Below are 72,089 nucleotides of genomic sequence, written 5' to 3'. Positions count from 1 at the left end.
AAAGGGGAAGTCTTTTTACTCTGTGGCCCATTCTTGGGTGTGCAGCAGGAGGTTGCTTAGTCAGCAACAGAGAAGGGGCAGCACTGAAGGAGTGTGTGTAGCAAGGAAGGGAAGGGTGTTGAGCTGACTACAGTTTGGGTTAAGGAAAACCTAGTGAGATAACAACAGGGAAAGACACAACTTTAAAACTGATAAATCGTCAGTGTACATATGAAAATATTCTATTGTGTATGAAATCAAAACACAATGCGATACTTACGTGGCAAACCGCAGGCATAAATTAGTGGCACTCAAGCTTTTTCAAGAGGGAGCTGGGGCTAAAAAACGATGTAAATGATGTTATCAAATCTGATATGAGAGAGAGAACGAATGCCACCACCTTGTGAAGTGTGTGAAGGATTTGGAAAGAACATAATGTAGATGAAGTGCACTGGAAGTTAAGGTGATGTTAGGGGAAGGGATGTTGCTGCACAGATACAGTGTATCAGTCCCCAGACTTATTAGCGGAGACAGATGACAGCCTGGAGGAGAAAATAAAGGAACTTTGCAGGAGGAAGAGTAGGATAATCACAGAGGATTTCAGCCTGCCAGCAGCAAGGTAGAGGTTCTAAGCCAGCCAGGAAAGGAGGAGGTAATGAGTTCTAGAACCATGAACTGTTCCGCCATCTGGTGTGAAGGCAGAGTAGGCAAGGGATATTCAGGTGAAGGCACATTAACAAATCATGATCTTACAGAAGATAAACATGTAAAAAAATATAGTGGTGTGATATTTCACTGGTAATGAATTCTGCTGAGCTGGAGCAATTGGTCAAAGATGAGCTAGGGTTCTTGAACTAAACTGAAGACCTGAACAAGGTATAGGAATGGGCCAAGAATTAAGTACTTAGGGTTAGGGAAATAAAAATATAAATGGGTCAAAAAAAGGTGAGAAGGGAACTGTGGATGTGCAGAGATATGAGGGTGGCAACTTGGGCAGAACAAGACGTCATACAAGAAGTCTTAAGGAGGTTTTAAAATTTTTCATGAGACACAGTAAAAGGAGGGTAGTGGGAGGGCAACAAATGAGGTAAGGACAATAAAAGGACAAGTTAGAAGAGAGAGTTGCTAAAGGCACCAGAAAGGGGAAAAATGGCATTTTTATTACTGATTAAAGGATGAAGGAAGGAGAGACTTGTCTGAGCAAAGATGGCAGGGATATTATGGAAAAGCAGAGACACTGAATGAATGCTTCACATTAATCTTCAGGAAGGAATTGTGGGAAAGGTCACCAAGTGAAGTCCTTCATGATACATTTATAGGTTGAAAGTGCTAAACCTCTGATTTTTTTTTTTTTGTTTAATAAATTTTACTACATTTGTTGGTTAACTGTCACCGAGTGTTTAATTTAGGACTGTGCCTCTGAGTCATCATTGTCTTCTCTTGATTTTTGGTATTTGTTTGCATGGAAGCCATTTTGCGGATTAATTGTGGGAAGGATGCAAAGCTGGGAGAAGCTAAGGCAAAGTATGGAGAGCACTCAGTGGACACCAGGCTAGAGGTGGAGGAGGAAGACAGGAAACTGTTTGCTCAATAGAGGGTAAAGCACAAAGAAGAACTTTCAGTGCCCTTGTACCTGGACTGAAACAAGAAAATCTTGGAAAACAAAGGTATGATACCTTAATATTGACAGAAAATGTCACAGAGAGAATTATGCATAAATACATGAATGTGTTCCTAGTGGAAAGATCTCCAGGACACCATCTAACATGGCTGAATAACCATAAGCATCTTTCAGTCAAGTCTGAAGAATTTTTATGGCTGTTGTTGTTGGATGATTTTACTTCAGTGTGTTTATTATTAAAGCTCTTTATCGTGTACTGGGTTTCGTTGGAAGACTATTTTCTGGTCAGCTCTGCAGTTCCTTTCTGTTTTGGTTGGTTGGCCATGAGCCTTTGCTGGTAGGTAAGGCACTGATTCTTTCTTAGTTATTTTTATGGCTGCATTAGTGGGGAATACCTAGACATCATCAAGGTCTTTAACTCAGTCCTGTATGATATTTACTAAAAACTGTAGGGATGGTGGTAAGACTGAGACTGAAGAACTGGATTCTTGCGTGGTTTGAGGAGAAGACATAGAGAATAGTTATGAGAGGTGATTTCAAGAATAAGGGAAGAGACAAGGAAAGAACCAGAGGGGAAAGGTCCTGGGTCCAACACACATCAGTATTTTTGGGAAGGCCCTGAGTCCAATACACTTCAGTATTTTTTGGAAAGTCCTGGGTCCAACACACTTCAGTATTTTTGTTTCAGACATAAATGAGGGTATAGAGTACAGGATATGCTGGATAAAATAGGTGCGACAAGGGTGGATGGGAAGAGTTCAAGGAAGATTTGAAAATAGTGATCTAATTGGCAGAAAGAAGGTACCCAAGATTGAAAGCACACAAATGCAAAGTAATGCACCTGTGCCACAACTATTATGGAGTTAAGTACTCGGATAGCACTGAAAGCAGCAAAAAAGGATCTGGGGGCATTGAGCATGCCTGTCCTGGATCACAAGAAGCAAGGAGATGTCAAAAGCAGAAGCATACAATATGCTTTGGTAAGTCTTCAGTAGAGAAGAAGCAGAGAGGTAATGCCACCACTCCACTCTAGGAGGTAATGCCACCACTCCACTCTAGGAGGTAATGCCACCACTCCACTCTAGGAGGTAATGCCACCACTCCACTCTAGGAGGTAATGCCACCACTCCACTCTAGGAGGTAATGCCACCACTCCACTCTAGGAGGTAATGCCACCACTCTACTCTCACTTAACTGTGTTGAACTTTGAGTAGTACTCTGTGCAGTTCTGGAGGCAATACAGGACAGGAGCACCAGGCTTTTGGAAGGAGTCCAAAAGATAGTGACTAACGGTATGTGTAGATTAAAACCAAAACCAACCCTGCCAAACTGTAATGCTCCTTAGTAATTCAAATCACCACCAAAGTTGTATAATCATTTTACTGACACAGAAAATAAAAGTGTTAAGCATTTTCATTCTTTAATGTTAAAAATTCCATCAGAACTGAACATTTCAGGGACCTACAGTGGCAATTCAGGTTGATGGCCGACTCCCCCCCCCCCCCAGTTAAATGATTACATTTCCATAAGTAGTGTCTTAAAGCTTAACTCTGACTGAAACTTTTAATACCAGTTTTACTTGTACCACTGACATTTTTAATGGTTTAATAGTTTTTAACAGCTGCAATTTTTATTTTTATTTTTTATGATTTTTTTTACAAGGAATATTTTATGGATTTAATTTTTTAATGCACCTTTTAAATAGGTTTGGTGTTACTCTTTTAATTTACCACCATTATTGTTGCCAATTAATTAGTTTAATGATCTTAACTGAGTCATGTGAATTGTATTCTCAATATTTATTGTGAACAGTTTGCCTAAATGTTCAGTTCTGATGTTTTTAACATTATAGGACAAAAGCGCTTAACTTTTTTAAAAACGTTCTTTGTCAATAAAATGATTATACAAGTTTGGTGGTGATTTGAATTACTAAAGAGCATTATGGTTTGGCAGTGTTGGTTTTGGTTTCAAGTGTCAGTATCCTGTCTTGGCTGGTGTTTTTGTGGTTATGTGGAAGCTGGAGTGAAAAAGGCATGGCCAAAATTAATGAAGCTAAAGTTGTTAGACGTTAGAAAAGTTTGAGGAACATGAATAAGATAAATGGGATCAGCTAGGGAGGTGGGATGTGATCACCCTGAACAGAAAAGATGGGGCTGGGCAAAGATAATAAACTAGAGGGGTCAACTGTTCACTATATCTCTGAATGTACTTCTTCATAGACATGGTCATGGATCCAAGACATAGACAACCAGAATGATTGTTGGAGAGAGAGTGTCCAAGGAACTTTTCAAGAAAGCATGTGAGACATGATGATGGGAGGAGGCAGTAACTGAAGGTAATATATTATGTATCACAATAAAATGGCAGACTAGGAAAGCTACATGGTTACTTCTGGTATGAAGCAAATATAAAGTATTAAGTTTGATCGATTACTATGAACAAACTGAAAAAAAAACAACTTGTATTAGTAATCAGGCAGAGCTGTAAGAAGGGAGATTGGTTCCAAGGGTAACATTTAATTTTATGTATTTATTTATTTTGTTTGTCTAATTTGTCTAATTAGGTTTAGTCAAAAAACCTTTTCATTGGATGCTGGGAGAGAAAAGCTCCAAAATATTACAAACATTTTTAAACATTCAGTAATATACATGAACAGACATTAAATAATATACATTAACAATTACGTGTACATTTTCAAATTGGATTACATTCATATGAAAGCAAAGGCAACTATTACAGTATAAAAATATTTATGCATTAGTAGATGTTGAACATTGAGCACTGGAAGAAATGTATTAGTGGGTTTGTCAGACAGATAATCAATCGTGTGATTAGTGCTAAGAAATCCAAAGAAATGGAGGTGACAGAAGAAATTGGGTAGGGAAGAAAATTTCCTGTTCTCCAGCTGCTTTCTGCACCACAGCCCCTTGCAGAGAGAAACATCTGTCAATGTTGCTTGCAATCTATCCACTTATTGTGGATTACTAACTACTGTTCTCTTCTTCCTGTCAGTTTTACAGGACTTACACATTTCCCCATATATTTCTGTTTCAATTATCAGCAGTAAAATAAGGGTATTCTTATAGCCACTTTGGTCAAAATTCTGGCTAGTTATTCAGTGTGTAAACCAAGCTCTCCAGTTGTGTTCCTGTATCCTCTCCCTGCACATTCCTGTTATCTATTCATTCTGTTGACCTAGCACTGCATTCAAGTTCTGGTATCCTTTCCCCTTGCACATTACAGCTGTCTATTTACAGCCTAAGCACAGCACCACAGTCACACTCAGCCCCCCTGCACACTGCAGCTATTTATAATGTACACTCAGCCATACAGTCACATTCAGCCCTCTGCACACTGCAGCTATCTATTTACTAAGTACACACAACACCACAGTCACCCCCCAGCCCCCTGCACACTGCAGCTACCTATTTAATAGGTAAACATAGCACTACAGTCACACCCAGTCCCCTGCACACTGCAGCAATTTACTATGTATACACAGCACCACAGTTGTACTCAGCCTCCTGCATAATGCAGCTATCTATTTACTATGTGTACTCAGCACCACAGTCGCATCGAGTCCCTCTGCACACCGCAGCTATCTATTTACTATGTATATACAGCACCACAGCCACACTCAGCCCCCTGCACACTGCAACTATCGGTTTACTATGAACACAGAGCACTATAGTTGCACTCAGCCCCCTGGGCACTGCAGCTATCTATTTACTGTGTACACACAGCACCACAATTGCACTCAGCCCCCTGCATACTGCAACTGTCTATGTATATACAGCACCACGGTCACACTCAGCCCCCTGCACACTGTAGCTGTCTATTTACTATGCACACACAGCAATACAGTCTGACTTTGACCCCCCACACACACAAACACACACATTGCATATGCAGTCAAATTCCCCACCTTACAGCTAGCTCCACAGCACAAAGTTGTATCACCCACATACTGCACCTATTTATTCACTGTACACACACAACACCACAGTGAGTTTCTGTCATGCCCCCCATACATCGCACCTATTTACTCTCTGCGTGGACACAGCATTACAGTCATATTCTCCCCTCTGTACATTCCAGCTATCTATTCAGTCAATAGACATAGCACCTACAGTCTCACATACACACACACACACACACACACACACACACACACACACACACACACACACACACACACACACACACACACACACACACAAACACACTTACTTTCTAGCTATCTATTTAATGTGTAGACAGCACTACAGTTGCACACACACACACACACACACACACACACACACACACACACACACACACACACACACACACACACACACACACTCCAGCTATCTATTCAGTGTGTAGTCACAGCAGTCCATTCACATTCTGCCCTCCATGCACACCATAGCTATTTATTCAATGTGCACCCCCCCCAAACATACCATCTAGCTATTCACTGTGTAGACACATCCCCACAGTCATGTTCTTTCTGGTTCATGCATGTATGCATATGTTTTACCCTTCTTCACTAGACTTATGAAAGGATGCATTCATTTCAAGAAAGGCAGTAAATTCTCAAATATTTTCAGTTGAAGTGTAGGTCATCATTTGTGTAGCAGCTGCTAGGGTAAGACTGCCCTGTGATGCTGTTCTTCAGATAGTCTGTATTGTCTTTGCACTTCTTTAAAGTTTAAAATTGCATTTTCAAACTGCTGCAAGAACTGCTGTTCTGCACTGAAATATATTGCATCTACTGTTTCTTAGTATTGGGCATCTGCTTGCGGTTCCTACTTGTGCTCCAAACCAGTCATGTTACATAAAGAGGATCAAAGTCTAAACTCGTGGCAGTAGAGGGCTGATTTCGCTTATATGGGCTGGGAAGCTCACTCTGTGCTTACCTGGTTGGCCTTAGGGCATAGTTAGTGTAAAACTTGCTTTTTTCTGATTGTATATAAGCCTTGAGTTTCCACAAAGTTCCACTACATGCAGCAGGGGTTACTGGTGCCTTGTATATATGCAATCACAAGCAGCTGAAATTTCCCTCTAAAAACCACCTTAGAACTTAACCACAGTCCCACATTACTCACAGGGCAACTAATCTGCATGTGAGCAGCATTTACTCATTTAGATAGGACTATTTAGGTCTACCTTACCTTATTATAGCAAACAGGACTATCCCTGTTCAGACAGCATCTGGTTTGAGCACTGGGCAGCATTGCTGGTTAGGTTAGCTGCAGATTACACCAAGTAAGAAACCGTTCCTTCATCTAGTTACAAACAACCTCCACTTCTATCCCTTGAAAGTATACATTAGGACCTGCAACCATGGATGGGCACTTTCCTGCTATCTCTGCATCCAGCTTGTGGACATAGGCATCTTTAGGCAATGTAGCAATTGCCTTATGTACACTGACAACCATTTAATTCTCAAACAGACAAATACAGTATGTGATAGATGTAGTTAAACATTAACACTGGAGGACAGACTCTCACATACAGGCCCAAAAAGCAACAAACAGATTGTCAGCAACTAACACACATCATTCACCTCACCCAGTAAGGACCACACACATAAACCCACATATGCAGAAGTGCTCACATGTTACATATCCAAATCTCAACGGTCAATCAGGTGTAGTCCTCAGAAACTCCACATGCATACATACAAGACAATTTCCATTACAATACATAAAGCTGCATCTCATTGTGTCTCAACTACCAGGCCCATAAGGCAAAACACTCCACAGCCTAATAGTCTGGTCATAGGAGACTCCATTGTGAGACACACTGATATCCCTTTTACCAGGCTGGAGAAGGTTACAGTTAGCTGCCTGTCAGGGGTGAGGATCCACCAGATCCCGTAAACACTCAGTTCACTTATCAACTTGTACCAGTATGACTCAGTCATAGTCCATGTGAGCGTGAATGTCCTGACACATACCTCCTTATACTGTAAGAAGAGAGACATGATTGAGGTCACAGAATATGTATTAAAGGTAAATATAAGCCTAGCACTGAGCAGCTTCATACCTCTCAATTGTCCAGATTTTCAGAGAATGTCCAGATTTTTGCCTCATATTTTTGATGGGTTCCTCATAAAATTTGTGGTTTTCTGGAAATTATTGAGGATTGAAGTAACTAAATAACACTAAATAATGACATACATTTCAGTTTTAGACTTCATGTCCTTCAAATAATATGTATTAATTCAAAACCTGTTATTCTAGCAACTTTCTAAGTTTATAGGAACAATATTTTAAATATGTCCCTATTTTGGGCCTTTGTCCCCACATTCTTTCTGTCTTTGTCTGGATTTCTTGCATTGAGATGTTGAGATGTATGAGCAGCATTCTACCATCTCCAAGAATGATGGCACAATACCAGCAGAAAAAGATCAACTTTAATTGGCTTAACTACTAATATCATCTCAAAGGGTCCAATACCTGTCAGCCTAGGAGAACATGGTTGACAGGCCACAATGCTTTGCTAGGGATGTCTTCACCTGTTACCTCTAAGCTTTCAGGTATTATCCAAAACGTTATATACACCTTTAGTGCTTTTTTAAACACTGCCAAGGAAATAAACCTTCCAACATAAAAAAAAGCTACTCAGGACAAGTTAAAGGTATTACTGTTAAATACTAGAAGTCTCAAGAATAAACTGCACTCCCTAGAAGCTTTCCTCACCCTGGACAATGCTGTCATCTGTGCACTTACTGAAACATGGTTCAAATGCAAGGAAAGCACTCTGGCAGTGCATGGTTATAATGCCTTTCGTAAGTTCTGACCACCCACTGAAGAGGAAAGAGCAAAAGGCAGAGTTGTATCTATCTACATAAAGAATAAGCAGACCTCAAGGCTGGTCAAACAATATGACATACTTGAGCTATTCCATGTCCAACTAACCACAGGAAAAATCCATCACCATATTCTTGCTAGCTACATGCACCATGAACTAGGAAACTCATACATAATACCTGAAGTTACTAGAATCACTCACCATCAAGCCCAGTACCATACTCATAGATGATTTTAACTACACCTCCAAAAACTGGGAGGCGTACTCGACCACTCAGATGCAGGCCCAGAGATTTCTTGACTTTACAAATTAAAATGCCCTGGAGCAGCTAGTCTGCACTCTCACTAGAGGAACAAATATCTTAGATCTGATACTCACAAATATGGGAGAGCACTTCACCACCCCTAGTGTGATGTGCTCACTGGTAAGATTAGATCACAAAGCAGTCTCCCTTGAAGTAAAGGTAGAACTAGTCCCCCACCTAACTCCCAAAACTTTAAGAACTTCTCTAAAGTAAATTACTCCCTATTAAGGGATGGCATAGATAATTTCCAAGCTCCCCCAAGTCTAGAAAACAATTAATCCTATACAAAGGTGTACACAAAAGCCCTGTATGATCATATAAACAACTGCATAGAAATGGCAGTACCAGACAGAAATAAGTCTATGTCAAACCACAAAAACAAGCCACCCTGTTAGACCCCCTGGTATTAATAGGTTGTACAACAAAAGAAAGAAAATCCTGTTGAGAAGTAAGAGGGAATCTGCACAACAAGGCAAAAAAAGTCTCCCATTAGTCTTAACAAGTGAATCAGGGAACTAGTCAAGTCTCTGAAAGCAGACTTTGAGGTAAAAGTACACTCCAAAGCTAAAGATAACCATAAGGTACTTTTAAGTCATGTCCGCAGTCTTAAGGGCAACACCTAACAATGTAAGGAATTAGTTGTAAATGGCATCACCAATACTCAACCAGAAGATACAGCAAATCTGCTGGCCAACAAATTCAGCTCAGATTTCACCACTCCATCACCCTCAGTTCTTCCCCAAGAAATGCCCTCTACCACCTCACCACCAATTATCACCACAGAACAGGTTGTAACTGCACTCTCTAAAGTTAAATACATAGCTTCAAAGGGGCCTGATGATATATCAAGTTGCGTCTTAAACAGTATAAATCAGGACTTATCAGGCCCATTAGGATTTCCACTTAATGACAGCCCCCAGACTGGTTTTGTCCCAATATAGTAGAGGACAGCAATAGTCCTCCCACTGCATAAAGCGAGACCATCTACTCACCCATGTAATTACAGACCCATAAGTTTGATCAGTCTTATACATAAGGCCATGGAAACAATAATCATAGACCTGATAAATAATGACATAGGATACCTCCAAACACTGAACCAAACCCAATTAAACTTTGTCAAGGGCAGGTCATACCTTCTGAATCTGGTAGATTTCTTTGAGAAAGTCACTAAGGCCATGGATGGGAGTAAAACAGTGCATACCACCTACCTCGACCTGGCCAAGGCATTTCACATAATTTCTCACTCACAAAACTGGGCATAAATCTGTATGTCACTGTAGATCAATGTGTGTGTGTATGCACCTTTAAAAAGCTATCCAAGGTCTTGCACAAGTGTATAAATACAGAGCACATGCAAGTCTGACTGCTATTTTGTAGTTAGCTGTTGAGATGTAAGCATGTATGTATGTAAGGTCTGTCTGTTAACCAGTCTGTTTATATTTTATGATGTTTCTATCCATCCTGATGCATTTCTATGTATTAAAGCATCTAAACGAAATACCCCAACTGCTTGTCATCTATTTTAGACAGGGATGAGTGATATAGTGTCAGAAGTGGCATATCTAAAGGACTTGAAGCCAGGATGCAATCCACATTCTTCAGTTCGAGTTCGAGAGGTACTCAGTTGAAGCTGGAGGAATATAGAGAACTGAATCATCCCTACAATATGCATACTTTGCAGGTCAGAAATGAATTTCAGATGTTAAAACTTGCTCAGCACTATTTTTATTCATAAAATATGAAACGTGGCATACAGAACGCTCTAAACAATTTTGCATAAACCGATATGTCTGATATTGATAAAAATATTCAAATAACTATTGAAAATGTTTGAATTAAAGTCTGAATTGCACAAACAAAATAAAAGGGAAGCAGCTGCTAAGCACATATTTTCATATTAATCAAAGAGAAGCAGGCTCAAGCACATGGCAGAAGCTGTAGCCCCTGCAGAACTCACTGGTAAACCCCAAATTCCAGAGTTTGCACAGTCTCAGTGAAGCACAAGAGTGAGTCAGCAAACACAAAGCATGGGATGCAACCCAGTTGCATTGCCAACTGTCGTAATTGTGGTGAAGTCATGAATCTAAAACGAAAAAATGTTTAGCTTTTGGTCAGCAATGTCACAAATGCAATAAATGGAATAATTTCAAAAGGTTTGGTAAATCAAAAGACCCAGATTACTTTATTAAAAGGAAACATTTTAAGAAACAAGCTGATCAATTAGAGAGCTGCAACCCTACTCTTTATGTTGATGGTGTGTCAGTGCCCTATGAAACAGTCAATGCATTAGATTTAAGGGCAAAGAATGAAATATTTGTACTGTTCAGATAAATGGAAAATCCATATAGCTCAAAGTTGACACAGGTTCCAAGTGCAATGTTATGTCAGCAGAAACATTTACTAGTGTGTGTCATGGTGAAAGGCTTAATTTGGCAAAGTGTGTGAAGCTTGCTGTTTATGGTGGTGAAGAAATTCAAACCGAAGGCTCAGTAGTGCTTTCATGTTGCTCTGCTGGAAACAGCTACAACTTGCTATTTAATGTGGTCAAGAGGCATGCCCACTCATTATTAGGGTTCAGAGACAGTTTGAAAATGGGACGGCTTTCATTTAATAAGTCCACCACGTCAGCTTAAAAGACCACTACTCTAATTTCACCCAGTACATTTTTTTCATCTATGCTGATCTTTTTGAAGAAAAATTAGGCAAGCTTCCAGTTTTGCCAGTCCAGTTATCAGGCCAGCATGAAAATTTTCAAGATGTGATTAATACAGTTGATGAATCGACTGAATGGGTATCTTCCATGGTGGTAGCTCATAAGAAAAGTTCAGATGACATCCGAATATGTATTGACCCACAAGATATGAGCAAAGCACAAAAAAAACCCTCATCATCCAATGTGCACAGCCGAAGAAGTCGCAGCCTTGATGTCAAATGCCACTGTTTTTTCTGTCTTAGATGCAAAGAGTTCATTTTGGCAAATTCAGCTTGACAAGAAATCATCATTGCTCACTATGTTCAGTACTCCATTTGGCAGGCACAGATTTTTGAGAATGCCATTTGGAATAAATTCTGCAGGTGAAGTCTTTCAACGTGCAATACAGCAATTTTTTCTGGGTATCCTTGTGCTACTATAGTTGATGACATACTGGTAGGAGGTAATGGTGAAGCAAAGCATGACAGAAACCTCAGAAATGTTCTGAAAAGGGCATGTCAAGTGAATCATAAGCTCAATCCACAGAAATGCAAATTCAAGCTACAAGAGGTTACTTATGTTGGTTATTTATTTACCAGTTTAGGCCTACGACCAGACCCTTCCAAGCAAACAGCCATTCTCGAGATGCCAGCTCCGGACAATGTTCAAGCCTTGCAACGTTTCTTGGCATGGTTAGCTATCTAGGCAAGTTCATTCCAGATTTGAGTCAACTAGCAGAACCACTCAGAGAGCTTACAACATAAAGATGTGTCATGGTCTTGGTTAGGGCAACATCAAAGAGCATTTGATGTCTTGAAACAGGGAACTGCTAGTTCACCAACTCCCAGATACTATGATGTTCACAAGCCAGTTACTCTTTCATGTGATGCTTCAAAATTTGGTCTTGGTGCAGTCATTCTACAAGAGGGTCAACCTGTTGGCTATGCATTGAGAACTCTTACCCAAAGTGAAATGCACTATGCCCAGATCGAGAAAGAGCTTTTGACAATTGTGTTTGCATGTTCAAAGTTCCATGATTATGTTTATAGTAGACCTATCCAGATCGAAACAGACCATCAACCTTTAGTCACTATCTTGAGAAAGCCTATGCATTCAGCTCCAGCCAGACTGCAAAATGATACTGAGATTGCAAAAGTATAATTTCACTGTTGTCTGCAAGAAAGACAAACTTTGCTGACACATTATGCAGATCGCCCAGAAACAGCACAGAACAGCATGAGAATGAGAACCTTGATTTTGAAGTCATGGAAATGAGAAATTTCTCTTCCACAAGTCTTGATGAGCTGAGATCACGCAGCCACAAACCCAGTTTTACAAAGGCTCAACCACTTTACCAGTCAATGATGACCATTAAAGCAATCTAGTTTACCTCAAGAAGTGCAACCTTATTTTTCCATACAGACATGAGATCTTGCCTGACAATGGTATCATTATGAAAGGTCCAAAAATAATTGTTCCAAAGTCCTTGCAACAGGAGTACATTACTATCTTGCATTATGGTCACCCAGGTACCAACTCTACCAAACGAAGGGCAAGAGGACTAGTATTTGGGCCTTCTATGTCACAAGATATTGAGTCAGCACTTTTATCTTGTTCTGTGTGTAATAGTACAAAGCCATATCAACAGAAGCAACCACTTCAGCTAAACCAGAATCTTGAAATACTTCGGTCATCAGTAGCCACTGACATGATTGAGTGGAATGGTCAACATTATTTGGTGTTAGTAGACTCTTACTTTAATTGGTTCAAGATTGACCTACTTCCTAACCTAGCATCCAGCACTGTCAGTACTAAGGTGAAACGTCATTTTGCAGTGCATGGTAGTCCACACAAAATTATTTCTGACAATGGCACGCAGTTTGAAAGCCAACAATTCAAAGGATTTGCTGAAGAATGGGACTTTACTCATGTCATGAATGGCCCTGAGTACCTGCAGTCAAATGGTTTGGCAGAACATGCAGATCAAAGCACAAAACATTTACTAGAGAAGTCAAAATGAGATAATAGTGATGTTTTCCAGAATCTCTTGAATCTCAGAAATGTTCCACGTGATTAACATCTTGGTTCACCTGCTCGGAGACTTCTGTTGAGACAAAACAGAACCACATTAACAATCACTAGTTAATTGTTGGTTCCATGTGTCAAGAACAACAGATCAATGAAAGCCAATCTGTTGAAGAAACGCCTAACCCAGAAGTCCTACTACGATAAAACCAGCAAACCATTCAATCCATTACGAGAAGGAGAAGTGGTAAGGATGCAAAAGTCCAGAGGTTATGGTTGGACTGGTATCATGAAGAATATTTATCCAGAGCCAAGATCATACATTGTGGAATCATAAGAAGCAGAGTTAAGGCACAATCGGAAACATATGAGACTGCTGTCCAAGTCCATACCACAGCACATAGCCTGTGAGAAAGACTGTTTATCTCAAAGTGAGTTGTCCAGTGTTCCAGTTCCGGAGGAAGTTCCAGAGAGTATTCCCATTCCTGTGACAAAACAAGAAATTCCTGATACGAGTTGTTCACTGAAGACTGTCTTTGTTGTAAAATTTAGCCCAGATTGTTACATTATGAGATTTGGTTGTATCTCTAAACTATGTAGCAGATACATGGCAACTTGGACATGAACACTGTGTTTTGTTTCTAATGTCTATAGCAATGCATGCTAACTCTAATATTGTTTATACAAAGGGCAATCTTTTTAAGAGGGTGGACGTAGATCAATGTATGAGTATGTACCTTTAAGAAGCTATCCAAGGGCTTTCACAAGTGTAAAAATACAGTCTGCCTGCCATTTTGTAGTTAGCTGTTGAGATCTAAGCATGTATGTATGTATGTTAGGTCAGTCTGTTAACCAGTTTGTTTATATTTTATGATGTTTCTATCCATCCTGATGTGTTTCTATGTATTAAAGCATCTAAACGAAATACCCCACCTGCTTGTCAACTGTGTTACAGAGGGATGAGTGACAGTCACCAGATGGATTGCCAGTTGTCTCAAGAACAGAACATATGTGGTTAAAGTGGGTGAATTCAGATTCAGAATGAAGCCAGTTAGTGGTGTGCCACAGGGCTCAGTGTTGGGACCACTGCTGTGAAGAATATACTTCTCTGAAGTCAAGGCTAATGTGGAAGGCCTCTGAATGACAAAGTTTGCCAATGACTGCAAGCTGGAGGCAATCACTGACCCCCACCCCACCACCACCAATGATGCAGATATCTTTCAGGCAGATCTAGATCAGACAAAAGATCGGTACCAGAACCATGGCCTAAAACTAAATGCGAAAAAATGCATTATCAAATCCTTTGTAAAGTCAAATACCCCTGCAAATTACAACAAAAAACAGCACACACCTAAGAGTAGACTCAGCGGTGAGAGATCTAGGTACACAGATAGTAGCCTGAACTTTGACTGCCATGTGTCCACAGTGGTGAGGAAACCCTTCTATGTGGCACAACTTATAAGCAAAGGTATGACATCCAGATCCACAGAAATTATAGTCCCACTGTACTCAGCCCTCATTAGACCAATAATCAAGTACAATGCACCATTTAGCATGTACTTGACTAGGTGCTTGCAATAGCTGGAGTGATGTGAAAGGCTCCTCACAAAGAAAATACAGGGTGTAAACAACATGTCATATACAGATAGACTAAACGCCCTATCCCTTCACTCTGTCTCCTTCCGACTGCTAAGGGGTGACCTATGTCTGACCAACAAGGCACTCACAAATACGGCCCCTGATTGAGCTAGTACACATCTGCAAGTCAGACAGCATGAGGGTCACCCAATCTAGGGATCTAAACTTAGTCAGCAATTCAAACAAAACTTGCTGAAGGAACAGATATGTGTCTCAGAGATTGCGCCTTCTTTGGAACAGGCTTCCTGTTCATGATAAACAGAGTCCTTCCCTGGCCCTCTTCTAATGCAGTTTGGATCACTAGATGGGAATCACAAATTCAGATCTGGGGTAGTGCGCCCATGTCCCCTACAGACAGGGGCAATCTGTAAGATGCTCAAAGCACAGGCACATATCCATGTCATCCTCTTGCCTCTGTTGACCATACATGTATTGGGTAAAATCGGGTTATACAGGCTATGCTTGTAAGGGCTCTTAAGCAATTAGCCTAGTAATCTACTATGAAACTAAGAACCTATGATTACACCCAAGAAAGTCCAAGGGCATCCTTACATCTGGGACACTCCTTTCAAAAATGGTTATAAGGATATTACATATCTGCACACCACTCAGTTGTAGTCTCCTTGCCTCATCAATAACCTTTCAACTTTCTAGAAAAAATAGAGATAAATTGCATCAGTGTGTTCTACAAGGCCTCTTTTTTGCTGCTGGGTAGAACATTTTACCAGAAAGAACATACATTACCATTGAGCACAAAAGAAAAATTAAAAGCAAGACTAGAAAATGGGTCTTGGAGGATGGCATATAAAAAGATTTCAGCCAGAGATGCCATAACATATAAACAAATTGAAGGAAAGCAACATAATTAAGACAGTTCCTGTGGATGAATAAATATTACAAAGCAAGATTTTAAGATATAAAGAATGAGTGGAGTGGTAGTCATGGATCAGTTCTGTAACATCACATGTCTCCCAATAGCCATACAGTCATAGAGCAGCTCTGTAACATCACATGCCTCCCAATATTCATGCAGTCATGCAGCAGTAACATCACACACCTTCCAATAGCCATGTAGTCATGGAGCAGTCCTGTAACATCACACGCCTCCCCCTAGCCATACAATCATGGAGTAGCTCTGTAACATCACATGCCTCCCAATAGCCATGTATTCATGGAGCAGTTCTGTAACATCACACACCTCCCAATAACCATACAGTCATGGGATAGTTCTGTTAGGTCCTACATCTCCCCTGTGGACTTAATAACATAGACTGTGCTCACATGACAATCAAGTTGCCATTTTGTGAAGATCCTGCAGATCACAGCATGTGCTTACCTTGTTGGCCTTAGTGCATAGTTAGTGTAAAACTTGCTTTTTTCTGATTGTATATAAGCCTCGAGTTTGCACAAAGTTCCACTTCACGCAGCAGAGGTTACTGGTGCCTTGTATATATGCAATCACTAGAAGGTGAAATTTCCCTCTAAAAAACACCTTAGAACTTCACCTCAGTCCCACATTACTCACAGGGCAACTAGTCTGCATGTGAGCAGCATTTACTCATTTAGTTAGGACTATTTAGGTCTATCTTACCTTATTATGGCAAACAGGACTATCCCTGTTCAGACAGCATCTGGTTTGAGCACTGGGCAGCATTGCTGGTTAGGTTAGCTGCAGATTACACCAAGTAAGAAACCCTTCCTTTATCCATTTACAAACAACCTCCACTTCTACCCCTTGCAAGTGTACATTAGGACCTGCAACCATGGATGGGCACTTTCCTGCTATCTTTGCATCCAGCTTGGTGGACATAGGCATCTTTAGGCAATGTAGTAATTGCCTTATGTACACTGACAACCATTTAATTCTCAAACAGACAAATACAGTATGTGAGAGATGTAGTTAAACATTAACACAGGAGAATAGACTCTCACATACAGGCCCAAAAAGCAACAAACAGATTGTCAGCGACTCACACACATCATTCACCTCACCCATATAGGACCACACACATAGACCCACATATGCAGAAGTGCTCACATGTAACTTATTCAAATCTCAACGGCCAATCAGGTGTAGTCCTCAGAAACTCCACATGCATACATACAAGACAATTTCCATCACAATACATAAAGCCGCATCTCATTGTGTCTCAACTACCAAGCCAATAAGACAAAACACTCCACAGCCTAATAGTCTGGTCATAGGAGACTCCATTGTGCGACACACTGATATCCCTTTTACCAGGCTGGAGAAGGTTACAGTTAGCTGCCTGTCAGGGTTGAGGATCCACCAGATCCCGCAAACACTCAGTTCACTTATCAACTTGTACCAGTATGACTCAGTCATAGTCCATGTGAGCGTGAATGTCCTGACACATACCTCCTTAGACTGTATGAAGAGAGACATGATTGAGGTCTCAGAATATGTATTAAAGGTAAGTATAAGCCTAGCACTGAGCAGCTTCATACCTCTCAACTGTCCAGATTTTCAGAGAATGTCCTGATTTTTGCCTCATATTTTTGATGGGTTTCTCATAAAATTTGTGGCTTTCTGGCAAATCATTGTGGATTGAAGTAACTAAATAACACTAAATAATGACATACATTTGAGTTTTAGACTTCATGTCCTTCAGAAAATATGTATTAATTCAAAACCTGTTATTCTAGCAACTTTCTAAGTTTGTAGGAACAATATTTAAAATCTGTCCCTATTTTTGGGCCTTTGTCCCCACATTCTGTCTTTGTCCGGATTTCTTGCATGAGATGTTGAGATGTATGAGCAGCATTCTACCATCTCCAAGAATGATGACACAATACCAGCAGAAAAAGATCAACTTTAATTGGCTTAGCTACTGATATTATCTCAAAGGGTCCAATACCTGTCAGCCTGGGAGAACATGGTTGACAGGCCACACTGCTTTGCCAGGGATGTCTTCACCTGTTACCTCTAAGCTTTCAGGTATTTTCCAAAACATTATATACACCTTTAGTGCTTTTTTAAACACTTCCAAAGAAATAAACCTTCCAACATAACAAAAGCTACTCGGGACAAGCTAAAGGTATTACTGTTAAATACTAGAAGTCTCAAGAATAAACTGCACTCCCTAGAAGCTTTCCTCACTCTGGACAATGCTGTCATCTGTACACTTACTGAAACATGGTTCAAATCCAAGGAAAGCACTCTGGCAGTGCATGGTTATAATGCCTTTCGTAAGTTCTGACCACCCACTGAACAGGAAAGAGCAAAAACGCAGAGTTGTATCTATCTACATAAAGAATAAGCAGACCTCAAGGCTGATCAAACAATATGACATATTTGAGCTATTCCATGTCCAACTAACCACAGGAAAAATCCATCACCATATTCTTGCTAGCTACATGCACCATGAACTAGGGAACCCATACATAATACCTGAAGTTACTAGAATCACTCACCATCAAGCCCAGTACCATACTCATAGATGATTTTAACTACACCTCCAAAAACTGGGAGGCGTACTCGACCACTTAGATGCAGGCCCAGAGATTTCTTGACTTTACAAATTCAAATGCCCTGGAGCAGCTAGTCTGCACTCTCACTAGAGGAACAAATATCCTAGATCTGATACTCACAAATATGGGAGAGCACTTCACCACCCCTAGTGTGATGTGCTCACTGGTAAGATTAGATCACAAAGCAGTCTCCCTTGAAGTAAAGGTAGAACTAGTCCCCCCACCTAACTCCCAAAACTTTAAGAACTTCTCTAAAGTAAATTACTCCCTATTAAGGGATGGCATAGAAAATTTCCAAGCTCCCCCAAGTCTAGAAAACAATTAATCCTATACAAAGGTGTATACAAAAGCCCTGTATGATCATATAAACAACTGCATAGAAATGGCAGTACCAGACAGAAATAAGCCTATGTCAAACCACAAAAACAAGCCACCCTGGTAGATCCCCTGGTATTAATAGATTGTACAACAAAAGAAAGAAAATCCTGTTGAGAAGTAAGAGGGAATCTGCACAACAAGGCAAAAATGTCTCCCATTAGTCTTAACAAGTGAATCAAGGAACTAGTCAAGTCTCCGAAAGTGACTTTGAGGTAAAAGTACACTCCAAAGCTAAAGATAACCATAAGGTACTTTTAAGTTACGTCCACGGTTTTAAGGGCAGCACCTAACAATGTGCAGAATTAGTTGTAAATGGCATCACCAATACTCAACCAGAAGATACAGCAAATCTGCTGGCCAACAAATTCAGCTCAGATTTCACCACTCCATCACCCTCAGTTCTTCCCCAAGAAATGCCCTCTACCACCTCACCACCAATAATCACCACAGAACAGGTTGTAACTGCACTCTCTAAAGTTAAATACATAGCTTCAATGGGGCCTGATGATATATCAGATTGCCTCTTAAACAGTATAAATCAGGACTTATCAGGCCCATTAGGATTTCCACTTAATGACAACCCCCAGACTGGTTTTGTCCCAATAGAGTGGAGGACAGCAACAATCCTCCCTCTGCATAAAGCGGGACCATTTACTCACCCATGTAATTACAGACCCATAAGTTTGATCAGTCTTATACGTAAGGCCATGGAAACAATAATCATAGACCTGATAAATAATGACATAGGATACCTCCAAACACTGAACCAAACCCAATTAAACTTTGTCAAGGGCAGGTCATACCTTCTGAATCTGGTAGATTTCTTTGAGAAAGTCACTAAGGCCATGGATGGGAGTAAAACAGTGCATACCACCTACCTCGACCTGGCCAAGGCATTTCACATAATTTCTCACTCACAAAACTGGGCATAAATCTGTATGTCACTGTAGATCAATGTGTGTGTGTATGCACCTTTAAAAAGCTATCCAAGGTCTTACTCAAGTGTATAAATACAGAGCACATGCAAGTCTGACTGCTATTTTGTAGTTAGCTGTTGAGATGTGAGCATGTATGTATGTAAGGTCTGTCTGTTAACCAGTCTGTTTATATTTTATGATGTGTCTATCCATCCTGATGCATTTCTATGTATTAAAGCATCTAAACGAAATACCCCAACTGCTTGTTATTTATGTTAGACAGGGACAAGCGATATGGTGTCAGTAGCGGCATATCTAAAGGACTTGAAGCCAGGATGCAATCCAAATTCTTCAGTTCGAGATCGAGAGGTACTTAGTTGAAGCTGGAGGAATATAGAGAACTGAATGATCCCTACAATATGCATACTTTGCAGGTCAGAAATGAATTTCAGATGTTAAAACTTGCTCAGCACTATTTTTATTCACAAAATATGAAACGCGGCATACAGAACTCTCTAAACAATTTTGCATAAACCGATATGTCTGATATTGATAAAAATATTCGAATAACTATTGAAAATGTTTGAATTAAAGTCTGAATTGCACAAACAAAATTTTTTTATTTTTTTTTTTTATTTTACATTTGTTGACCGGGAATGTCCGACTAGGTTCCACAGAGCCTGTTTTCAGCGGAGGCCCAGGGAGAAATGCTCCAGATGCATGTCTTTGGAATGTGGGAGGAAACCGGAGTAAACCCACGCGAACACAGGGAGAACATGCAAACTCCACACAGAAGGCACCCCAGCCAAGAATCGAACCGGAGAACCTCTTGCTGTGAGGTGACAATGTTAACCACTGCACCACTGTGCCACCCTGTATATAAAAGGGAAGTAACTGCTAAGCACATATTTTCGTATTAATCAAAGAAAGCAGGCTCAAGCACATGGCAGCAGCTGTAGCCCCTGCAGCACTCACTGGTAAACCCCAAATTCCAGAGTTAGCACAGTCTCAGTGAAGCACAAGAGTGAGTCAGCAAACAAAAAGCATGGGACCCAACCCAGTTGCATTGCCAACTGTCGTAATTGTGGTGAAGTCATGAATCTAAAAGGAAAAAATGTTTAGCTTTTGGTCAGCAATGTCACAAATGCAATAAATGGAATCTTTTCAAAAGGTTTGGTAAATCAAAAGGCCCACATTATTTTATTAAAAGGAAACATTTTAAGAAACAAGTTGATCAATTAGAGAGCTGCAACCCTACTCTTTATGTTGATGGTGTGTCAGTGCTTTATGAAACAGTCAATGCATTAGATTTAAGGGCAAAGAATGAAATATTTTGTACTGTTCAGATAAATCCATAGAGCTCAAAGTTGACACAGGTTCCAAGTGCAATGTTATGCCAACAGAAACATTTACTAGAGTGTGTCATGGTGAAAGGCTTAATTTGGCAAAGTGTGTGAAGCTTGCTGTTTATGGTGGTGAAGAAATTCAAACTGAAGGCTCGGTAGTGCTTTCATGTTGCTCTGCTGGAAACAGCTACAACTTGTTATTTAATGTGGTCAAGAGGCATGCCCACTCATTATTAGGGCTCAGAGACAGTTTGAAAATGGGACTGCTTTCATTTAATAAGAAGTCCACCAAGTCAGTTTAAAAGACCACTCTCTAATTTCACCCAGTACATTTTTTTCACCTATGCTGATCTTTTTGAAGACAAATTAGGCAAGCTTCCAGTTGTGTACACCATGAAGTTAGATCCAGATGCCAGTCCAGTTATCAGGCCAGCATGAAAATTTCCAATAGCCATGCAGGACAGAGTCAAAGTTGAGCTAGATAAAATGGTGCAACAAGATGTGATTTCTACAGTTGATGAATCAACTTAATCTTCCATGGTGGTAGCTCATAAGAAAAGTTCAGATGACATCAGAATATGTATTGTCCCACAATATATGAACAAAGCAGAAAAAAAAACCTCATCATCCAATGTGCACAGCCGAAGAAGTTGCAGCCTTGATGCCAAATGCCACTGTTTTTTCTGTCTTAGATGCAAAGAGTTAATTTTGGCAAATTCAGCTTGACAAGAAATCATCATTGCTCACTATGTTCAGTACTCCATTTTGCAGGCACAGATTTTTGAGAATGCCATTTGGAATAAATTCTGCAGGTGAAGTCTTTCAACATGCAATACAGCAATTTTTTTCTGGGTATCCTTGTGCTATTATAATTGATAACATACTGGCAGGAGGTAATGGTGAAGCAGAGCATGACAGAAACCTCAGAAACGTTCTGAAAAGGGCATGTCAAGTGAATCATAAGCTCAATCCACAGAAATGCAAATTCAGGCCACAAGATGTTACTTATGTTGGTTATTTATTTACCAGTTTAGACCTACGACCAGACCCTTCCAATTAAACAGGCATTCTCGAGATGCCAGCTCAAGACAATGTTCAAGCCTTGCAACGTTTTCTTGGCATTGTTAGCTAGCTAGGCAAGTTCATTCCAGATTTGAGTCAACTAGCAGAACCACTCAGAGAGCTTACAACATAAAGATGTGTCATGGTCTTGGTTAGGGCAACATCAAAGAGCATTTGATGTCTTGAAACAGGGAACTGCTAGTTCACCAACTCTCAGATACTATGATGTTCACAACCCAGTTACTCTTTCATGTGATGCTTCAAAATTTGGTCTTGGTGCAGTCATTCTACAAGAGGGTCAACCTGTTGGCTATGCACTGGGAACACTTACCCAAAGTGAAATGCACTATGCCCAGATCGAGAAAGAGCTTTTGGCAATTGTGTTTGCATGTTCAAAGTTCCATGATTATGTTTATAGTAGACCTATCCAGATCGAAACAGACCAGCAACCTTTTGTCACTATCTTGAGAAAGCCTATGCATTCAGCTCCAGCCAGACTGCAAAACGATACTGAGATTGCAAAAGTATAATTTCACTGTTGTCTGCAAGAAAGACAAACGTTGCTGACATATTATCCATATCACCCAGAAACAGCACAGAACATCTTGAGAATGAGAACCTTGATTTTGAAGTCATGGAAATGAGAAATTTCTATTCCGCACGTCTTGATGAGCTGAGATCATGCAGCCACAAACCCAGTTTTACAAAGGCTCAACCACTTTATCAATCAAGGATGGCCATCAAAGCAATCTAGTTTACCTCAAGAAGTGCAACCTTATTTTCCATACAGACATGACATCTTGCCTGACAATGGTATCATTATGAAAGGTCCAAAATTAATTGTTCCAAAGTCCTTGCAACAAGAGTACATTACTATTTTGCATCATGGTCACCCAGGTACCAACTCTACCAAACGAAGGGCAAGAGGACTAGTATTTGGGCCTTCTATGTCACAAGATATTGAGACAGCACTTTTATCTTGTTCTGTGTGTAATAGTACAAAGCCATATCAACAGAAGGAACCACTTCAGCTAAACCAGATTCTTGAAATACTTCGGTCATCAGTAGCCACTGACATGATCGAGTGGAATGGTCAACATTATTTGGTGTTAGTAGACTCTTACTTTAATTGGTTCAAGATTGACCTACTTCCTAACCTAGCATCCAGTACTGTCAGTACTAAGGTGAAACGTAATTTTGCAGTGCATGGTAGCCCGCACAAAGTTATTTCTGACAATGGCACGCAGTTTGAAAGCCACCAATTCAAAAGATTTGCTGAACAATGGGACTTTACTCATGTCATGAATAGCCCTGAATACCTGCAGTCAAATGGTCTGGCAGAACATGCAGATCAAAGTGCAAAACAGTTACTAGAGAAGTCAAAATGAGATAATAGTGATGTTTTCCCAAATCTCTTGAATCTCAGAAATGTTCCACGTGATTAACATCTTGGTTCACCTGCTCAGAGATGTCTGTCGAGACAAAACAGAACCACATTACCAATCACTAGTCAATTGTTGGTTCCATGTGTCAAAAACACCAGATCAATGAAAGCCAATCTGTTTAAGAAACGCCTAACCCAGAAGTCCTACTACGATAAAACCAGCAAACCATTCAATCCATTATGAGAAGGAGAAGTGGTAAGGATGCAAATGTCCAGAGGTTATGGTCGGACTGGTATCATGAAGAATATTTATCCAGAGCCAAGATCGTACATTGTGGAATCACAAGAAGCAGAGTTAAGGCAGAATCGGAAACATTTGAGACTGGTGTCCAAGTCTATACCATAGCACATAGCCTGTGAGAAAGACTGTTTATCTCAGAGAGAGTTGTCCAGTGTTCCAATTCCTGAGGAAGTTCCAGAGAGCATTCCCATTCCTGTGACAAATCGAGAAGTTCCTGATATGAGTTGTCCACGCAAGACTGTCTTTGTTGCAAAATTTAGTCCAGACTTTTACGTTATGAGATTTAGTTGTATCTCTGAACTATGTGGCAGATACATAGCAACTTGGACATGAACACTGTGTTTTGTTTCTAATGTCTTTAGTAATGCATGCTAACTCTAATATTGTTTTTATAAAGGGTATTTTTTTAAGAGGGTGGATGCAGATCAATGTGTGTGTATGTACCTTTAAGAAGCTATCCAAGGGCTTTCACATGTGTAGAAATACAGTCTGCCTGCCATTTTGCAGTTAGCTGTTGAGATCTAAGCATGTATGTATGTATGTATGTATGTAAGGTCAGTATAGTACACAACAAAAAATAATAAAGAGGAAGCAGCAAATATATATACGACCAAAAACCAGATCCACCACAAATTTATTCAGTAGTCTGTAGCGCTTTGGCTTACGCCTTCAAAGGAGAATACTAACCAGAACCACACAATATGTATTTATACAATAAAATCACAGCAATCAATCACTTAATTATTCAATTAACTAATCATTCCATTATAAAAAAACTTTCCAATTGCATTCTACATTAATGCCACCAGGGGCTAAAGTACCATATTTCAATATAAAAACTGTTTCTTGTATTTCTTGTCAATATATAAGTAAAACATTTCATAAAATAAATGGTAGAAATTTTAAATCTATAGGGAATTTTTCATGTAATACAGAAAGAATTGTATATGCATTAATGTGTCCATGTGGAATGTTTTATGTGGGGGAAAGTAAACGTTCTTTAAAAATAAGGTTGCAAGAGCATGTGAGGGACATTAAAAATGAAAAAGTTGAAAGTCCGCTTGCAATGCATTTTAAAAGCCATCATAATAGTAATCCAAGTGGTTTATTAGCTACTGTTTTACAACACATTTCTATTGTTAATAAGGATGAAAATGTAAAAAGTAAGCTTTTATATAAAGAAACCATTTTTATATTGAAATATGGTACCTTAGCCCCTGGTGGTATTAATGTAGAATGCAATTGGAAAGTTTTTTTTATAATGGAATGATTAGTTAATTGAATATTTAATTACTTGATTGATTGTTGTGATTTTATTGTATAAATACATATTGTGTGGTTCTTGTTAGTTTTCTCCTTTGAAGGCGTAAGCCGAAGCGCTACAGACTACTGAATAAATTTGTGGTGGATCTGGTTTTTGGTCGTATATATATATATGTATGTAAGGTCAGTCTGTTAACCAGTTTGTTTATATTTTATGATGTTTCTATCCATCCTGATGTGTTTCTATGTGTTAAAGCATCTAAACGAAATACCCCGCCTGCTTGTCATCTATGTTACAGAGGGATGAGTGACAGTCACCAGACGGATTGCCAGTTGTCTCAAGAACAGAACATATGTGGTTAAAGTGGGTGAATTCAGATTCAGCATGAAGCCAGTTAGTGGTGTGCCACAGGGCTCAGTGTTGGGACTACTGCTGTTAAGAATATACTTCTCTGAAGTCAAGGCTAATGTGGAAGGCCTCTGAATGACAAAGTTTGCCGATGACTGCAAGCTGGAGGCAATCACTGACCCCCCCACCACCACCACCACCAATGATGCAGATATCCTTCAGGAGGATCTAGATCTGACAAATGATTGGTACCAGAACCATGGCCTAAAACTAAATGTGAAAAAATGCATTATCAAACCCTTTGTGAAGTCAAATACCCCTGTAAATTACAACATCAACAGCACACACCTAAGAGTAGACTCAGAGGTGAGAGATATAGGTACACAGATAGTAGCCTGAACGTTGACTGCCATGTGTCCACAGTGGTGAGGAAACCCTTCTATGTGGTACAACTTATAAGCAAAGGTATGACATCCAGATCCACAGAAATTATAGTCCCACTGTACTCAGCCCTCATTAGACCAATAATCAAGTACAATGCACCATTTAGCATGTACTTGACTAGGTGCTTACAATAGCTGGAGTGACGTGAAAGGCTCCTCACAAAGAAAATACAGGGTGTAAACAACATGTCATATACAGATAGACTAAACGCCCTATCCCTTCACTCTGTCTCCTTCAGACTGCTAAGGGGTGACCTATGTCTGACCAACAAGGCACTCACAATTACGGCCCCAATTGAGTTAGTACACATCCGCAAGTCAGACAGCATGAGGGTCACCCAATCTAGGGATCTAAACTTAGTCAGTAATTCAAACAAAACTTGTTGGAGGGACAGATATGTGTCTCAGAGATTGCACCTTCTTTGGAACAGGCTTCCTGTTCATGATAAACAGAGTCCTTCCCTGGCCCTCTTCTAATGCAGTTTGGATCACTAGATGGGAATCACAAATTCAGATCTGGGGTAGTGTGCCCATGTCCCTTACGGACAGGGGCAATCTGTAAGGTGCTCAAAGCACAGGCACAGATCCATGTCATCCTCTTGCCTCTGGTGACCATACATGTATTGGGTAAAATCAGGTTATATTGGCTACGCTTGTAAGGGCTCTTAAGCAATTAGCCTAGTAATCTCCTATGAAACTAAGAACCTATGATTACACCCAAGAAAGTCCAAGGGCATCCTTACATCTGGGACACTCCTTTCAAAAATGGTTATAAGGATATTGCATATCTGCACATCACTCAGTTGTAGTCTCCTTGGCTCATCAATAACCTTTCAACTTTCTGGAAAAAATAGAGATAAATTGTATCAGTGTGTTCTACAAGGCCTCTTTTTGCTGCTGGGTAGAACATTTTACCAGAAAGAACACACAATACCATTGAGCACAAAAAAAAAAAAATAAAAGCAAGACTAGAAAATGGGTCTTGGAGGATGGCATATAAAAAGATTTCAGCCAGAGATGCCATAACATATAAACAAATTGAAGGAAAGCAACACAATTAAGACAGTTCCTGTAGATGAGTAAATATTACAAAGCAAGATTTTGAGATATAAAGAATGAGTGGATTCAAAAAGTTAAAGGAAAACATTTTGCATGTTTTGGGGATTTACTGGATTATGGAAGTTAGAAGCATAATTTGTCTTTTGCATATGATTGTTTTCTTTTAAGAAATTACCACACAGAGAAAACAAGAACAAATGTAGAAAGGGTCAATCTCCAAGTAGACAAAGAAGTGAAACAGGAAATGTGGAGATGGGTTGTGAAAGCTTCTTGAAAAAATGTGATTATTAAAAAAAAAAACAGTAGTTGAAAGGTCACACAATATTTCTAACAGTATTAACAAATCACAGACTCTTTATACATATGCAGATTCATGAGTGCAAGTCAAAACTGATTGATGCTGGCGTTTTGAAAAACAAACTCCTCATAAGCCTACATCAATGAAAATTAAACATATAAAAAAAGGAAATCAGCTGCCTTTTCTGATACTCCAGCAAAACCTTGCCACTGTATTCAGATAAAAAATGACTAGGGGCAGTGTTATGCAAAGGGTTCTCCTAAGAGTTTGAGATAACATGCATTAGTAAAGTGGAGCCCCACTGCTCCTTACAAAATTTTGTAAAACATTGACCCATCACTGCACCCACATAAGGTGGAAGTAAAATTTGTCAGACTAGTCTCACAACAACCAGCATATGCAGTTATTTTGTGAAAAAACTGACACAAAACTATGGTTCTATTCATGGTAGCAGCTACCTTGTTGGCCAATATGCTGATGGCATAAGAATGTTACAATTCTGGCACACCCTGCAGCAAGGAGGCCCCTTGTTAGCTTTTGTAAGTGGATAATTTCTTTTCCCAGGGGGTTAATGACAGGTACTGGTAAATCAGAGCAGATATTGGATGTGTGCAACCCTGTATGCAATAAAGATGAGCATACACAGTAAGCAAACAGTCCTGTCAAAAAGTTATCTATTCATAGGTTCATTACTCCATACTAGGCTATTGATCCAGTAGACCATTTGTAGCTAAGCTAACAGTTCCATCAGCCCACCAAGACATGAATTAATACTAGATTATAACTTACTTTTGCTCCCTATCCATGAGGGCTAGAGAAGTCGGACCAAAGATATACTTACAATCGCCCATCCACTTTTTTGGGTTGTGCTTAAAAAATTTCATAGAGCTACTCTGCTCTATCTCTAAGGAGAGTCTATTCCATAAAAGAGGTATTCTTTGAAAGAGATATGTATCCCGACAACATGTCCTGTTTATGTTTTGAAGGTATTTTAAGTCTTTTGAGCAATTGTTTAGGGTGGTATTAGTTTTGTGGATGTGTAGGGGGGGGGTTTACATAGGACTGGAGATTTTGAGGCTGTTTAAGCAAGGCAGTGATGTTCTTTCAACAGTCTATAGGTAAAGCAAAAGAGTGAGAGCATTTTAAGGCAGTCAGGATAACTATTACTGGTCAGATAAGGGAGGAGTTGAGGGGGAAGGTGACATCCTTAGATCTAGTAGATATGCTGCTATATAAAAGGATTTCCTAACAGCAGTGGTCACATGGTGGTCAAAAAATAGTTCAGCATCAATGAAGTTGCCCAAGTCCCTAATAACTGAGTCTATTTTTTACACTGGGGTATTACCTTTGTGATAGGAATAGGAGTTCTCAGGTTTGGCAAAGGACACGGTATTGCATTTTTTGGCTTCTAATTTGAGGCCATGGTCCAACCACCATTGGCTAGCTTGATTGAGACCCTCTTGGAAAATATTTAGGACATCTGCAATATTTATGACAGCTCCAAGTTTACACTTATTCACAAACTTTGTCAGTCACAGGCCTTTGGTGTCTGCTTTAATGTCAGAGAAAAAACAAAAAACGCAAGGTAAGGGTATAAAGCAAACTGTAAACCACTGAAATAATTAAAAACAGATTTATTCACAAATACATTAACGCTTTCGTTTTACTCGAGTAAAACTTCTTCAGATGCACCATTCCATTCAAAATCAGTTATTTAAATACCCTGTGATCATGCAATCTCTCTTCCTTTACATCACATGATTTCCATTCTAAAATTGTGAAGCTCATTCATAACGGGAATCAACACTATTCATTCATAAAAATTAATTCTAAAAATACTTTCATCAGCCCCTATTATTAAACTGAAGTCATATTGACATAGGACTTATATTATACTTCCTTACTAAAAATTATTTTACATCATAATCCCACATAAAAAATAAATATAAAATATATAAGAATTGAACATCAACTTTACTGACCCAAAAAATACTGTCTACCCATAAATTGCGACAGGAGAACTTCATATTTTTACCTATTCAACACCTTCAATTTTAAAAGGGGGGTTATAGTGATAGTTTCAATCAGCCCTGGCCACTTATTGGTATTTAATTTTACTTGCCATAAAAGTTCCTGTTTCTCCAATAATATGGTCCAGGGACCCCTCCGAGGATTTTTTCCACCTTATCAAGGATGACTACTCTTCTGTATGCCAGAATAAAGCATTCGTTATTTTTCCTTTCTTTATTTCATACAGATGTTCATATATTCAATAATGGAGTTTACTCTCCATTTTCCCTACATAAAAACCTTCACACATTTGACATAAGGCTCCATAAACCACCCCTATGGTATCACAGTTATATTTTTATTTGTGAGAACCTGTTCTAATATGCTTAACCCTCCTTCTTTGGATTTGGAGTAGCTGGTCCAAGAGGTTGGCACTGATATAATTCCAGAATCTCTGTGTAAACTTGTTTGTGGTGCTATACGTTCCCCAGTTAATGCAGGGATAATTGAAGTCACCCAAAAGGATAGTGTTTGGTTGGTCTGCCAGTGTCAAAGAGGGGATACAGTTGTTGGCTACAATGTGGGACTTGGTTTTATAGGTTCATAGGTTCATAGGTTGGTACTAGGCTATCAGCCCTAGGGCCTATACAAGCCTAGCCATAACAATTCCCTGGCTATTTCTTCACACACTATTTACTTCCCTGGACCCCTGTCTAGCAGGGCGACTGACGTGATCCCCAGGGTGAATTTCCTTTCTCCCATCCAATCATCCTTTTGAAGAGGGCCAAAGAGGTGCTCTGCTTGACATGTATGGGCAGTCTATTCCAGAGTCTGGGGAGTCTCTGGGTCAGGAACCTGTCCCTCCAGCATGTTTTGTTTATTGTGATGACAAGATTTAGATCCCTGGAGCATGTGGCTCTGAGGGATTGGGATTTCTTTAAGTGTAGCATGTCCAACAGCTCTGGGTTTGACATGGCCTTGTATGTTAAGCAGAGATCACCTCTGAGTAGACGATATGCGACAGAATATAGCTGGAGTGTTTTAAGGCAGTCAGCATAGGGCATCTGCTTTAGGCCTGTGATTCTTTTAGTGAGGTATTTATGCGGCCTTTCCAGTTGTTGCAGATGTCTTGAAAGATACATACCAAATGGGGCATTGTATTCTATAATGGGTCTAATGAGGGATGAGTACAGTGGGACAATGATCTCCTTTTTTCTGGATGAAAAGTCCTTAGTGATGAGGTGTGCCACATAGAAGGATTTCCTGACTGTTGTGGCGATGTGGTTATTGAAGGTGAGACCACTATCCACCTGTGTCCCTAAGTCTCTTATCACACTTTCGGTGTTTAGTGTACTGCCACCTATGTGATAATTCACGGGTATATGTTTTTTCCCAAATGGGATAACTATACATTTCTTGGCATTGAGCTTGAGCCCATGGCTCTGGCACCAAGCATCTGTTTCTGTAAGGCCCTTTTGTAGAGTATCCACATCATTTGGGGATTCAATAATGGCTTCCAGTTTGCAGTCATCTGCGAACTTTGTTAGCCAGAGTCCCTTAGTGTTGGCCTGTACTTCAGAGAAGTAGATGATGCCAAACAAGAGAGGTCCCAGGACTGAACCCTGAGGTACTCCACTTGTCACTTGTCTGGAGCTGGATTTGGAGTCAGCTACTTTTACAGTGTGGGCTCTGTCAGTAAACCAGTTGGCAACCCATCGAGTGATGTAGGGATTAATGCCCAGCTTAGTAAGTTTATCTATGATTCCAGAGTGGGGGATGGTGTAAAAGGCCTTGGGAAGGTACAGATAGACTGTGTGGACTGCCTTACCCTCATCCATGGCTCTGGAGATTGATTCGAAGAAGTCAGTAAGGTTTAGTAGACAAGATCGGCCCTTCACAAACCCAAACTGGGTGGGGTCCAGTGTTTTAAGGTTGCCAATGTCTTTGTTTATAAGTTCCATAATAATACATTCCATGTCCTTGCAGATCAGGCTCATCAGACTGATGGGGCGGTAGTTCCCAGGATCCAAGGTGGATCCCCCCTTGTGGAATGGGATAACTGTAGCTGTGCGCCACTCAGTGAGCACGAAGCCTGAGGTGAGGGTATGATTAAACATGACACTTAGGTGAGGTGCCACTTCATTTTGTAGTTCATGGTCCCTTGGATGCTGTATTCTTAGCTTTGTAGAGTCCATTTTTTAGCTGTGTGGCCATTATTACCAGAATTTGGCAATCTTCCAGTATTGAGACGGGCCATTTAGGGGTGAGAGGGGGGTGAAGTTGGCACTGAATCGATCTGCCAGGATATTGGCAATATCCTTGGGATCAGTATATTTAATGCCATTCTGTTGTAGCTCAGAGCAGATCTGAGCATTGCCATTTAGATTCTTGACATAGTTATAGAATGCCTTGTGGTTGTCTTTGGAATCTTTAGCAATTTTATTTTCGTAACTAGTTTTGGAGGATTTTATGAGGGATCTCAGCTTCTTACTGAGGCTGGTAAGGGAGTTTTTTGCATCCTGGGATTTTCCTCTTTTCTGCAACAGTTTTTTCCTTTTGTTGTAATGTTTGTTTATGGCAAGGGACCACCAGATTGGCTTCCTTTTTTTGGAGGAGAGCATCTTGGTTCTATTTGGGATGGCACGATTCATGCATGAGTGGATGTGCTTGTACAGTGCCTTAGTGCAGGATTCAGCAGTCAAACTTTCAGTTCCCGTCTGCATGGGTGTCATGAAGTTTGTAACTTCTGACTTGAGTAGCATGAAGTTAGCCTTGGAGAAGTTTCTTTATTATAACAAGAAAATGGAGGAATGGTTTTGTTTATTGTAAGAAGAAAATGGAGGAGTTTGGTGCCATTGTCCTGCATTACAAGTATGGAGGCACAATGGTTTCTTAGGAACACACATACACCCCCACCAGTTTCAACGTCCAATTCAGTACTGGGTGTGAAGGAGTGGCAGGCATTAAAACCTCCACTGCACTACATGGGTGCATTTACTGTTACGAAGACATGTTTCAGTAAGTACACATATATCAGTATTTTCCATGGGTTAGGAATGTCTTTCAGCAGCACGGCATTGTGTTTGTGCTTCTAGAATTGAACAGGGACACTTTTATATGAATTTGTATGTGGCTGGCTATGTGAGCAAATTCCAGAGACTGACCTTGCATAAAAAAGGTACTATGGAGGAAGGAAAATTCTTTACCAATATACAGATGTCATAAGGAGAGAGATGCAGACCATCCCTAGCAAAGCAGTAGGGGGGTGTCAGCCAACTCATCCCAGGCTGACAGATATTGGATTCCCCTAGAATGACACCAGCAGTTGAGCCAGCAATTAAAATCAATTATTTTTTGCTTGTATTGCAGCATCATTCTTGGCAATGGTAGGATACTACTCATAACTAGTTTCACACTCCTTTCAGATGCATCTCCATTATGTCCCTCTTCATATGATTCAGGGAGGTGCATCTGAATTCATTCGCTCTCATGTGTGCAATGACCAAGTCATATGTGCACCTGTAGTGAAGGGGCTTGAGGGCTTTATTTATGATCCATATCCCGGTACATGAGAAGCATGTAACTGCTACCCTGTCTTTGCTCAGCCTTATCAGTGACCCATCTGCGTGTCTAACTACTGAGCAACTTATAACCAGAACACTGCCAGATGAACTACCATGCATGCAAGTTATGTGACCCTGTTAATGTATATGTTTCATGCAGTATCAGAATGAGCTGTATGTTGGTTTATATGTAGGAGGTAAATTTGAGGGTTGAGGCTGATGCTTAGTCTTCATTGGGCCAAGAAGCTTTGGTAAAGATATTTTAATGGCATCAACATATGTCAGCTTAAAGTTTGCAATCTGTGGATGTAGGGTAAGGCAGCTTTTGGCTCACTGATGTACCTGGCTGAGAAAGAATTGCTTCCACTTGCTCCCCTCATGGACAGAGTTCTTTGAGTTTAGAAAAAGTCTGTTATGAGTGGACATGAGGCAGTTCATACACTGGCTCAGGATTCCATGTGCTGACAGTAGTGGGGAGTTGTGTGTTGACTCTACATGATGACCAGTGTTGCTAGATTTAAAGTGAAGATCTAAAGAGGAGCTGGGAAAATATTACAACTATGGACTGGTTTTCAGTTCTGTATAAGCGTGCACTGCTCAATGCAACTGCTAGTCTGGCTGCACACATCAGTGCAACTAATAGGAAGCTCTTGCAATTCAGCAAAAGCATTTTACACAAAGCAGAAATGGGTAAGTAACTCAATGATGTTATAAGAAGGCAAATTTACTTAACATTAACAAAGAAAATTTTACCAGCACTTACTACCCATTATGGAAATAACACTACCATAGCTGAACTCAACACAGTTCAGCACAGTAAATACAACAGAAGAAAACAAAAGAACCAATGAAATCTAGACAAAAGATTAAGCCCAAGTGCTCCAAATCCCAAAGGACTTGCAGCAATTAATATACCTCTTACAAAGTTCAAATCATAACTTATTCTAAGAAGGCTCCCCCCAGACAAGCACATTTACACAAGACAGTGACTTTAATGGAACAAAGCAGAACACCTCAAAATGGTTAAAGTGCAGTGAACAACATCAGGCAATGCAGTATTAGCTGAAAATGACTAAAATGGTACAAAAAACTGCAGACAATGCAAAAACTGATCAAATAGGTAAAATAACTATACAACTAAAATGCAGACAAAAAAAAAGAGTAATTTCTGGCATTTTTCTCTATCTTCAGATGCAGAAGCTAATTAAATACGGAGGGCACATGGCTCAGCCCTCTGCAGCCTCTTTGGAAGGCAATGTCTGAGCTGGGCAGTAGTGTAGCAAAGGTGGAATGACGGGGCAATTTCCATGGCTGCAAAGTGTTAGGCAGGCATGAACCTTTTTTGTGTACTAAAATACATTTTGTTTTGGATTGGCTGAATTACCAGAATCAGCTTCAGTAATCCGAAGTCACCTTTTTTGTTTTCACTAGGAGAGCTGAAGAGGATGTTTGTATTTGGTTGGCGTGATTAGCTGCTTTACTGTAAGAAGCCAATCAACTTCCCTACTTTGTTTTATCTTTGTATTCAGGACGGGGGAGGGGGCATAGATTTGGTGGGTTGTTTTTGACTACACTATTGCAGAAAACCAATTAGCTTCCTACTGTAATGTGAGGATCCAAAGACTTTTTTTCTTTTGCTGTTTACTTGAAGAGCTGAGGGGGATGGGGTACTAGTTTGTGGGACTGGCATAGGGTGGTATTTCAGCTAACTATGTCTCTGGAGCTGTGCCCTATGCAGTAAATACAACAGAAGAAAACAAAAGAAGCAACAAAAAAATAGGTGAAGTCTGAAACCTAAATGCTATAAATCACCCAAGACCTGTAGCAATTAGTCTAGTTCTCACTTAGCTGAAATCACAACTGATTCTAAAATGACATGTATCCCCTGACTAAGCAGATTTACCCAATGAAGTTATTTAAATTGAATAAAATAGCATTAAAGAAAGCAGAACAGCTTGGAAATGGCTAAAGTACACCCATCAATATCAAGCAGGGCAGTATTAACTAAAAATTATTAGGATTACATTTAAAAAGTATAGGCAGCACAAAACCAGCTCAAAACACATAAAACAATCTAAAATAGTAAAAAGCAATGCACAAAAATAGCTCAAAATGGATAGAATAGCCAGGCAACTTTAGTTAAGAAAAGGAAATGTTCTTTCCTGTTTTCTCATGCTCCCTCTCTATCTCTCTTTTCAGATGCAGCAGCAAGTTCAACAGTAAGTTCTCGTGATTCATCTCTCTGTGGTCTCTTCAGGAAGACAAAGACTGAGCTGAGCCCACACAGTAATACAAGAGAAGAAAACATTGACATCTGAGACATTCCAACACCACAGAATTAACACGTGAGTGTCCAAGCCCACTGTCTCTCACACCCTGAGCAAGTTCCTGGCTGTTATGATGTTGCTTACTATATGAAGTTCCCAACTTCATGACAGCTACTTACCATGCAGTCACAGCAGCTCTGTAACATCATACATCCCAATATTCATGCAGTCATGCAGCAATAACATCACAAACCTTCCAATAACCATGTAGTCGTGGATCAGTTCTGTAACATCACACTTATCCCAATAGCCATACAGTCATAGAGCAGCTCTGTAACATCATATGCCTCCCAATATTCATGCAGTCATGCAGCAGTAACATCACACACCTTCCAAAAGCCATACAATCATGGAGCAGCTCTGTAACATCACATGCCTCCCAATAGCCATGTATTCATGGAGCAGTTCTGTAACATCACACACCTCCCAATAACCATGCAGTCATGGAATAGTTCTGTTAGGTCCTACATCTCCCCTGTGGACTTAATAACACAGACTGTACTCACATGACAATCAAGTTGCCGTCTTGTGAAGATCCTGTAGATCACAGCATCATTTCCTGGCAGAGTACATGACAACTTCATATGGAAAACTTGTGCCCCACAACACAGATTAATCACTGTGGACATTCCTGAGGGGCAGATAGTAGATGAGTACCATGCTAAGATGCAAGTAAACCTGTGCAGCTAAAGCAAAGTAACAGAAGAACAGCTGTAACATAAGCATGTATTTATGTTTTAAGGGAGACAGTAGGTATACCTGGAGCCCATGCTAGTGACACCTTTATGCCATCTTCAGTCATCTACAAAAACAACATATCACATCACATGAGCTGTACATGAATGTCAGTGAATGATTGTTTGGCTAGGCACATCCAGGGAAACTGTGCAGTACATATCTGCAACAGCATCTTGAATGGTCACTCTGTGTGCATTCTAGCACAACATGATAACAACCAAGCATGATATCTTTCCAATGCAGGTCATAGGTGGCCTACTCCAAGAATCACAGACAAGTAAACCCGATCGACCATAGTATGGTGAACAAGATAGCATCAAAGAGCCAGAGGATGAAGAAGCTAGTGCCTATGGTATGTCCAAACTTAAATGATAAGATGATGGCCAGTGCAAACATTTGTGCTATGACAATGCATAGATACATCAAGTACACAGAGAAACATGGTACAGTTGCCATAATATTACCAGTCTAAGGCATGCTGCTAATGCTAACATTTGGCACCAGACAGTATCTTTGTTTATAAGCATGACATTTTAACATAGCAAAGATAATAGCTGACATTTACATATGCATTAAGATGCACACAGAAACATCAGCACAGACACACACAGGCAAACAAGCAATATATCACAACACAGAAATGTTGCCAATATTATTCATTGAAGATATCCACAGAAAATACTCAGTGGGGCACCGCATGTTGTAGCAACTCATTCTAAACACTGCTCATCCATGGGAGATGTTGACTGTACATCCAAGCTACATGTGATTGATTGCATGGTCAATGTGCATGATGACATCAGGTGGTCAAGACATGGCATATGAGAATCAACATTGAAGCTAAGAGTACAGCCCACAGCTAACATAGCCATACACCTGACAGTGATGACTATATACTATGGCTATGCAGACCTATGCCATGTCTGTGATGGACATATAGTCTACAAGTGATGTCACAAATGTGTTCTGTGTGGCTCAAACAATGATACCCAGTGTGGCTAATACTGCAGTGCACTTTATGACTGGTACCATGCCCTGGGATGACTGTGCATTATCATAGTCTGTCCAAACCAATGATGGTGCATATACAGTGGATATAAAAGTGTACACACCAGTGTTAAAAATACTTACTGTCTCCATTAAAACATAAATAAATAATGTCAAAACTTTTCCCACCTTTAAGGTGATCTATAATCTGTACAATTCAATTGAAAAGCAAACAAATCTGTTAGGGAAAAAAATATAAAAAATAAAAAAAGTACAATAAGCTGGTTGCATAAGTGTGCACACCCTTAAACTAATACTTTGTTGAAACACCTTTTGATTTAATTACAGCATTCAGTCTTCTTGGGTAGGAGTCTATCAGCATGGCACATCTTGACTTGGCAATATTTGCCCACTGTTCCTTGCAAATGTGCTCCAAATCTGTCATATTGCGAGGGCATCTCTTGTGCACAGCCCTCTTCAGGTCAGCCCACACACTTTCTATCAGATTTAGGTGTGGACTCTGGCTGGGCCATTCCAAAACTTAAATTTTCTTCTGGTGAAGCCATTATTTTGTTGATTTGGATGTATGCTTGGGGTCACTGTCGTGTTGAAAGGTGAAATTCCTCTTCATCTTCAGCTTTCTAGCAGATGCCTGAAGGTTTTGAGCCAAAAGTGACTGTATTTGGAATTGTTCATAATTCCTTCCACCTTGACTAAAGCCCCAATTCCAGCTGAAGAAAAGCAACCCAAAGCATGATACTGCCACCACCATGCTTCACCATGTGGATGGCGTTCTTTTGGTGATGCGAATTGTTGCTTTTGCGCCAAACGTACCTTTTGGAATTGTGACCAAAAAGTTCAACCTTGGTCTCATCAGACCATAACACATTTTTCCACGTGTTTGGGAGACTTGATGTATTGTTTTGCAAATTTTAGCTGGGCCTGGATGTTTTTCTGTGTAAGAAAAGGATTCCGTCTTGCAACCCTATCCCATAGTCCAGACATATGGGGAAAACTTGAGATTGTTGTCACATGTAGTACACAACCAGTACTTGCCAGAAATTCCTGCAGCTTCTTCAGTGCTGATGTAGGTCTCTTGGCAGCCTCCCTGACCAGTTTTCTTCTTATCTTTTCATCAATTTTGGCAGGACGTCCAGTTCTTTGCAACATCACTGTTGTCCATATTTTCTCTAATTTTTGATGACTGTCTTCACTGTGCTCCATGGGGGTCTATATCAGAACATCGAAGTTTTAAAACTTTGAATGTTCTAATGTCGACCCGTTTTGATCGAACGCTAAAAATAGCGAAGCTGCAGAACATCGAATTCTTTCCTAGGGAAAGAATTTGGTTGGCCGGTTCTGTGGCTTCGCTATTTTCAGAGCTGTGGTGGAGATTTACAGGTCAGGTTCAGGTAAGTGTACGATTGTGTGGTTGTTAGGATTAGGGAGTGGGTTACGTGAGTTAGGGTTAGAGCGCGGGTTAGGTGATTTAGGGTTAGGGCGTGGGTTAGGTGAATTAGGTTTAGGGGCGGGTTAAGTGAGTTAGGGTTAGGGCGCAGATTAGGTGAGTGTGCGTTAGTAACAGAACTTAGGGTTAGGGTTTGGGTTAAGGTAAGTGGATAGATAGTAGTGCATGCATAGTTTAGTGTAGAGTTAGTTGTAGGATTATAAGTGTATGTGTGTGTATTGATGTTTTTTAGGTGTGCTTGTGTTGTGTGTATGTGTTTCGGAATAGCAAATTTTTTCCCAACGAAAAAATTTGCTGTTCTGAATGTTCGATATTATGTGGTTTAGATATTTTAGGCTCGATGAAATAGCGTTCGCTATTTTCATCTTTCGATAACGTGATATAAATGCTTCCATGGTATATCCAGTGCTGTGGAAATTTTTTTGTACCCTTCTCCTGACTGATGCCTTTCAACAACGAAGGATCCCTTTATCTCTTGGCAATATCTTAAATGCTACAACTGGACTCCGAGTTTAGATTTTACTTATTTATTGATTGATTGATTGATTGATTGATTGATTGATTGATAGATTGACATTTGATTACTGGGAACGTCTAACTGGGTAGGTGCCTATTTTCAGCAGAGGCACAGTGAGGAAAGCTCCAAAGTACATTTAAGAACAATAACTTTACAATCTCCGAAAATAATACAAAAACATCTATAGATTAAACAATTATACCAGATTAGTAGATATAATGTGAAAACATTGGTTAAGAATAAATGCAACTTATATGATAGTGATTTAATACTTAGAGAAAGTTTAGCCAGTTTAGAGAACGTAAAGGTAAGTTAGTATAATACAAATATGAATTTAAATATTAAATGGGAGAAAAAATGGGTTATACAATATTTAGGTAGTGAGTCATGGGAAATAAATCAACTGACATAAGAAATTGAGTAAAGAAGTAGGAGTGAGGTGGTATAAGCTATGAAAAAGTACTTGTTCATATTTAGAGATATAGTTTTTCCTGGGACTGGGCAACAAGAGAGATGGATTTTGACCAGAAAGTTTTTCAGAGTGGATTTAAAGGACGGTAGGGGAGTATTGAACTGATGGATACAGGTAAGGAGTTCCAGGCCTTAATATACAGTATGAATACAGAATGCACTCAGCAGATTTGATAGGTTTGTGGACAGAGAGGAGTTTTTGGTCAGTGCATCATAATGACCAAATGGAAACAAAGTCGTGTGAGATGGTATTTAGTGCTAGACAAGCAGATAGATGCGGGATAATTTTGTAGGTGGTAAGAAGCTGTGTATGTGTTAGTTGATGAGGCAGTTTTAACCAATTTAAGCTTTTTAGTGCCATACAGTAATGGATTATTAAGGGTTTTGCTGCAAATATAGCTATTTTATTATATCATTATTCCAGTGTTGCTTTTTTGTGATGCCTGGAGGTTAGTAAGGATGGGAGCACCATAAAGTAGTGAGGAGGAGAATGTAAGTAGTGGCAAGTGTAGCTTAAGTTGCATTGGTGAGAAAGTTTTTGGCTTTGTAAAGCATTCCTAGCTTTTGGTGAGTTTTTATGAACGTTTGTATATGTAGGTTGAATTTAAGATTATCATCCTCTATCATCATTAATAATTAGCTATGAGAAGTGGCTTCAGTGGTTGTATTACTAAAAGAGAGGATTTAAATTTTTTGCTTTTTAATGAGAAAGGGATTCAATGGAAAACAGTAGTCATTTTTTGGGGGGGTTGACTTGAGTTGTGAGTTACAAAGTCATGTTTCAGTGACTATTAAAGCATCCTTAGTAATTGTTTGCAAATGTGCCAAGTTGTCTGATATATATATATATATATATATATATATCTATATATATATATATATATATATATATGTGTGTGTGTGTGTGTGTGTGTGTGTGTGGAGTCATCTGCATATTGCTACAGGTCTAAAGTTAGTGATGTCTGTTGAATTAACATCTTTGTGTAGAGGGATACTGTGTGATTTTTTTTCCAAAGACGGGGAACATGACTTTGAATTAAATTACACTGAACATTGAATATTACATGACACACATGCACATGTAACATACATACTCTTGCACTGTTGTCCTGCAGGATGGAAACCTCATGGGTATCAGATATGTAACAGTGTCAATTACATCTACATATTAACCATGCAAGGATATACAAAACTGTCAGCATCAGAAAGTCAATGTCAAAATGACCTACTTGTGCATGGGGGGGGGGGGGTGACTACATCAGTTCTGGATATTAAGTGTGATCAGAAACTCCAATCAGTCCATCAAAGATAGCAGGAATCCTTGGTGCCTCAATAACCCTTGAGCATTGCCTTCCTCAGTCATAAATATCTGTCACACAGTGATGGCAGAGCTGTATTGTGCTCATCAAATGGACTATATCTTCCCCAAATCAGTCTCTGTGGCCACATTTAACTTCCACACCCAAAACGAGTAGAGACACATCATGCTAGAGGAGTGTTTCTATCAGCATTGTGTTCTTTAACCAAAGGAATTGGCTTTCCGGCTACAAGGTTGCTCTTTTCCAGTTTTTTTTGCACCAGTTTGTTTGCTTGTTTTTTTACTAGCATTGTGTTCTTAGGTACTGCAAAGTTGTCCTGATGGAGTATGTCAGGTGTCATAATCTAGAAGGGGTTGTTTGCAAGATATTAATACTATACAGTACAATAATGTTTCAAAAGTAATTGAAAAACAAGTGACAATAAACCACATCCAAATATGCCCTCACTGCATGGCAGAGGAAGGGCACACTTGTACATGTAAAAATATACACCTCCCTTAGTGTGTCTTGTCTAATAACAGACATCCCCTAGATCACCCATTGGGTATATTATTAACTAGTATACAAGGTAAGAGTCTGAACAAAAAACTCCATTCCCTAGAAGCTCTCTTTACCCTAGACAATGTTGATGTCTCTGCAGTCACTGAGACATGATTTAAACCCATAAACAGCACACCAACAGTGCCAGGTTATAATGCCTTTCACATATTTAGAAAACCTACTACACAGACAGGAGCTAAAGGTGGAGACTTTTCGATTTCCATCATAAATAAATATACCTCAAGGCTGGTCAAACAGGACAGTGCACTTAAGCTTCTTCAAGTTCAGATCACCATAGACAAAATCCAATACCATTTTATTGCAAGCTATAGGCCCCCCTCTATGACCCAGAAAACCCATACCATGTATTTAAATTTATTTGAAACATTCATCATCCAACCCAATACCATATTCATGGGTGACTTTAATTAACCCACTATTAACTGTTGAAGGTTGCGCGTCAGGGCTGGTAACTCGGCACGTAAAAATCAACTACCAATCATTAGCGGACCGGAGTTCCGCTGTAGCGACCCCTAACTGGGAAAAGCAGAAAGACACAAACAAACAAACAAACTGGGAATTACATATGACACCAAACGTACAGGAGCAGAGATTCCTGGATTTTGTAAACACAAATGGCCTAGACCAGATTGACAATACAATGACCAGGGGTGCACCCATACTGGATCTGGTCCTCACCAAAATGGGAGAGTGCTGCACACCTTCTAGGGTAATGTCTTCTCTAGTAAGGTCAGAACACAGAAAAGTCTCCTTTGAAGTAAGAATAAAACCTGGAACCCCAGCTAACCCTGGAATATTCAGGAACTACTCAACGGCTAACTTCCTGGCAAAAATTTCAAGCCCCCATAAGCCCTGAGAATACTGCTGCCTAACTGAAATGTTCACAGAAACCCTATATATGCATGTTAATGGCTGCATAGAGGCAGCTGTACCAACCAGGAAGAAGTACAGAAGTAACTCAGAAAACAAGCCACCCAGGTGGAATCACAACATCAATAGGCTGTATAACAGAAGGAAAAGCATCATGGCAAAAATTAGGAGGTGCAGCACCCAGCAAGATAAAAGTACTCTCATCAAACTAAACAAACAAATCAGAGGACAAATAAAGTCTATCAAAGCCAAATTTAAGGTAAATTTGACCTCACATGCCATAGACAACCACAAGGCATTCTTTAGCTTTGTCCGCAACCTCAAAGGCAATACACAGTTGTATGCAGAGTTCATTGTTAATGGAGTCCTCCTATACTAAGTCAGAATATATAGCAAACCTACTGGCCGACAAATTAATCTCCCCTTCCCCTCAACCTTTCCTCAGGAAATACCATCAAATATAACTCACCCTGTTATGACTAAGGAACAGGTCCTTAATGCTCTCTCTAAGGCCAAGAACACTGTATCAATGGGCCCAGACAATATCCTGGGATGTCTTCTAGCCCAGACAATATCCTGGGATGTCTTCTAAATAATATGAGATATGAGCTATCAGGCCATCTGGAATTGCTATTTAACTGTAGTCTCCAAACAGGCTTTGTGCCTCACGAATGAAGAACAGCAACAGTCATTTCTTTGCATAAAGGTGAGCCATATACAGACCTTGGAAACTACAGACCCATAACTCTCACTAGTGTTGTATGCAAAGCCATGGAAAGACAAAGCCATGGAAAGAATTATGTTGGAAATGGTAACTAATGACATAGAGAATCTCCAGACATTGAAGGTCATGCCTACTCAACCTGGTCAAATTCTTAGAGAAGGCCACCAAAGCAATGGATGAGGGCAAAATGGTTCATGCTGCCTACTTTGACCTGGCCAAGGCATTTTATACAACACCTCACTTGGGTATTGTTGACAAACTGAAGAGATTAGGTACAAACCCTTATGTTACCCAGTGTATAGCCAGCTGGCTCACAGACAAGACCCAGGAAGTTAGAATTGGGGAGTTCATCTCTACAAAGAAGCCAGTCACAAGCAGAATCCCTCAGAAAATGGTCCTGGGGGTCACTCCTTTTTGGCATTTACTTCTCTGAATTCAAGGCCAATGTCAGCAGCCTCTGGCTGACTAAATTTGCAGATGCTTGCAAATTATGAGTTGACATTGAATCCTCCACCGACACAAATGTTCTCCAGGAAAGGCTGACACAAACAAACAACTGGCAGCAGAGCCATGGACTACAACTAAATGCCAAGAAAAGAATAATAGTATCCTTCAGGAAGTCATCCACCACTAGTAACTATCATTGACAAAATATCGCTAAGAGATGACCCAGTAGTCAGGGACTTGGGGACAGACATAGACAGTAATCTAGCCTTTGACCATCCCATGTGTACAGTAGTGAGGAAATCATTCTATGTCATGCAACTTATAAACAAAGGTATGGCATCTAGATCCAAGAAAGTCACTATTCACTGTATCCGGCATTTATGAGACCTATCATTGAGTACAATGCCCCCTTTACTATGTATCTAACCAGGCATATCCAAAAATTGGAACATCTACAGTGGTTCCTGAATAGAAGAATGCAGGGCATAAGTAACATGTCCTGTACAGACCACCGCAAGGCCCTATCCCTGTATTCTGTTTCCTACAGGCTGTTGAGGGGAGACCCATGCCTGGCATACAAAGCATTGTCAGACCCCACTCTGATGGACCTCCTTCATATCCGTAAAACAAACAGAAGCAGAGTTACCCATTCCAAACACTTAAACCTTGCCTGTGATATAAATAGGACCTGCTGGAGAGACAGGTATATATCCCAGAGACTACCCCTTCTCTGCAACAGACTCCCCATCCATGTGAAACAAAACTTCCCCCTAACCCAATTCAAGTGTAACTTGGACAGTTGGATGGGGAACAGGAAATTCATCCCTAGTTTGGCACCTACGTCTCTAATGAACACAGGCAGCCTGTAAATGGTTCCTCTTCCAGGCCCTGTTTGTAAATATTTCATCTCCCAAGCCCTTGCTTACACTTATCAAGGGTACCAGAACTTGTAAGAGATTTGGGATGCATGACTAGACTTAAAAAGGCCCTTGTGGTTGTTAGCCTAGTAAACACCTATGAACCATGACATATGGAGACAACCCAAGAAACCAGCCATCACATGTACATGTTCTTCAACAGCAACAGCATCAAAGACCCTGCACTGGCCTAAACAGGTTGTAATTTCATTATGCACAGGTGAGAGGGAAAGGGAGAGAGAGAGAGAGAGAGAGAGAGAGATGGTGTGGGTGTCCGTGAATATGGGCATAGTATACCAAAAGTGACATGTCACACTAACCCAAAATACAAATATTGCTGATACAAGTGTATAATTAATGGAAAGTGTTTGTACTGACATGACTATCACTGCTAGAATACACAGCACTAAACAATCATGGGTTCCTTAGCAGGCCTAGCAATATACTCCTTTAAGCAGACACAGTTGAAAGTTCTTGTCACCCCTTTAAGAGTACTTCATTGTGCAAAAACATCACCATGGTTAGACAATGTATACTTTATTTTTGAGCTCTTTCATCCACTGTCAAACCCCTTCTTCAGAATTATTAAAACACACAAATACCCACCAATAAACATCAGAATTTATTTGAGGATTATAAAAATATTTATTCATTTTTTTTATTTATTTTTATTATTTATTTATTTATTTATATTTTGATAGGGGTTTGGATGATTTTAGAAAGGGAGACTTTAAAAACATGGTTAAATGAGGGAACCCTCTGTCAGCTCAAATTAAACAAGCAGATACATTTCCTTGGTTGAACGGTTTGATTAATATAAAATGGTTTTAAATGTAAGGAAAATATGACTTGAAATATTTTACTTTTCTTATTTAATATGTAAATAGAATAATGAGTTGCTTGATTTGGAGGCCATGTGACTGGTTTGTTTTTCTATTATTTGTGTTTGTATATTTTAATCATTCCAAAGAAGTCCTGTGACAGTAGACAAAATCACTCAAAAATAAATAATACATCATCTAACCCTGATGGTGTTTTTATGTTGGAATTTTTTTTCTGTATCAGATACTAGTTGAAGTTTTTGTGAAGTACCTCATAGTGCCCACCTCCCAAATCAAGCAGGCTGTACATATTAACCCTGGTGTAAATGTATGTCTACCCATCCAATCATCACAACTAGCATCAAAGGCAGACAAGTAAGTACTTTTCTTGATCTGTAGAGATTTATTCCATGGGCTGGGAATACATTGAGTTAGGAACCCATTCTTCTAGCAAGTATTGTTTATTTGTTGGTATAAATTTAGGTCCTCAGTATGGGTGTTTGAATGGGAAAGAGTTGTCCACATAAGTACATGCATTTGTTTTGACCATATCTGTTTGAGAAGGAATACCAGTGATAAAATATGAGGTGGGAACAGCTTTTTTTGTTGAGTGATACTATACAGCATTTGTTTGCATTTAGCTTGAGACTGTTATCAGTATTGTAGGAATATTCCAGCCCATTTTGGAGTAGATTAGTGTCAGTGGACAGGTAGATAACAGTGCCCAACTTAATGTTATCAGTAAACATGGTCAACCACACTTCAGCAATTTTGACTTGGATGTTTGCAAAATAAATGTCAAACAGGAGATGACCCAGCACTGATCCCTGTGAAACCCCACTTTTACATTCAGAGAGAGTACCAGTAACTTTCACTATGTGGGATCTGTTGGGCTGTGTTGAATAGCCAGTTTACAATCCAGTAGACAACATAGGGGTTTACAATAAGTTTACCTAACTTTTCAATAATACCAGAAAAGGAGATAGTTCAGGAGTAGTGGTTGTACAAATAGTCAGGATTAACAAACAGCTGAGTATAACCACATAAGTACATATAACATAGTCATCTAATTTCAGATGTAACCCATGTATTGGACTGCATGGTCAATAAACAGTGCTTGATGATCCTGTGAACTATGCATGACAGATGTGACACAGGTTCCTAGCAGATGGAGTTTGTATAAGCAATCTCCCTGTACAAGGTGTGTGTGTGTGAACAGCAAATTACAAAACTCATAAAACTCACAATGTGGTTCTGGCAATAACAGAGCCTTCAGCTTGTATATGTCTAAATTTAGGTGATTTATGCCTTACATTACTAATGAGTGTAGTTTAGGTTGAAAGGTATAGAATTACATTAGGCAAGTATGGGGCAAGCCAGCTTCTCAATGTAGCACTTTACAGTTCATTGGTGGCATCTGCAACATTCTGCAAAGGAAAGATATAGGAGTACTAGCAGTGCTTTTATGATGTAACATCATGCAGAGTTGGGTTGGCATAATGGTTAAGGTATTTACCTCACAGACACAAGGCCCAGGGTATAATTCGCCCCTTTGCTTTTTCTGGCTAGGCATGTAATAGTTAGACTGATTGACTAGTATTTACCTATGAATCATGTCCACTGGATATGCCATGCTTGTTGATACATACACACACACACACACACACACACACACACACACACACACACACACACACATTAGATATCATTAGACTGCCATTTTATTCTGCATTGGGAACCCATTTGTGCCAATTTTTTTTGACTTTCTGAAGTGAATGCAAACAGCTGACCATCATTTAACATGAATGCAATATGACACATGTATAGTTAGCGTGCATTAGTTGTATAGAGAGCATTCATCCTCCTTGTGTAGAGGGCATTCATCCTCAAAATGACATCCCAAAGTTGTTATCCATGCTGCTCTAACAAGTTGTCATTTTACAACAGCTTTGTGGGAAAAGGGGTGGGAACTTGAAAAATGAAGAAAATTATTGGAATATGTGGGTTTTCTATAAATGTGGGAGGTGTATTTTCTTTTCATAAGGTCCTTGTTCAGTAACACATCCAGATATGAAATTTAAAGCCATATGCCAAAAATGTAGTGCTAGCATTAATATATTCAGCAAATGGTACTATTTCTTCCTTTTGGTCATGCCAAACTATAAATATATTGCCTAAATAGCTTAAGTATAATCTAAAAGAGTTTGTGTATTCACTGTTATATATAAACAGATCTTCCCATTGTAGCATAGCAATATTAGCAAACAGAGACCCGCAGGGAGATCCCATTGCCACCCCCTCCTTCTGAAGGTAAGACTCCCCTTCAAAATACATAAAATTGTTCTTAAGAAAGAATAGAAATAATGCCCTTTACAAGCATACCAAGCAATGCAAGGATAACATTAAGTTTGTTTTGCAATATTAGAAAAGGTTAGTCAGAGCCCTAGGGGTGGCCCATGGGAAACTTTACTAGAATCTACAGAACTGAGATGACAATTGCATTTATCCTCTCAAGATACACCAGGACTCCTTCAAAACATCTAAATTGTAAGTGTTCTAAAGCTTAGAGCATTGGCTCTATAAATAAACAAAATAAAAAGTAATTTTACTTAAGCAGTTCTACATACAATAGCATATTTATTTTATAACTATATTGGTAGGAATTAGGTAATTATAATTAATTTTTACAATGTTTAAATACATAAAATACGGAATGTTTATTTATGTCTTTGAACTTATAAAAAATTAGTGTTGAATAAAAGTGTTTTAAAAAATGTATTTCTTTAAAACAAAATGGATATATGAATTTGAGTTAATTGTTTAATAGGTTTAATTGGTTTAATTGGTTTTGATGACTGTTAATATAAAAGGAGCAGTATTAAGGCTTCACCAAATATTTAGTTCTGATAAAGTCTGCATTATAAAAAGTGGACAAAAGCACTTTAACAAACTTTATGCTGCAATAAATTATTATTCCCAGTGGACTGCATTTTCATAATAGTGGATTTATGTACCACACAGTACTGGCATTGCCTTAGCAGCTTCTTTACTTATTAGTCTGTCTTTTGCTGCATTGGTTTCAGTTAGGTATAGTTGTTACTTTCCTAGCATATAAATACTCAGAAAAAAATCTTTCTTGACAGTAAATTTCACTTTTTAGTTATTCCATCCATTTTTTTCAACAAATATTATTAAGGAATAACAACTAGAGAAGGAATATCCAAAAAAAGAAATAAGTAACATTAAAACTTCCTGTCAGAATACCATTTGGAAAGTATACAACTTCATACTCAAAATGAGTCACACAAAAGGAACATCTCAGGATTCTTCACAAAAGAAGGATATACAGTTTGTTCTTAACAGTCTACAAGAACTTTCTCTCAAGATGGATAAAATGGACAATAAAACTGAGAACTTCAAAGAAAAAAAGAGAAATGGAACAACTACAAGAATCACTAAAGCAGCAAAAAACTCAGATCTTGGGAATAGAGGAAGCTGTGAATGACTTTGAAGGAAGACTAACAGAAGATGAGCATAACTTGGAATTCTTATGAAAACAAAACACCTTGTTGTTGGAAAAGGTAGATGACTTAGAGAACAGATCATGCAGAAACAACATTAGAATTTTTGGATTACCTAAAGGAATTGAGAATGACAATATGACAAACTTTTTAACAACCTGGATCCCTAAAATCCTTGAACTTACAGAGGGTATGTCTTTTGGCATTGAACGTGCCCACAGAACTCTCGCTAAAACAGCACTCCTTTCAAAAAAGACAAAACCCAAGATCTACAATTGTAAGATTGTTCTCCACACAGGATAGAGATCCGATCCTAAAGACAGCATGGGCTAAGTCCCCTATAAAAATCTAAGACCAAACAATAAGGATTGACAATGATTTCTCAACTGCACTGATGTCCAAAAGGAAAGCCTTTCTACCTTTAATAAGAGAACTCAAAAAATGTCAAATCAAAGTCCATTTACTCATCCCAGCCAGACTGAAAAATGTTCTTACAGATGAAACAAAAATCTTTGAATGTTATATCATACCTAAAAACAAAAGATAAACTAGATAATATAGAAGATATGAAATGGAATAACAACTCATTAGAGACAAGCAGAAAGGAATAACTGGAAAACCAGTGAAAAGAAGAACAAATTAAAAGAAAAATAACTTAAAGTATTTACTTGTTCCTTATCTAAATACATAATAACTAAATATTCTTCACTTAAAACACAGCAGTTTGTACTTTACAAAGTAAAGCAGAATTTCTAACTCAACATCCACAAACATCATATGAAAAGGTAACTTCAGTTATTTATATGTATTTTCAAAATATTAACAATGTCTCCTTTACTCTTTCACTTATTATAGTTAGTTCATTGATTGTGTCACAATTTATACAAGAGCCTTTAATATATTGCATTAGTTTCTTTAGAAAACCATTGCTAACCTTTATAATCTTATCTTCTTCTTCTTCTTTCGGCTTTTCCCGGTTAGGGGTCACCACAGTGGATCATCTGTCTGCTCATGATTGGCAGTGTAGTTTTATGGTGTCAAGTTGCCAGCCTGGCACCCAACCTTCCACAGAAGGCACACACACGCTCACACTCACACCTAGGTCCAGTTTAGAGTGTCCAGTTCACCTACTGCATGTCTTTGGGATGTGGGAGGAAACCGGAGCACCTGGAGGAAACCCACGTGACCACATGGAGGACATGCAGACTCCGCACAGAAGGCACCCCAGCCGAGAATCGAACCGGAGAACCTCTTGCTGTGAGGCGGCAACGCTAACCGCTTTATAATCTTATAATAACTGCAAATAAGTAAATAATTGTGTTGGGTGATGTAAATGATCGAAAAGCATGGCACTGGTAAATACAGTGTTCATTTTTTTTAATCCAGTGTTTATTGAATGCTTTATTGAGCTCTGATGGTGTTTAGTGGCAACAAATTAAGATCGGGGATTGACTAAAATAGTATGCTTTCTGACATGTTTAAAAGGTTACAGGCATTGTTGGGTGGTGAATTTCCGGGTCTATATTAGTTCATCGACAGCTTAGGTTGTCGAATCTGTAATGATCGACACCTAAGCGTCAAACTTGCAAAATCTCGAATGGCCATTTCAGCGAATTCTTTCCTCGGGAAAGAATTCAGTAGGCGGTCCGTGAACAAAATTAACTTTTCTACCTAAATAAAGTGGGGGGCTTCATCCCCCACATGGGGTACTGTGCCTCCCACACCCCCCTAACTAAATATACCAACTGCGATATCGGTCCACATTGCCGAAAGGGCAAATCCCTGACAACGGCCAAGCGACTTCTTTCCTGAGGAAAGAATTTGCTGAAATGACCGTTCAAGATTTTGCAAGTTTGATGCTTAGGTGTAGATCATTACAGATTCGACAACCTAAGCTGTCGATGAACTAATATAGACTCGAATTTGTGGCTGTTGTGAAAAAAAGCACTGGATTGTGTTTTTACAAAGTGCAGTGGACTGCAACTGAAAACGCACAAGCTAACTGATGCAGCTCTTACCTTAAAAAAAGGTTTTGACAAGTTCCTTGTTCCGCTGCAGCCAGGAGGGTGATGCACTTTCAGAGAGTGACTGAAGCCCTTAGTTACTGAATACAAATGACTATCGTGAATGTGCAATCTTTAAACCGGAAGTATTTCTGGTTTCTATGGTAACAGCTACATAACATAGTCTTTCAGTATGAAGAAACACATGACCCTTAAATAAAGTCAAAGCATGTAAGTGTTTATGTAAAGCACAATGTTAAGTTGTCAATCTCGCCTTCATTCTTGCTGGATGGGTTCGGAGCCGATCCTCGGCTCCAACTCGGCACTTACTAAGCTCGAGAGCTAATTTTACCAGCTTGAGGCAACCCTATATCCCATTATGCAAGGCGGAGACTACCCAGATCTCGTTTGCCGTTTCGCTTACGAGGTGCCTCTTTTACCAGCTCTAGGTAAGTTTTCTTCAAATTAAGACTTTTAGTCTCATCCCTTTTAAATTTAATATCCTTAGTTATTTTGTGAACCTTAACGTTTATTTTAACCCTATTCCCATTAGTGTTCCCTTTTTTTTCGGGTTATTTATCCCCTTCCCTAGGTTAGGCCTTAGACCTTCCCCTTTCCTAATTTTTCCTGTCAGGGATTCTCTGTGTGTTTGAGTGTGTTGTCTCCCTGTTTAGTTTTAGATTATTGGATTGGGTGTTATTTGTGTGTGTGTCTGTGTTTCCTTGTTACTTGTGTTTCCTCGACACAGCTATGTTGAAGGACACAAAGGTCTCAGGCTTCAAGAAGTGTGACTCGTGCTGTCAGAAGATGTCTCTGACAGACGGTCACACTTCTTGTGTTTACTGCCTGGGACCTCTGCACCTGCAGGACTCTTGTGCTATCTGTCATGCCTTCAGCCCAAGTGTCCTGCAGGAGCGCAGAAATAAATTAATATCGAGGGGCTTATTAAAGCCTGAGAGCTCCCCGACTAAGTCAGCTCCAGGGAAGCCCTCGAAACCGGTTAAGCCTTCGGCTTCAAGTCTCAAGCCATCGGCTACTGGTTCTTTTTCTTCAGTGTCGAGATCGGCTCTGGCCGGAGCCGATCCTTTCCTTTTAGAAGTCTCAGTATCGGCTCCATCCGGCGCCGATACTGCCAGATCTGGGCACTCAGTGTCGGCTCCGGCTGGAGCCGACGTATCCTCGGCTCCTTCGGCTCCACCTATCTCTAAAAAGAGATCACGATCCCCCTCATTGGAATCGATACGTTCGGCTCTGAGATCACCCCTGCTCTCAGAGTGGAGCCATCGGAGCCGTTCTTCTCGGTCATCCAGGCTGTCTGATCACGACCTCGAGAGAGTGGTGAGTAGACTATTAAAGTCTCAGGCATTGGCCCAAATGCTCCATAGCCCATCTCAACAGATGGTAGCTATCTCACATCCACCTAACATTCCTCCTTCGACTCTCTTACAGAGCTCGGAGCTGTGACTGTTGTAGCTTCGGAGCCGATACCACCCCCCCCCTTTCGGCTCTGTCGTCCTCTGCTCCAATTTCCTCCTTGAGGCCTTCATTGGAGGGATCCAGGCGTCTGGTCTCTCTCGTCGGCTCCGAGGGGGCGAGTGGCATCGGACCCTTGTCCGACCCCGTTCTCCCTCTCGGGGCTTTGGCGTTGGTGAGCTCAGTCCCGACATCTGCCTCGGAGCCTTCCCTCTCGGTGAGGCCTGGAGTTCCTATCTCTTCAGAGCAGGAACCTTCTGGCCTCTCTGATGGGGGAGCCTTCAAAGTGATGAGGAGTGTACTAGCCCCTGGGCGTAATCAACGGTCAGTTCCATCAGCTCCTCCCACTACAGTGCCTGCTGACTACTCTTCCCACTCTCTTGCTCCCGGACCCAACGCCTCAGGTTTCCCCATTGGGAATATCTTCCTCTTCCGAGGCTTCTCCTGATCCGTCAGGTGAACCTCCGCATAAGAGGACATGTAAGAGGAAACATCTAGACTCCCCCGAGTCTATTACATCTGGTACTGACTTGGATGAGTCGGAGGGATCCCCAAGGTCCTCTTCTGAGGATGTCTCTTTCTCAGACATCCTTGAACTCCTTAAGCAGAGGGGGAACTGGCCCTCCCTTAATCCTTCTGAGGACGAGTCAGTATACCTGGAGGCGTTCGGATCTTGGCCCTCCACCTCCTGGGTGTCTCCGCCTTTCAACCCTCTTATGGATGTGGTGGCTCAGAAGGCATGGATGGCCCCGGATTCGGTGGAACCTATTCCTCGGAGGCCTTCAAAATTCATTACGGCCCCACCTGATAGGCAATATTTGACAAAAGGTGTCCCGGTTGATGCCATGGTGGTGGCTGCAGCCACCAAAAAGGAACTAGCTGATCCTTCAGTACCTGTCCATCCTCCTAACAAGGATTCTAGGACTATGGACAGGTACGGCAAGTGGATTTTTTCTTCAGCGACCTTTGCCATGCGATCGCTGAACTACTTGTGTCACTTCACCCGCCTTCAAAGAGATGTTCTTAAAGAGTTGGGAGATGTTTTACAGGATCCGTCAGCTGTTGGGTCTCAGGATAAGATTAGCTCACAGCTAGGAATCCTAAACTCCATTGTTAACTCCTCCATGCGGCTTATTTCTTATGCAGCCGATGGAGCAAGTAGGGCCGCAGGCACAGGAGTGGCTTTAAGGCGTCAATCCTGGATGCGGCTTTGTAATTTTGCAGACCCCTTCAAGGCGTCCTTTACAAACTCCCCTTTTGATGGTTCGACCTTGTTCGGACCTCAAGTGAAAGACACCTTGACTAGATGCGAACAAGATGGCAAGACTCTTTCTGCTGTAGGAGTCCGTTTCTCCACCCCTTCAAGACCTTACCCAAAAGGTCAGAAGGGAGGGAAAATGTGGTTCCACAAATCTCAAGGAGTCACGCCTGACGCACGAGGTCAGTTTACCCCCAGAGGCAGAGGGGGTAACAACAACAGACGCCGCACTAGGGGCAGAGGGGGTCTGCAAAATCAGGGTAGCAGAGAGCCTCTTTCTGACAAACCCTTCCAGCATCCCTGAGATGTTGCCCGATTGTCCACCTTCGGAGGCAGTTGGGGGAAGATTATTGCTGTACCCAATAGCCTGGTTTTCCCTTTCTCAAGACAAATGGGTACAGTTGATTATATCAGAGGGTTACAAAATTCCCTTTATTCAAACCCCAATTCAGCAAAAGGGAACGCTTCCAGACATTCCACCCGGTCTAAGGGAACTAGCAGTACCAGAGATAACAAAACTGCTAGCAAAAAGAGCCATCCAGCCAGTCCCAGCAGACCAAATAGGATCCGGAATCTACTCAAGGTTCTTTTTAGTACCAAAAAAGACAGGGGACTGGAGACCAATATTAGATCTCAGCAAACTAAACAAGTTTGTAAAGAAAACAAGATTCCGGATGGTCATGCTTCAGTCCATTCTACCCTTTCCGGGCAAGGACAATTGGATGTGCTCGGTAGATCTTCAGGATGCGTACTATCACATAAAAATTCACAAGAGCTCCAGAAGGTTTCTCCGCTTTCGGCTGGGGACCAGTCACTTCCAATTCAGGGCCCTGCCCTTTGGACTCACTACAGCCCCCAGAGTGTTCACCAAATGTATGGCAGCGGTTACGGCTCATCTGAGACATCAAGGATTCCAGGTGTTTCCATATCTAGATGACTGACTCCTCACTGCCACCACCAGGCATCAACTTCTCCAAGCCAGAGATTACACCATTCACATTTGCAGAGGGCTAGGGATTTCTATAAATTTCGAAAAATCTGCCTTGTCGCCTTGTCAATCTATTACTTTTATAGGCGCAAAATTGGACACCGTACAACTTTCAGCAAAGTTAACAGACCAAAGGATCTTGGACATTCAAAGTCACGTCCAGGTGATTCTTCTCAGCAACAAAATTCAGGCCAGATTTGCTCTGAAAGTATTGGGTCTTATGGCAGCTGCCATAACACTTCTTCCCTTTGCCCGCTTTTACATGCGTCTTCTGCAATGGATGCTATTCGCCCAATGGTCCTTTCACCAACTTCCCATGCGTCACAGGATCATAATAACTCCAACTTGCAAAAGGCATCTGACCTGGTGGATATCGTCCCCTCGAATCCATCAGGGCAGACCCTTTGTTCCTCCTGCCCCAGTCGCCACGGTTACATCGGACACCTCCCTGATCGGTTGGGGGGGCATTATCAGGGCAGGATGGTCCATGGCACTTGGCAACCTTTCGAATACCACCTGCACATAAATGTCCTAGAGATGAGAGCAGTGCTTTTAATGTTGCAAGCCCTCAACGACTCTCTTCCCCTGGGAACTATTGCAGTCCAAATGGACAATATGTCCGTAGTGTGGTATATCAACAAACAAGGCGGAACCAAGTCCTATCCACTGTGTCGAGAGGCTCTCAGACTTTGGCAGTGGGCAATCTCTTCTCAGTGGTTTCTGATAGCAATGCATATCCCCGGGAAATCCAACATCATAGCGGACAGGTTGAGCAGAGCTATTCTCATGCCTCACGAGTGGTCTCTCAAACAATCAGTGACGGAAGAGATTTTTCAGGAGTGGGGCCTTCCTTGCTGCGACCTTTTTGCTACACCTCAAAACAGCAAATGCCCAGACTTCTTCTCTCTCTTCCCCCTTCCAGGCCATCCCCCCAGAGACGCTCTAACCCAAGATTGGCCCCGGGGACTTCTTTATGCCTTTCCCCCCTTTCCTCTGATACCTCAAGTAATTCAGAAAGCAACCGTCTTGAGAGCCAAGTTGATTCTCATTGCCCCTTATTGGCCTCGACAGATATGGTTTCCGTTCCTACATCGTTATCTCTTGGTACAGCCATGGCATCTGGACCCGGTTCCAGATCTTCTGACCCACCAGTCGGGGCAGCTGCACCAATCCATACCTTCTCTCAACCTCACTGCTTGGTTGCTCCACTTCCATCCTTAGCCAGGCTTCCTATGATTTCTAATCCCGTCCGGGATATCATAGTAGCTTCCCTTAAATCTTCCACAAGAAGGATTTACACTAGTAAATGGCAACGTTTCTCCTTCTGGGCAAAAGCTAGGAATATAGACCCCTATACTGCTCCGATTCATTCGGTCTTGGACTTCCTAGCTGAGATTTTTCATTCAGGATCTTCTTCCTCCACAGTAAAAGTTCAGCTGGCAGCCATTTCGAATTTTCATATAGGCTTTTTGGACCACAACATTATGTCACATAAACTTTGCAAGGCATTCCTTAGAGGTATCTTTTTACTTAAACCTCCGATTAGAGACCCCCACCACAGTGGGATCTAAATTTAATTTTAACATCCTTGATTCTTCCCCCTTTCGAACCTGCGTCTGCCTGTTCATTGAAATTTCTTTCTTGGAAGACACTCTTTCTAGTCACCATTACTTCTGCCAGGAGAGTATCTGAGCTTCATGCTCTCTGCATTCGTCCTCCCTACTTAATCTTCCACAAAGACAGGGTATCTCTAAGGACTAATCCGTCTTTCTTACCCAAAGTGGCATTGCAGACGAACTTAAATCAATCCATTGATCTTCCAGTTTTTTTCCCAAATTATTCTGATAGAGCGGAACAAAAACTACATTGTCTTGATGTTCACCGCCAACTCAGATATTATCTGGACAAAACTAAACATTTTAGGAAATCTGATCAACTGTTTCTATCCTATGCAGAGAACAGAAAAGGCCTTCCAGTCTCCAAGGTGACTTTATCTAGATGGCTGTCTTCTGTGATTACTTACATTTATCAGCTCAGAGGCAAAGAGTTGATTTCTAGGCCAAAAGCCCATTCTACCAGAGCTCTAGCTACGTCTACAGCTTTTCAGGCTAGACTTCCAATAGACACTATTTGCGCAGCAGCCACATGGGCCTCTCCTCATACCTTTGTTTCACATTACAAATTAGACTTGGCCTCCAGAGACAGAGCGAATTTTGGTTCCACCGTTCTCAAGAGTCTGTTCCATTGAGCCACCCAGGATAGAGGTGCTAGGACGGTCCCATCCAGCAAGAATGAAGGCGAGATTGACAACTTAACATTAAGAAGTTATGTACCTACCATAACGCGTTCCATGTTAGTTGTCTTCTCTGCTTCTTTCTTCGCCCCTCCATCCCCTAGCCTGGTCAGACCGAGAAGATTATGCCTCTTCTCTTAAGAGGTTTTATCCTTTTTTCTAGCTATCAGCTTCTAGTGTCACTAGATTAGGTTGATCCCTTTCAGAGGATTATGATTATTATGATTGTCATTTTTAGTATTGTTACTTTTTCTTCCTCCTCTCCAGTTGGAAGAATATATTGCATAATTTCCTTAGCTACCAAACGAGATCTGGGTAGTCTCCGCCTTGCATCATGGGATATAGGGTTGCCTCGAGCTGGTAAAATTAGCTCTCGAGCTTAGTAAGTGCTGAGTCAGAGCCGAGGATTGGCTCCGAACCCATCCAGCAAGAAAGAAGGCGAGAGAAGACAACTAACATGGAATGTTATGGTAGGTACATAACTTCTTATTATGAGGCAGGTTATAAAATGCAAAGGTTTAGCTTCAGTCCTAGAGAGTGATGCACTTTGAGAAAATGAGTAAATCCCTTAGTTACTAGAAAAAAAAAGTGACGATCACGAAGGTGCGATCTTTAAACTGGAGATGTCTCCATTTTCCAGGATAACATCTACACAACATAACCTTTCAATAAAATAAATAGATATCTTTTAAGTAAAGTAAAAACATGTAAATGTTTATGTAAAGAACATAATAGGGCAAAGTATTCAAATACAAATGTTTATTTTCAGATGCCTCAAAAGTAAAAGTTAAACATATTATATTAAAGGACAAACCTCTGCAGCCAAAATGAGCAAAATAAATCCACCGGAGACCACGTATATAGCAAAGATTTAATAATATCCACAATAGGAATAAGTATGAGTAGGTTGAGCGCTTTCACTCGACAAGCGAGTTTCATCAGAACACTTATTAAATGCACCAGTGGTTAATTTATACAAAAATTGGCGCCAAAAGTTTCCATGACGTTAAAAACAATTACTTTAAAATATATGTTATAAAAACTAATATAATATTAAAATGTAATGTAAGACTGCTATTAGTTAATAAATGTTTGCTTGTACATGAATTATTTAACTGTTTAACAATGGAAAGAGGTTATGACTTAGAAATTATGAAGGATATTTCTGATTATGTTATGAGTAAAAGAGGAGATATATATACACGCCCTTGCTGGGGATTAATAATACCCTAACAACTATAGACACCCTAAGCCAGTCAAAAATACACTTTAGTACATTAGAGACTGATTCTAATGAAGTAGACATGTTAGGGACTATAAGTAAAAATAAAAACAAAAAGAAAATTAATTACAATAGGGCTTGTATTATAGAATACGGGCCATTTAGCCACATCATTAAGAACATTTTATATAACAACTGGCATCTTTTAATGGATGAAGAAGAAGTAGCAGACAAAGTAGGGACAGCTCCATGTTTTATCAACAAAATGGGCAAGAATATAAAATGCCTGCTGGAGGGAAATATTACTCCAAAAGTAGACGCAGAAGAAATACATACAAATAGATGTGGTTTTTGCAAACAATGTCCACATATATATGATAAAAGCCCTATTGTATTACTGAATTACAATAGAAATAGAATATTAGCACTAAAAGGGAATTGTAGGACCAAAATGGTAGTGTACATAGCTTTGTGCTCAGTCTGTCCCTCATTTTACATAGGGAAGACTGAGAGGGAGTTTAGGCAAAGAATCTACTCCCATCTTTATTGCATAAAAAGGAAGGACACTAAGAATGCCTTGGCAAGGCATATGATTGAAAATGATGAGGAACACAAATTTAAGTTCGCTATCATAGATGTCATTAAGAAGAATCCTAGGGGAGGAAACATTAAAAATTATTTAGCATGGAGAGAGCTCTATTGGCAGATATTAACTAATGCCAATACAGACCCAGGAATTAATGATTTCTTGTCAATAAAACCATTGTTATTGTTAAACAGTTAAATAATTCATGTACAAGCAAACATTTATTAACTAATAGCAGTCTTACATTATATTTTAATATTATATTAGTTTTTATAACATATATTTTAAAGTAATTGTTTTTAACGTCATGGAAACTTTTGGCGCCAATTTTTGTATAAATTAACCACTGGTGCATTTAATAAGTGTTCTGATGAAACTCGCTTGTCGAGTGAAAGCGCTCAACCTACTCATACTTATTCCTATTGTGGATATTATTAAATCTTTGCTATATACGTGGTCTCCGGTGGATTTATTTTGCTCATTTTGGCTGCAGAGGTTTGTCCGTTTGGATATTTGTGTGTTATTCGTGGGCTGAACCAAACGGTCATTTTTGTGCTTTCTGTTGTTGCCGTTATGGAATCCTCAGGCAGCATTACTCCTAACACAACTACTAGCAGCCGCAATGAAATGGAGCAGCTGAGGGCTGATATTTCCTCGTTACGGGAAGAGGTTTCTAAGGTTATGGAGTTCGTGAGCAAGATCCCCGGTATACTTGACATATGCGTATGTTCACCTAACAGCGTCAATTTTAGAGAGCCTCGTTTGGAGGTTCCAGTACTCAAGGAAACAGTTCCAGGTAGCTCTATGGGGAGCGGAACGGTTACGGCACTTCATCGCCCGGTATACCAAATGGACAGATACAGGAGCGGTGCAGGGTGCCGGAATCGATTTACCAGGTTCTACCAACTTGAACGATAACAATAAGACTGCTATAACAGATTTTACATTTGATTTCTCTTTCGGGAATTATTCCGAAGAAATGAAACGTGTTGGTACAAGACCGAAAAATACACAACCAACACGGACATATGCTTGCGTGTCAGGCGATATTTCTCGCCCGAAAGGTACTGTAATTAACAAATTAAATACTGACTTGAAATCTAATAATTTACAAGATTTTTTGGGACAGGAATGTTTATTTGATGATAAGCATTCAAAGAACTGTTTTGACAAAGGGCAGTATGGCAAAGGAAGTTTAAAGGAGTCGATTTACAGCTTTGGGAGAAAATTAAACATAATTAATGGTTTAAAAATGGACAATGCTTATCTTAATTACTGTTTATCTGCTAACATTGTGCCTATGGGCCTTAGATTTTTTAAGTTCCCTATGGGAATTGAACTGAATATGGATGTTCAAGAAGAATTTAATGTACTTTTTGACAGTTTTGGTTTTGATTTTATGAGAAAGCTTATAAAATTTAATGATTCTAAACTTTGCAGATTATTGGCAGAGGTAGAAAATTTAAATAATATTATAACACAAGATTTGTTGTTCCCACAATGGGAGTCATTATTTCAGAAACAGTTCAACACTGCTAGGGACAGAGCCTATAAGGCGATTTAAAGAAAGGAAAAGAAACTGATTAGAGACAAGGAACAGTATAAAAAGCATGCCTGTTATAAATGGGATTATTTTAATAGGGATTCTCCTGAAATTATTAATGAAACACAAGAATACTATGAAACAGATAGGCGAGATTACAATAATGATGAGTTTTTCCAGTAAACAAGGGCAAAAATATGGAAAATGGCAGAAGGGAGGAAATGGAAAAGAAACAATAATACCATTTCTAAGCAAGGAACTAGTTAATTCTAGTTTAAGTGATTTAAATACTGTAAATCCTGTATTAAACACTTACAAGAATTTCAATATATACAATTATAGCGACATCAGAGTAGAAAAGGCCCATTTTGGATTATTATCTAAGGGGATGAAATTCATTCCAACGCCTAAATTTAACCTAGTCGATAACATTTTAGAGGTTAAAAAATACACTAGGAAATTAAATTTAGCAGTATCTTTTGTACATAATGAGAATGAGATGTATGATAACACTACTAATTTAAAGAAAAAGAGTTGCTATATTCCTATGACCAACCCTAGTATTTTAAAGTTTGAAAATAGAGTAATTAAAGGAATATATGCCCTCAACCATGAAGCTAACATTAAACATAGGAGAAAGCTAAATTTAACTAAGGAAGAGAGTAAGGTGTTATATGAATTACAGCACAACAAAAACATTAGGGTAATGAAGCCTGATAAAGGCGGAGGGGCTGTTTTTTATGACACTACTGCTTATAAAGCAATTATTTTTGACATCTTACACAATTCAGGCAACTATAATACTATCTCCCTTAACAAGTTAAATATTGCCTATAGAAGAATAGATCTGTACCTTGAGGAATATTTCTTGGAACAAAGAATTACTGAGGACTTATATAAATATATGAAGGTAGAGCATCCCACTATGGCCACCATAGTTGGTATTCCCAAGGTACACAAAAACATCCAAAATCCACCATTTCGCCCTATAATATCAGGGAGCAGATCCAAAACTTTTCATATTGGGGTGGTTATTGATACTTTATTAAAACCCATTTATGTGAAGGTTAAACATCTAGTGAAGGACTCATGGGAATTTTTAAAAAACTACCCATTGATTAAGGACTATGGGAATATTACATTTGCAACTGTGGACGTTATAGACCTGTTCAGCAGTATACCCATAGATGAAGGATTAGAATCCTTCACTAGAAGCTTGAGGAAACATTCTGAGCTCTCTTGGGATAGGATATCTTTGTTAGTGGAATTGATGAGCATTGTCCTGCAAAACAACTTCATCTATTATGAAGGGGAGATGTACAAACAAACCAGGGGTGTGGCTATGGGTGCGGCTTGCGCACCTATATTTGCCAACCTGGTTATGTTAGACTGGGAAGAAACGATTATTTTCAGTAGTCCATGGTATGCTTCCATAGCGTACTACTCCCGCTTCTTGGATGATTTATATATTTTATGGAAAGGGGACATCACAGGCTTCTCAGAATTTTTGGACTTTATTAATTCTAGTAGTGAATACTTAAAGTTTACATCTGAATATAATGCAACGGGGGTGTCGTATTTAGATACTCTTGTAAGTGTTGAAAATGGGGGTTTAAAATCTAGAATTTTTAGAAAACCCACCTTTACCAATTCATATTTGGATTATAGGAGTTTCCACCCTACTAATGTAAAAAGAAGTATATATAAAGGCCAGTGTATTAGGGCTATAAGAATGACATCTGACCTAGCTGATACTATTTGTGAAATTGAATTTATAACTTCTTTGTTTTTGGAAAGAGGTTATGACTTAGAAATTATGAAGGATATTTCTGATTATATTATGAGTAAAAGAGGAGATATATACACGCCCTTGCTGGGGATTAATAATACCCTAACAACTATAGACACCCTAAGCCAGTCAAAAATACACTTTAGTACATTAGAGACTGATTCTAATGAAGTAGACATGTTAGGGACTATAAGTAAAAATAAAAACAAAAAGAAAATTAATTACAATAGGGCTTGTATTATAGAATACGGGCCATTTAGCCACATCATTAAGAACATTTTATATAACAACTGGCATCTTTTAATGGATGAAGAAGAAGTAGCAGACAAAGTAGGGACAGCTCCATGTTTTATCAACAAAATGGGCAAGAATATAAAATGCCTGCTGGAGGGAAATATTACTCCAAAAGTAGACGCAGAAGAAATACATACAAATAGATGTGGTTTTTGCAAACAATGTCCACATATATATGATAAAAGCCCTATTGTATTACTGAATTACAATAGAAATAGAATATTAGCACTAAAAGGGAATTGTAGGACCAAAATGGTAGTGTACATAGCTTTGTGCTCAGTCTGTCCCTCATTTTACATAGGGAAGACTGAGAGGGAGTTTAGGCAAAGAATCTACTCCCATCTTTATTGCATAAAAAGGAAGGACACTAAGAATGCCTTGGCAAGGCATATGATTGAAAATGATGAGGAACACAAATTTAAGTTCGCTATCATAGATGTCATTAAGAAGAATCCTAGGGGAGGAAACATTAAAAATTATTTAGCATGGAGAGAGCTCTATTGGCAGATATTAACTAATGCCAATACAGACCCAGGAATTAATGATTTCTTGTCAATAAAACCATTGTTATTGTTAAACAGTTAAATAATTCATGTACAAGCAAACATTTATTAACTAATAGCAGTCTTACATTATATTTTAATATTATATTAGTTTTTATAACATATATTTTAAAGTAATTGTTTTTAACGTCATGGAAACTTTTGGCGCCAATTTTTGTATAAATTAACCACTGGTGCATTTAATAAGTGTTCTGATGAAATTCGCTTGTCGAAAGTGAAAGCTCAACCTACTCATACTTATTCCTATTGTGGATATTATTAAATCTTTGCTATACGTGGTCTCCGGTGGATTTATTTTGCTCATTTTGGCTGCAGAGGTTTGTCCGTTTGGATATTTGTGTGTTATTCGTGGGCTGAACCAAACGGTCATTTTTGTGCTTTCTGTTGTTGCCGTTATGGAATCCTCAGGCAGCATTACTCCTAACACAACTACTAGCAGCCGCAATGAAATGGAGCAGCTGAGGGCTGATATTTCCTCGTTACGGGAAGAGGTTTCTAAGGTTATGGAGTTCGTGAGCAAGATCCCCGGTATACTTGACATATGCGTATGTTCACCTAACAGCGTCAATTTTAGAGAGACTCGTTTGGAGGTTCCAGTACTTAAGGAAACAGTTCCAGGTAGCTCTATGGGGAGCGGAACGGTTACGGGCACTTCATCGCCCGGTATACCAAATGGACAGATACAGGAGCCGGTGCAGGGTGCCGGAATCGATTTACCAGGTTCTACCAACTTGAACGATAACAATAAGACTGCTATAACAGATTTTACATTTGATTTCTCTTTCGGGAATTATTCCGAAGAAATGAAACGTGTTGGTACAAGACCGAAAAATACACAGCCAACACGGACATATGCTTGCGTGTCAGGCGATATTTCTCGCCCGAAAGGTACTGTAATTAACAAATTAAATACTGACTTGAAATCTAATAATTTACAAGATTTTTTGGGACAGGAATGTTTATTTGATGATAAGCATTCAAAGAACTGTTTTGACAAAGGGCAGTATGGCAAAGGAAGTTTAAAGGAGTCGATTTACAGCTTTGGGAGAAAATTAAACATAATTAATGGTTTAAAATGGACAATGCTTATCTTAATTACTGTTTATCTGCTAACATTGTGCCTATGGGCCTTAGATTTTTTAAGTTCCCTATGGGAATTGAACTGAATATGGATGTTCAAGAAGAATTTAATGTACTTTTTGACAGTTTTGGTTTTGATTTTATGAGAAAGCTTATAAAATTTAATGATTCTAAACTTTGCAGATTATTGGCAGAGGTAGAAAATTTAAATAATATTATAACACAAGATTTGTTGTTCCCACAATGGGAGTCATTATTTCAGAAACAGTTCAACACTGCTAGGGACAGAGCCTATAAGGCGTCTGAAAGAAAGGAAAAGAAACTGATTAGAGACAAGGAACAGTATAAAAGCATGCCTGTTATAAATGGGATTATTTTAATAGGGATTCTCCTGAAATTATTAATGAAACACAAGAATACTATGAAACAGATAGGCGAGATTACAATAATGATGAGTTTTTCCAGTAAACAAGGGCAAAAATATGGAAAATGGCAGAAGGGAGGAAATGGAAAAAGAAACAATAATACCATTTCTAAGCAAGGAACTAGTTAATTCTAGTTTAAGTGATTTAAATACTGTAAATCCTGTATTAAACACTTACAAGAATTTCAATATATACAATTATAGCGACATCAGAGTAGAAAAGGCCCATTTTGGATTATTATCTAAGGGGATGAAATTCATTCCAACGCCTAAATTTAACCTAGTCGATAACATTTTAGAGGTTAAAAAATACACTAGGAAATTAAATTTAGCAGTATCTTTTGTACATAATGAGAATGAGATGTATGATAACACTACTAATTTAAAGAAAAAGAGTTGCTATATTCCTATGACCAACCCTAGTATTTTAAAGTTTGAAAATAGAGTAATTAAAGGAATATATGCCCTCAACCATGAAGCTAACATTAAACATAGGAGAAAGCTAAATTTAACTAAGGAAGAGAGTAAGGTGTTATATGAATTACAGCACAACAAAAACATTAGGGTAATGAAGCCTGATAAAGGCGGAGGGGCTGTTTTTTATGACACTACTGCTTATAAAGCAATTATTTTTGACATCTTACACAATTCAGGCAACTATAATACTATCTCCCTTAACGAGTTAAATATTGCCTATAGAAGAATAGATCTGTACCTTGAGGAATATTTCTTGGAACAAAGAATTACTGAGGACTTATATAAATATATGAAGGTAGAGCATCCCACTATGGCCACCATAGTTGGTATTCCCAAGGTACACAAAAACATCCAAAATCCACCATTTAAGCCCTATAATATCAGGGAGCAGATCCAAAACTTTTCATATTGGGGTGGTTATTGATACTTTATTAAAACCCATTTATGTGAAGGTTAAACATCTAGTGAAGGACTCATGGGAATTTTTAAAAAACTACCCATTGATTAAGGACTATGGGAATATTACATTTGCAACTGTGGACGTTATAGACCTGTTCAGCAGTATACCCATAGATGAAGGATTAGAATCCTTCACTAGAAGCTTGAGGAAACATTCTGAGCTCTCTTGGGATAGGATATCTTTGTTAGTGGAATTGATGAGCATTGTCCTGCAAAACAACTTCATCTATTATGAAGGGGAGATGTACAAACAAACCAGGGGTGTGGCTATGGGTGCGGCTTGCACCTATATTTGCCAACCTGGTTATGTTAGACTGGGAAGAAACGATTATTTTCAGTAGTCCTTGGTATGCTTCCATAGCGTACTACTCCCGCTTCTTGGATGATTTATATATTTTATGGAAAGGGGACATCACAGGCTTCTCAGAATTTTTGGACTTTATTAATTCTAGTAGTGAATACTTAAAGTTTACATCTGAATATAATGCAACGGGGGTGTCGTATTTAGATACTCTTGTAAGTGTTGAAAATGGGGTTTAAAATCTAGAATTTTAGAAAACCCACCTTTACCAATTCATATTTGGATTATAGGAGTTTCCACCCTACTAATGTAAAAAGAAGTATATATAAAGGCCAGTGTATTAGGGCTATAAGAATGACATCTGACCTAGCTGATACTATTTGTGAAATTGAATTTATAACTTCTTTGTTTTTGGAAAGAGGTTATGACTTAGAAATTATGAAGGATATTTCTGATTATGTTATGAGTAAAAGAGGAGATATATACACGCCCTTGCTGGGGATTAATAATACCCTAACAACTATAGACACCCTAAGCCAGTCAAAAATACACTTTAGTACATTAGAGACTGATTCTAATGAAGTAGACATGTTAGGGACTATAAGTAAAAATAAAAACAAAAAGAAAATTAATTACAATAGGGCTTGTATTATAGAATACGGGCCATTTAGCCACATCATTAAGAACATTTTATATAACAACTGGCATCTTTTAATGGATGAAGAAGAAGTAGCAGACAAAGTAGGGACAGCTCCATGTTTTATCAACAAAATGGGCAAGAATATAAAATGCCTGCTGGAGGGAAATATTACTCCAAAAGTAGACGCAGAAGAAATACATACAAATAGATGTGGTTTTTGCAAACAATGTCCACATATATATGATAAAAGCCCTATTGTATTACTGAATTACAATAGAAATAGAATATTAGCACTAAAAGGGAATTGTAGGACCAAAATGGTAGTGTACATAGCTTTGTGCTCAGTCTGTCCCTCATTTTACATAGGGAAGACTGAGAGGAGTTTAGGCAAAGAATCTACTCCCATCTTTATTGCATAAAAGGAAGGACACTAAGAATGCCTTGGCAAGGCATATGATTGAAAATGATGAGGAACACAAATTTAAGTTCGCTATCATAGATGTCATTAAGAAGAATCCTAGGGGAGGAAACATTAAAAATTATTTAGCATGGAGAGAGCTCTATTGGCAGATATTAACTAATGCCAATACAGACCCAGGAATTAATGATTTCTTGTCAATAAAACCATTGTTATTGTTAAACAGTTAAATAATTCATGTACAAGCAAACATTTATTAACTAATAGCAGTCTTACATTATATTTTAATATTATATTAGTTTTATAACATATATTTTAAAGTAATTGTTTTTAACGACATGGAAACTTTTAGCGCCAATTTTTGTATAAATTAACCACTCGTGCATTTAATAAGTGTTCTGATGAAATTAAACTTGTCGAGTGAAAGCGCTCAACCTACTCATACTTATTCCTATTGTGGATATTATTAAATCTTTGCTATATCGTGGTCTCCGGTGGATTTATTTTGCTCATTTTGGCTGCAGAGGTTTGTCCGTTTGGATATTTGTGTGTTATTCGTGGGCTGAACCAAACGGTCATTTTTGTGCTTTCTGTTGTTGCCGTTATGGAATCCTCAGGCAGCATTACTCCTAACACAACTACTAGCAGCCGCAATGAAATGGAGCAGCTGAGGGCTGATATTTCCTCGTTACGGGAAGAGGTTTCTAAGGTTATGGAGTTCGTGAGCAAGATCCCCGGTATACTTGACATATGCGTATGTTCACCTAACAGCGTCAATTTTAGAGAGCCTCGTTTGGAGGTTCCAGTACTCAAGGAAACAGTTCCAGGTAGCTCTATGGGGAGCGGAACGGTTACGGGCACTTCATCGCCCGGTATACCAAATGGACAGATACAGGAGCCGGTGCAGGGTGCGGAATCGATTTACCAGGTTCTACCAACTTGAACGATAACAATAAGACTGCTATAACAGATTTTACATTTGATTTCTCTTCGAATTATTCCGAAGAAATGAAACGTGTTGGTACAAGACCGAAAAATACACAACCAACACGGACATATGCTTGCGTGTCAGGCGATATTTCTCGCCCGAAAGGTACTGTAATTAACAAATTAAATACTGACTTGAAATCTAATAATTTACAAGATTTTTTGGGACAGGAATGTTTATTTGATGATAAGCATTCAAAGAACTGTTTTGACAAAGGGCAGTATGGCAAAGGAAGTTTAAAGGAGTCGATTTACAGCTTTGGGAGAAAATTAAACATAATTAATGGTTTAAAAATGGACAATGCTTATCTTAATTACTGTTTATCTGCTAACATTGTGCCTATGGGCCTTAGATTTTTTAAGTTCCCTATGGGAATTGAACTGAATATGGATGTTCAAGAAGAATTTAATGTACTTTTTGACAGTTTTGGTTTTGATTTTATGAGAAAGCTTATAAAATTTAATGATTCTAAACTTTGCAGATTATTGGCAGAGGTAGAAAATTTAAATAATATTATAACACAAGATTTGTTGTTCCCACAATGGGAGTCATTATTTCAGAAACAGTTCAACACTGCTAGGGACAGAGCCTATAAGGCGTACGAAAGAAAGGAAAAGAAACTGATTAGAGACAAGGAACAGTATAAAAAGCATGCCTGTTATAAATGGGATTATTTTAATAGGGATTCTCCTGAAATTATTAATGAAACACAAGAATACTATGAAACAGATAGGCGAGATTACAATAATGATGAGTTTTTTCCAGTAAACAAGGGCAAAAATATGGAAAATGGCAGAAGGGAGGGAAATGGAAAAAGAAACAATAATACCATTTCTAAGCAAGGAACTAGTTAATTCTAGTTTAAGTGATTTAAATACTGTAAATCCTGTATTAAACACTTACAAGAATTTCAATATATACAATTATAGCGACATCAGAGTAGAAAAGGCCCATTTTGGATTATTATCTAAGGGGATGAAATTCATTCCAACGCCTAAATTTAACCTAGTCGATAACATTTTAGAGGTTAAAAAATACACTAGGAAATTAAATTTAGCAGTATCTTTTGTACATAATGAGAATGAGATGTATGATAACACTACTAATTTAAAGAAAAAGAGTTGCTATATTCCTATGACCAACCCTAGTATTTTAAAGTTTGAAAATAGAGTAATTAAAGGAATATATGCCCTCAACCATGAAGCTAACATTAAACATAGGAGAAAGCTAAATTTAACTAAGGAAGAGAGTAAGGTGTTATATGAATTACAGCACAACAAAAACATTAGGGTAATGAAGCCTGATAAAGGCGGAGGGGCTGTTTTTTATGACACTACTGCTTATAAAGCAATTATTTTTGACATCTTACACAATTCAGGCAACTATAATACTATCTCCCTTAACGAGTTAAATATTGCCTATAGAAGAATAGATCTGTACCTTGAGGAATATTTCTTGGAACAAAGAATTACTGAGGACTTATATAAATATATGAAGGTAGAGCATCCCACTATGGCCACCATAGTTGGTATTCCCAAGGTACACAAAACATCCAAAATCCACCATTTAAGCCCTATAATATCAGGGAGCAGATCCAAAACTTTTCATATTGGGGTGGTTATTGATACTTTATTAAAACCCATTTATGTGAAGGTTAAACATCTAGTGAAGGACTCATGGGAATTTTAAAAACTACCCATTGATTAAGGACTATGGGAATATTACATTTGCAACTGTGGACGTTATAGACCTGTTCAGCAGTATACCCATAGATGAAGGATTAGAATCCTTCACTAGAAGCTTGAGGAAACATTCTGAGCTCTCTTGGGATAGGATATCTTTGTTAGTGGAATTGATGAGCATTGTCCTGCAAAACAACTTCATCTATTATGAAGGGGAGATGTACAAACAAACCAGGGGTGTGGCTATGGGTGCGGCTTGCGCACCTATATTTGCCAACCTGGTTATGTTAGACTGGGAAGAAACGATTATTTTCAGTAGTCCATGGTATGCTTCCATAGCGTACTACTCCCGCTTCTTGGATGATTTATATATTTTATGGAAAGGGGACATCACAGGCTTCTCAGAATTTTTGGACTTTATTAATTCTAGTAGTGAATACTTAAAGTTTACATCTGAATATAATGCAACGGGGGTGTCGTATTTAGATACTCTTGTAAGTGTTGAAAATGGGGGTTTAAAATCTAGAATTTTTAGAAAACCCACCTTTACCAATTCATATTTGGATTATAGGAGTTTCCACCCTACTAATGTAAAAAGAAGTATATATAAAGGCCAGTGTATTAGGGCTATAAGAATGACATCTGACCTAGCTGATACTATTTGTGAAATTGAATTTATAACTTCTTTGTTTTTGGAAAGAGGTTATGACTTAGAAATTATGAAGGATATTTCTGATTATGTTATGAGTAAAAGAGGAGATATATACACGCCCTTGCTGGGGATTAATAATACCCTAACAACTATAGACACCCTAAGCCAGTCAAAATACACTTTAGTACATTAGAGACTGATTCTAATGAAGTAGACATGTTAGGGACTATAAGTAAAAATAAAAACAAAAAGAAAATTAATTACAATAGGGCTTGTATTATAGAATACGGGCCATTTAGCCACATCATTAAGAACATTTTATATAACAACTGGCATCTTTTAATGGATGAAGAAGAAGTAGCAGACAAAGTAGGGACAGCTCCATGTTTTATCAACAAAATGGGCAAGAATATAAAATGCCTGCTGGAGGGAAATATTACTCCAAAAGTAGACGCAGAAGAAATACATACAAATAGATGTGGTTTTTGCAAACAATGTCCACATATATATGATAAAAGCCCTATTGTATTACTGAATTACAATAGAAATAGAATATTAGCACTAAAAGGAATTGTAGGACCAAAATGGTAGTGTACATAGCTTTGTGCTCAGTCTGTCCCTCATTTTACATAGGGAAGACTGAGAGGGAGTTTAGGCAAAGAATCTACTCCCATCTTTATTGCATAAAAGGAAGGACACTAAGAATGCCTTGGCAAGGCATATGATTGAAAATGATGAGGAACACAAATTTAAGTTCGCTATCATAGATGTCATTAAGAAGAATCCTAGGGGAGGAAACATTAAAAATTATTTAGCATGGAGAGAGCTCTATTGGCAGATATTAACTAATGCCAATACAGACCCAGGAATTAATGATTTCTTGTCAATAAAACCATTGTTATTGTTAAACAGTTAAATAATTCATGTACAAGCAAACATTTATTAACTAATAGCAGTCTTACATTATATTTTAATATTATATTAGTTTTTATAACATATATTTTAAAGTAATTGTTTTTAACGTCATGGAAACTTTTGGCGCCAATTTTTGTATAAATTAACCACTGGTGCATTTAATAAGTGTTCTGATGAAATTCGCTTGTCGAGTGAAAGCGCTCAACCTACTCATACTTATTCCTATTGTGGATATTATTAAATCTTTGCTATATACGTGGTCTCCGGTGGATTTATTTTGCTCATTTTGGCTGCAGAGGTTTGTCCGTTTGGATATTTGTGTGTTATTCGTGGGCTGAACCAAACGGTCATTTTTGTGCTTTCTGTTGTTGCCGTTATGGAATCCTCAGGCAGCATTACTCCTAACACAACTACTAGCAGCCGCAATGAAATGGAGCAGCTGAGGGCTGATATTTCCTCGTTACGGGAAGAGGTTTCTAAGGTTATGGAGTTCGTGAGCAAGATCCCCGGTATACTTGACATATGCGTATGTTCACCTAACAGCGTCAATTTTAGAGAGCCTCGTTTGGAGGTTCCAGTACTCAAGGAAACAGTTCCAGGTAGCTCTATGGGGAGCGAACGGTTACGGGCACTTCATCGCCCGGTATACCAAATGGACAGATACAGGAGCCGGTGCAGGGTGCCGGAATCGATTTACCAGGTTCTACCAACTTGAACGATAACAATAAGACTGCTATAACAGATTTTACATTTGATTTCTCTTTCGAATTATTCCGAAGAAATGAAACGTGTTGGTACAAGACCGAAAAATACACAACCAACACGGACATATGCTTGCGTGTCAGGCGATATTTCTCGCCCGAAAGGTACTGTAATTAACAAATTAAATACTGACTTGAAATCTAATAATTTACAAGATTTTTTGGGACAGGAATGTTTATTTGATGATAAGCATTCAAAGAACTGTTTTGACAAAGGGCAGTATGGCAAAGGAAGTTTAAAGGAGTCGATTTACAGCTTTGGGAGAAAATTAAACATAATTAATGGTTTAAAATGGACAATGCTTATCTTAATTACTGTTTATCTGCTAACATTGTGCCTATGGGCCTTAGATTTTTTAAGTTCCCTATGGGAATTGAACTGAATATGGATGTTCAAGAAGAATTTAATGTACTTTTTGACAGTTTTGGTTTTGATTTTATGAGAAAGCTTATAAAATTTAATGATTCTAAACTTTGCAGATTATTGGCAGAGGTAGAAAATTTAAATAATATTATAACACAAGATTTGTTGTTCCCACAATGGGAGTCATTATTTCAGAAACAGTTCAACACTGCTAGGGACAGAGCCTATAAGGCGTACGAAAGAAAGGAAAAGAAACTGATTAGAGACAAGGAACAGTATAAAAGCATGCCTGTTATAAAT

Source organism: Protopterus annectens, chromosome 7.part0 (assembly GCF_019279795.1).
Source record: "Protopterus annectens isolate FY-2018-M chromosome 7.part0, PAN1.0, whole genome shotgun sequence".
Taxonomy (NCBI): Eukaryota; Metazoa; Chordata; order Ceratodontiformes; family Protopteridae; genus Protopterus; species Protopterus annectens.
This window is presented reverse-complemented; position numbering follows the sequence as displayed.